Raw genomic sequence first — 72,089 nt, 5'->3', positions numbered from 1 at the left:
TTTGGCCCCGAGAGGTAAGGGAAATGAGAGTGGGGCAGATAGAAGGGAAGGTGGGCAAATGACACGTGAGCCAGGGAAGGACCACAGCTGCACTTAGGGGTTGATGTGGACCCTTAGATCTATCCATCTGTCCACACAATCCAGTGCTGCCATGTTTTTTTCTGCAATGCAGGGAAAAAAAGAGATTGAAATTATCTAGGTTGTTTTCTGTCACCATGGCTGTAGCTACAAAGTTCTATAGAGCTCCTAACTATTGCCAGGTACCATTGCTGACATCAAAAGGAAAAAAGGGGGGAAGAGTGGGACCTCTACGGCCACTGCCAAAGTGACAAACAACAGTAGAGGAAAGGGTATGATCCAGGAGGGAAAATTAGATTGGCGGACTAAACAAAATTTATTATGTTCCTGCCACTGCTGAGGTTTGGGTGCAGAGTATGCAAACACCTATGCTGGGTCTGGGGCTGATCTGAAGCAGCAATGCTGTGGCCTCATCCTAGATTTAGTTCCCAGTGTAGATGGGCTTTATGACTCAGTCAGTTTGAGGGTACTTAAGATCAACACAACAATAATGCAACAATGATTTGTGCAAACCATAATGACTGAATTCCTTGGTACCAGTGTCTTTTCAGGGAAAGGGTGTAGTGGGAGATTTATAGTCTATAGCAGGGGTCCCCAAACTAAGGCCCGGGGGCCGGATGCGGCCCACCGAAGCCATTTATCCGGCCCCCACAGTAAAACCCTCATTATTATTATTATTATTATTATTATTATTATTATTATTATTATTATTATTATTTTATTAACATTGAGGCTGGGTGGCCATCTGTCAGGGGTGCTTTGCTTGTGCTTTCGGTGCACAAAGGCAGAAGGGGATTGGACTCAATGGCCCAAAGGATCTCTTCCAACCCTCTTTTTTATTATTATTGCTGTTATTATTATTATTATTATTAGCATTGAGGCTGGGTGGCCATCTGTCAGGGGTGCTTTGCTTGTGCTTTCGGTGCACAAAGGCAGAAGGGGATTGGACTCCATGGCCCAAGGGGTCTCTTCCAACCCTCTTTTATTATTATTATTATTATTATTATTATTATTATTATTATTATTATTATTAGCAGCATTGAGGCTGGGTGGCCATCTGTCAGGGGTGCTTTGCTTGTGCTTTCGGTGCACAAAGGCAGAAGGGGATTGGACTCAATGGCCCAAAGGTTCTCTTCCAACCCTCTTTTTATTATTATTGCTGTTGTTGTTGTTGTTATTATTATTATTATTATTGCTCGGTGGTCAACTATAGTCCGGCCCTCCAATGGTCCGAAGGATTGTGAACTGGCCCCCTGTTTAAAAAGTTTGGGGACCCCTGGTCTATAGATACCTGGGTGTTGTTTATTTTACCAATTATCATTATAAATCTACCTTCAGTGTCTTTAATGACTTTTTCTAACTCAAAATTTAGGTTGTCCTTTATAAGTATGGCCACCCCTCTGGATTTACTTGTACCCCTCGATTCGAACTGTAGTTCCCAGTTTCTATCATTTATCAATTTTGATTTATCCTTTTTTTTTTGTGTTTCCTGTAATAACGCTAAATGTACTTGATCTTCTTTTAACAATTTGGATAATTTGTGTCTCTTAACCGGTGTTGAAAGACCATTCGTATTTACTGACATAACATTTAGTTCATCCATCATATTTGGTTTGATCTTTTAGCAGTCTCCTCATGATTTTGTTAACCAATGTTCCTTCTCTATTCTTAACTGTTCCCTCCCGCTCCTCCCATCCCTCCCTTTTCTCCCGTTTAACCCATACCCCCCATATCTCCCATCCCCCCTTCCCCATCTAGCTTCTGATTCCCACCCCTGTACTAAGGGAGGAATGGCTGAGTAAATTCTACTCGCCTTCATCCAGATAACTCCCTGGGGATGAGCTTCCCTGCCCCCCTCCCTGTCCTCCAATTAGACCCCCCCAAAAAAAAATCAAAGTAAATGTAATAGATTATATCAATAGACATTCTGCCATTAATTGTCAATCAGTTATCCAATAATCCTAATGTAAACTCCCATAGGCCACAAATGAGGCCTTCCCTTGCCAGGATCACTGGCTTTAGTATCAAAGTTCCTTCCCATCTGACAGGAGGGTATTCATGTTCTACTAACACCACTGGCTGACTTTATAATTGAGGTATATCCATTTAATCTAATTATCTGCACAATTTGTGGTTCATTGTTTAGACTGTATTTTATAAAATTGTCTTTGTAAAAATAGTCCAGTCTTTCTAATTGTCTATATAGATTACAGTTTATATATGTTGTCTTTAGACAGTGAGTAAGATGTTTGTAATCTCCACTGTCTTATTTATCTCTACTTCTAGTTCCAATTCTATTTGGGTCTATTTGTTTTTCCTTATTCCCTGTTTTTTGTCTCTTCCTTTTCTCAATATCTTCTTCTGGGGGATCATCTTGGTTTTCCCTTTCCTCTGGAACTGGTCTGTTGTCCTTCCCTGCAGTGTTGATTAGATCCTTTAACATTTGCTCTCCTTCTTCTTGGGTTGTTGCTGTAAATTTTTTACCATCCTTGAATACGATGACTGTGGCAGGAAAGCCCAAGTGAATCTCAGTCCAGCTGCAGCCAATCTTCTTGTTATGTGACGAAGGGACTCCCTTGCCATTATTGTTTGTCTGGAGAGATCTGGGTAAACAAAAAATTTGTTGCCTTTATACTGTAGGTTCCTTATTTTCCTTAGACTCTGGAAAACAAAGTCTTTGGTTTTCTCAGTTGTAAAGGCCATAATTATCTGATTTGATTTTGCTTTTTCACTCTTAGAGCCACTCTGAGGGAAGACTATGTGAGCTCTTTCAATGACCTGTTCTGTCAGAGGAATTCCAAGGTCACTGAGCCATGTTGATAAGATTTTACTTAATCCACCATTTTTGGCTTGTTCGGGCCAGTTATATAGCCTTAAGTTTCAATGTCTAGATCTATTCTCCAGATCAACTGTTTTGGCTCTAAGGCATTTAACCTCCCGCTCCGATTCATCAATTCTTTTTTGCTGTTTGTCAGGTGTCAATTTAATTTGTGACACCTGAGCCTGTGATTCCCTTACGGCAGTAGATAATTCACGGAGGGAAGATTCCATTCCCCGCATAATGTCCATTAATAAATCTAACTTTTGTTCGAGGTTATCCCCTTTAGGATTTTGGGGTACCTTATCTGCTGCAAATGTCACCATGGTTATCAGTGGATGTTGAACTCAGGCAGCCGAGTGACTCCTCTTTGTTTTCCTGGCTCCCAGCTTGTTGCCCGTGGCTTTAAGATTTATCTGCGTCCAGGACACTTCTCATTATTTTAATGAGCTCTTTGTTTTGCCAGTCCCTAGCAGATAATCTTTTTGCTTTTAAATTCCTGAAATATTTCTTAGGGAAAGGTTTTTAAATCCATTAAGTTGGAGGATAAGGCGACGCGTCCGCGTCCAGCTACTCCTGCAGCATGGCTCCTCCCCACGTTAAGTCCAGTCGTGACCAACTCTGGGGGTTGGTGCTCATCTCCATTTCTAAGCCGAAGAACCGGCATTGTCCATAGACACCCTCAAGGTCATGTGGATGGCATGACTGCATGGAGTGCCATTACCTTCCCGCCGGAGCGGTACCTATTGATCTACTCACATTGGCATGTTTTCGAACTGCTAGGTTAGCAGAAGCTGGAGCTAACAGCGGGCACTCACTCCACTCCCCGAATTTGAACCTGGGACCTTTCGGTCCGCAAGTTCAGCAGCTCTGTGCTTTAACACACTGTGCCACCAGGGTCCCCAAAGGTAAACTTACTGCCATATAATTTAGTTCAAATAATCTGGACTTTATATGACAGTGCATCTTGAGAGTGCATCTACACTGTGTGATTATTGCAGTTTGACACCACTTTAATGATATGGTCCAATGATATGGACTCATGTGTATTATAGTTTGGTAAAGAACCAGCACTGTAGTCGTCCCTCCACTTTCATTGGGGTAACAGATACAGGGCCCCTGTGAAAGTGGAAAAAAGCAAGAATATATCTTGGTTGGTGGTGGGGAGGTACCTGCTGTGGCCAGTTTGAAGCCCGGCCGGGGTGAGCACTCGACCATCAAGCCTTAAGTAATTTGAAAAAAGCTTAAAGCTATAGGTAGAGAAATTAGATACCACTAATTAGCAAAGGAGGTATTTTACAACACCATCAAGAACAAGACCAGAAATGCAATGACCAAAAGGGAGGTGGAAGGAAGAAATCCTGAGGGCTCATCGTCATAGAGAATAGAGCAACAACCCCCCCCCCCCGCCCCCCGTGACTGAATCCAAGCTCAACCTCCAATGTACAGTAGAGTCTTGCTTATCCAACAAAAATGGGCTAGCAGAATGTTGGATAAGAGAAAATGTTGGATAATAAAGAGGGATTAAGGAAAAGCCTATTAAACGTCAAATTACATTATGATTTTACAAATAAAACACCAAAACAAATGACAAAAAAGGCAGTTCAATACACAGTAACGCAATGTAGTAATTACTGTATTTACGAATTTAGCACCAAAACATCGCAATGAATTGAAAACATTGACTACTAAAAATTTGACTACAAATAGATAGACAGTAAAAACATTGTCGAAAGTTAAATCCATAAAAAAGTTCAGCCCTTGCTGCCTAGAGAAACAGCTGTGGATCCAGGCAGAAGGCAGACTGCGTTGGTTAATCCAGAATGTTGGATAAGCGAAGGTTGGATAAGCGAGACTCTACTGTACCTCCTCTCTCTCTGTCTTGTTCTGTCCTGTCTGTCCAAATGCCACTGAATGTTTGTTGTGTATGTGTACTTTGATCCACCCTGAGTCCCCTTGGGGAGATAGGGCAGAATATAAATAAAGTGTTATTATTATTATATTCTTATGTTATTTTTTTTCTCTTCCTATATACCTGTAGCAGTTACATTTCTTTTAAAGAAGTAATTTAAATATTTTATCAAAGCAGAAGCTTTTTGCTCATGGGTGAAGAAAATTGATCTGTTTCTGAAAAAAAGAAGACATAAAGTTCTTTCTCAGAGGCTATAAAAAAGCACCAAGATCTGAGGTTGGAGGAAAAGAGTGCCCATGCTATCATCCATGCTTCCTTGACTCCGTCACTGCCTCTAGGAGTCAGGCAGGAGTCAGGGATACAAGGGTAGAATCAAAGAATTATAGAATAGTAGAGTTGGAAGAGACCTCATGGGCCATCCAGTCCAACCCCCTGCCAAGAAGCAGGAAATCACATTCAAAGCACCCCCGACAGATGGCCATCCAGCCACTGCTTAAAAGCCTCTGCTTAAAAGAGAGTGCCACTGCCGAACAGCTCTCACAGTGAGGAAGTTCTTCCTGATGTTCAGGTGGAATCTCCTTTCCTCTAGTTTGAAGCCATTGTTCCAGGTCTGCAGGGCAGTAGAAAACAAACTTGTTCCCTCCTCCCTATGACTTCCCCTCACATATTTGTACATGGCTATCATGTCTCCTCTCAGCCTTCTCTTCTGCAGGCTAAACATGCCCAGTTCTTTAAGCTGCTCCTCATAGGGCTTGTTCTCCAGACCCTTGATCATTTTGGTTGCCCTCCTCTGGACGCTTTCCAGCTTGTCAACATCTCCCTTCAATTGTGGTGCCCAGAATGGGACACAGTGTGATTCCAGGTAAAGTGGTCTGACCAAGACAGAATAGAGGGGGAGCAGGACTTCCCTGGATCTAGATACTAGACCCTGGTAGCACAGTGTGTTAAAGTGCTGAGCTGCTGAACTTGTGGACCAAAAGGTCCCAGGTTCAAATCCGGACAGCGGAATGAGCGCCCACTGTTAGCCCCAGCTCCTGCCAACCTAGCAGTTCGAAAACTGGTTTACCCCAAGGCAGCGTTCTTGCACCGACCTTATTTAACATCTTCACGAACGATCAGCCACTACCATCACTCACAAAGAGCTTTATATATGCTGATGACCTTGGCCTTACAACACAAGCAAAAGATTTTGAAACAGTTGAAAAGCAACTCACCAATGCCTTGAAAGACCTCTCCAGCTACTACAAAGAGAACCACCTGAAGCCTAACCCTGCCAAGACAAAAGTGTGCGCTTTCCACCTACGTAACCGTGAAGCCAACAGGAAACTGAAAGTTACTTGGGAAGGCCAAGAGCTCGAACACTGTTTCCATCCTAAATATCTTGGTGTCACCTTAGACCGAACACTAACATTTAGGAAACACTGCATGAACACCAAGCACAAAGTAGCTGCACGCAATAACATCCTGCGGAAACTGACTGGCAGCGCATGGGGTGCAGACCCACAATTAATAAGAACATCAGCCCTGGCCTTGTCTTTCTCAACTGCAGAGTATGCCTGTCCTGTTTGGCACAAGTCTGCCCATGTGAAGCAGGTGGACATAGCACTGAATGAAACATGCAGAATCATCACAGGATGCCTTAAACCTACACCTGTTGATAAACTCTACAAGTTAGCTGGCATTGCCCCTCCTGATGTGCGACGGGAAGTTGCTTCTAACTGTGAGAGAAATAAGGTTGAACATTGTGAAAGCCACCCACTGCATGACTATCAGCCTCCTCCCACCAGACTCAAATCAAGGAAGGGCTTCATGAGAACCACCACTCCCTCCTCTTGATGTTCCTCCAGTAGCAGTAAGGGTGTCCCTCTGGGCAGCTAAATCTGGCAATTCCAACTGGATGGCCCCCCACGAGGGTTTTCCTTCTTCCAGGGGCAAACCAAGAATGGGCAACTTGGAAGTCCCTGAACAGACTCAGAAGCAGAGTGGGCAGATCCAAAGACAACTTGACGAGGTGGCACTACCTGGAGGAATCCTCCACCTTGTGTGACTGTGGAGCAGAACAAACAACTCCGCATATGTATGCTTGCCCACAATGTCCTACCTCATGTACAGAGGAGGAGTTGCTTAAAGCTATGGACAATGCGGTTGCTGTTGCCCGCTTTTGGTCTAAAACTATTTAGTTGTTTGTGATTTTCTCTATTTTTTTCATCATTTTTAAAATGTATTTGTTATGCAATGCTTTTGACATGAAATAAATAAAAAGTCCAAAAACATGCAAATATAAGTAGATCAATAGTTACCACTCCATCGGGAAGGTAATGGTGCTCCATGCTGGCCACATGACCTTGGAGTTGTCTATGGACAACGGCAGCTCTTCAGCTTAGAAATGGATATGAGCACCAACCCCCAGAGTCGGTCACGACTGGACTTAACATCAGAGGAAACCTTTACTTTTACCTAGACACTAGACTCCTATTGATGCAGGCCAGAATCATGTTGGCTTTTTTAGCAGCCGCATCACATTGTAGGCTGATGTTTAACTTGTTGTCCACGAGGACTCCAAGATCTTTTTCACACATACTGCTGCTGAGCCAGGCATTGTCCCCCATTCTGTATCTTTGCATTCCATTTTTTCTGCCGAAGTATCTTGCATTTGTCCCTGTTGAACTTCATTTTGTTAGTTTCGGCCCATCTCTCTAGTCTGTTAAGATCATTTTGGATTCTGTTCCTGTCTTCTGGAGTGTTGGCTATCCCTCCCAGTTTGGTGTCATCTGCAAACATGATGATTGTGCCTTCTAACCCTTCGTCTAAGCCCGACCCTCCATAGTAGCCAAGATGACTAAAGTGAGGCTGTCATACTTTGGACATATTGTGATACAACATAATTCAGGGCTGTCCTGACTGAAACTCTAGGAAATCTCTGATTCAAGGGTTGCCACAAGTTGATGACAGCTTGACTGTTAAGGGAAAGGGACCAAGTCATGGCAATGTGAGTTCAGGAAAGGAATGGGAGGCAATATCAAGGGAAAAGAGGCACAAAGATTCAAAGTGAGGTAAGGGGAAGGTAGAGGTAGAGGCAGCATCCGAGAGGAGGAAGAATAGAAGGCAAGATGCAAAGGAAGATGCAAAGGAGGCATGAGGACTGAAGGGGAGAGGATGGGAGACACGGCAAGTGCATGATGCATGTGAGGGGAGCATGACAACATGAGGTGAGAGAAAGTGGAAGAAAGATTGGGGATCGGGCATACTATGGAAAGGTGTAAAAGGAGCAGGGAGGTGGGAGGCTAGGCAAGATGGTAGCAGACAGGAGTGTGTGAGTAAGCCGGTCTATTTAGAAATGGACTGTCACATTTTATCATTTTCTGGTTCTTCACCAAATAGATAATGGTATACAATTTAGCTAGGGCTTTTTTGCAGTTCTTTTATGACAGCTGTTTACAGGATTCCTGATTGAAGTCACTTTTCAACTCTGTGTGGGTGGATAATTTCCATGCTCTAAAGAGGGCAGATTACAACAATTTTGTTCTTATCATTTCATTTCAATCATTTGAAGATGCCTCAGGTAAGTTAAAGGTTTCCAGGCCCGAAAACCCCCTTCTAGCTCAATATATGGTGACCTTTGAACAAATTACCTCCAAGCTTCATAGGCTGTTTTCTCTCTGATGTGAGGACCGCATGGGCCCAAAGGCCCATATCAGATTCCCCAGACTGATGTGCCTGTCGCCATTGGCTGTTTCTGGATGATAAGGCTTCTCAAAGTAGAAATAAAATAGGAGGAGTGGAAGATGCCTTAGTCAGTACAGCATCTCAAAAGAGGAGTAGCCACAGGTAGGAATAGTCCTCCTTGGGACTAGAAAACTGTCAGTGGGGTTTTGCCAAAGGAGGAAAAAAAATGAAACAGGAGAAATGTGAGGCCACATATAGGTTTATTATTTATTTATTGTCTCAGAAACAAAGTTTTAAAAACTTGTCGTTATGCTAAATGTCTTTTGACCAGTAACTGGCCACTTGGACTGCCTCAGATGTTGTTTTAAGAAGGTCCTCCCTTGTGCATGTGGCAAAACTCAGACTACATTGCAGTAGGTGGTCTGTTGTTTGTTCCTCTCCACACTCGGATTTCGTGGACTCCACTTGTGGCCCAATTTCTTAAGATTGGCTCTGTATCTTGTACTGGAGCACAGTCTGTTCAGTGCCTTCCAAGTTGCCCAGTCTTCTGTGTGCTCAAGAGGGAGTCTCTCATCCAGTCTCAGCCACTGATTGAGGTTCTGGGTTTTAGCCACATTTGGACTCTTGCTTGCTGAGGTGTTCCTGTGAGTATCTCTGTAGATCTTAGAAAACTGTTTCTTGATTTAAAGCGTTGGCATGCTGGCTGATATATGAACAGAGGATGGGCTGGAGATGTCACTGCCTTGCAGAGCCGGTCCAACAATGAGGCAAATTAAGCGGTCGCTTCGGGCGCCAAACATACGGGGGCACAGTTGAGACTGCTTTTTCTGTTGATTTGTTGTAAAACATGATGTTTTGGTGATTAATTTGTAAAATCTTAATGTAATTTGATGTTTAATAGGCTTTTCCTTAATCCCTCCTTATTATCCAACATTTTCACTTATCCAATGCTTTTATTTTTCAGTGATTGTTTGGGGGGGGCACCAAAATTCTGTTTGCCTACACTTGAAAAATACCTAGGGCCGGCTCTGCTGCCTTGGTCCTTTCATTGTTGGCTGTTACTTCCCGGTGGATGTCAGCTGGTGCAATGCCAGCTAAGCAGTATAATTTCTCCTATGGTGTGGGGCATAGACATCCTGTGATAATGTGGCATGTCTCATTAAGAACCACATCCACTGTTTTAACGTGGTGAGATGTGTTCCACACTGGGCATGTGTACTCAGCAGCAGAGTAGCAAAGCGCAAGGGCAGATGTCTTCACTGTGTCTGGTGTCCAGAAGCATGAAAGGACATTACCTCGGTGCATGGTAATGTTTATTATTATATATTGGTTTTAATGATGTTTTAAATGTTTTTAGTTTTAATGCCTATTGTATTGTTGATGTGATGGCACTGTGTTGCCAACTTGTAAGCCGCCCTGAGTCCCCCAGGGGAGAAGGGCGGGGTAGAAACACCAGAAATAAATAAAATAAACTTGCAGCATGCATTGGTGAGAAAGCAAAGGTAAAGATGTTGGGAAAACCATGATTCTAACTTTTTTTCCCCATCAGGTGATTCTAACTTTTTTCCCATCAGGTGAAATTATGCCCTTGTTTTTTCCTTCCCAGAAAGCCATGGAAGTGTTGAAAGAATGGCTGGGTCACCCCAAGGAACTCTACAATTTGGCGTGGTTCAAGATGGGAGGTTACAAGACCGTGATGCCCAAGATGGACCAGGTAGGTTGGTCCATCTCCAGGTTCACCTCTTTGGCTTCTCTTTGAAATCTGGTTGTTGCTGGATTTTGTTCTGAACACCTTCTGATTGTGTTTAAGCTGAATGAGTACTGATACTTATTCACACACTTATTTGTCATTTGTGTGCAAACTTTCTGGAAACTTTAATATCTGAAAATGCACTTTGCATCTGTTTATATGACCTATGAAATCATCCCGTCCCCATGGCCTGATTGGTAGATTTTTGGGAAATGGGGATGCTGCTGTGCTTATTTACCATTCATCTCTTTTTTCACTGTGTGTGTAGCTACAAGTTGCTTGTTGACTTGGGCTTACCACATGAATGTATTTAAAGAAAGTACTGTATATACTCGAGTATAAGCCTAGTTTTTCAGCCCTTTTTCAGGGTTATATTCGGCTTATATTCGAGTGAGGGTCCTGGCCGGCTTATATTCGGGTCAGCTTATACTCGAGTAGCTAGGAAATCAGAGTTGGACAGTCTCGTCTTATTAACGTCTTATTATTATCTTAAATTATAGTTTTATATAAATATTCAAAAACATTTAACCTACCGATGCCTCAAATAATGTAATTTTATTAATTTATTATTACAGTAGAGTCTCACTTATCTAATACTCGCTTATCCAAGGTTCTGGATTATCCTAGGCATTTTTGTAGTCAATGTTTTCAATATATCATGATATTTTGGTGCTAAATTCATAAATACAGTAATTGCAACATAACATTACTGTGGATTGAACTACTTTTTCTGTCAAATTTGTTGTATAACATGATGTTTTGGTGCTTAATTTGTAAAATCATAATTTAAATTGATGTTTAATAGGCTTTTCCTTAATCCCTCCTTATTATCCGAGATATTCACTTATCCAAGGTTCTGCCGACCCATTTAGCTTGGATAATTTTTATTTTTGAAATTTACTAATAGCTGCTGCATTTCCCACCCTCGTCTTATACTCAAGTCAATACATTTCCCCAGTTTTTGTGATAAAAATTTGGTGCCTCGGCTTATATTTGGATCGACTTATACTCGAGTATATAGGGCAATTAAATTAAATTAAATCTGTGCAGTGCAGGCAGTTCTCATCGGGAGCAACCCCTCTGTCATCACAGTGACTTCTGGATCTGTTGGGCTACAGTTCCCCATTGCTGTGCCAACTATGGTGGGCTGCCTGTGCTTGATGGGGTTACACTCCCCTTGAGGACACAAGTCTGCAATCTGGGAATCCTCCTGGACTCAGCGCTCACACTTGATACTCAGGTGTTGGCAGTAGCCGGGTGGGCTTTTGCACAGCTAGAACTTGTGCACCGGGTGCGACTTTACCTCGAGAAGCCTGACTTGGCCATGGTGATCCATGCCTTGGTTATATCTAGACTGGATTGCTGCAATATTTATTTATTTATTTACAGTATTTATATTCCGCCCTTCTCACCCCGAAGGGGACTCAGGGAGGATCACATTACACATATAGGCAAACATTCAATGCCCATAAACACATCGAACCGAGACAGAGACAGACAGACAGATGCAGAGGCAATTTAACCTTCTCCTGAAGGGAAGTTCGATTCTGGCCACAGGGGGGAGCAGCTGCTTCATCATCCACTCTGACGGCACTTCCTCATTCCAAAGTTGTAAATTAGTTAAACTTGCCTCCCCACTTTTATAAGTGGTACCTTATTTCCTATTTGATAGATGCAACTATCTTTCGGGTTGCTAGGTCAGCAACGAGCAGGGGCTATTATTTTATTTTTAATTGACGGGTGCTCACCCCGCCACAGGTTGGCCTCGAACTCATGACCCCATGGTCAGAGTGATTTATTGCAGCAGCTGCTTACCAGCCTGCGCCACAGCCCGGCCCATCTACGTGGGGCTGCCTTTGAATACACTCTATGTGGGGCTGCCTTTGAAGACGGCCTGCAAACTGCAATTGGTACAAAGATCAGTGGCCAGACTATTAACAGGGGCTAGCTACAGGGAGCGCACGATGCCTCTTTTGAAGCAGCTCCACTGGCTGTTGATAATTTTCCGGTCCCAATTCAAATTGCAGGTTATGACCTATACAGCCCTAAAAGGCCCAGGTCCTGCTTATCTGCATGACCGTATCTTCCCCTACGAACCAGCCTGAGCTCTTAGGTATCCCGGGGAGGCCCTTTTCTTGCTTCCACCTCTGTCCCAAACACGTCTGGTGGGGACGAGGGAGGGGGCCTTTTTTGCAGTTGCCCTCCAGCTCTGGAACTCTTTCCCCCCTGATATTAGATTAGCACCCACCCTAGCCACATTTCGCAAAAATCTGAAGACTTGGATGTTCAAACAATAGATAAAGGTAAAGGTTTCCCCTAACGTTAAGTCCAGTCATGTCCAACTCTGGGGGTTGGTGCTCATCTCCATTTCTAAGCCAAAGAGCCGGCGTTGTCCGTAGACACCTCCAAGGTCATGTGGCCGACATGACTGCATGGTGCACCACTACCTTCCCGCCGGAGTGGTATCTATTGATCTACTCACATTGGCATGTTTTCGAACTGCTAGGTTGGCAGAAGCTGGAGCTAACAGCGGGCGCTCACTCTGTTCCCGGGGTTTGAACCTGGGACCTTTCGGTCTGCAAGTTTAACAGCTCAGTGCTTTTATTACCACCTAGTCTTAATTGTTTACTGCCCTTATCTCCAACACTTTAATTTCTATTCCTAATTTTATTAGCTTGCGTTTTTGCACATGTCTGCCTTCCTTTGCAATTTTTAATAGTTCTATCTTTTGTCCAGATACCCGCTGATGTATTTTATGAATGTTTATTTTATTGTTTTAATTATATATGCTGAAAGGTCCCAGGTTCAAATCCCAAGAGCAGAGTGAGTTTTTCTGGCCTTGCTTTCTAACTCCCAGACCAATGTTACCTTTTTTCCCTGCTGTAGGACGTGCTGAGCCAAAGTCTCTGCTATAAATACTTGAACCAGACTGGACGAACCGCTGCCCTAGTAATCCAGATGCTCGACAGGGAAGTGCGGTGAGTCAATGTCATGTATTTCTTCAACCTGCAGCAGAGTTTCTCAACTCAACCCTCCAAGCAGTATTAAAGTACTGTCTATAATGTGAACAATACTTGCAATAAACAACGGTAATATTTCTTTTCTTTGACACCGCTCCTATCAGTATGCCTCAGAAGCCACTTGCTCAGTGTTTCATTTTGGACCAAAGCTTCGAGAGTGCCCTCTCCTAGACTGGTGTAATGCAGAGGTTTTTGTCTTGGGGTGAAAGAGTGAGAGCTTGGGGAAAGCTACCAATTTTGACACCATGGTGCCCAGAATCCCCCTGCCTTTCCAGAGTTGGTCAAGAGTTGCTGTTCTTTTCCTTAGACAAAGTGTCCTTTTTCCTTGTAGTCAAAGTGTTAAGTTCCATTTTGGACTATATCCCTCAGGTCCAGTCAGCATTCTTCAGAACATCCTGCTCTAGCCATTTGTAGTGGGAAAGTATTCTTTCATTTAAAAGCTCACACTCAGAAGTTGACTATAGAATCACCATGGAGACCTATGTCCTTATCATAAAAACCCATGGATTCACCCCGCATTGTGTTGAATCCATGTGTTCCCTGTGGAGGGTGTAGAGAAGTCAGCACTTCACACCCCGCATCCCCCATCTTACTTTCTCCCTCATCCGATGGGAGGAAGTGTTGCAACCCAGATTTCCCTCTATTGAAGGGAAGGCAACATGGGAATGCTCCTGTGTTGCCACGGTGGTGGCGTGTGCTGCTTCACCTCCATTTTCAGCACGGAGCCCGGCCAGAAGTGCCTGTACCTTGTGTGAAGGGCTCCATGCTGTAAAGGAAGGTGACGCAACACACGATGGGCAAATCGGCTCACTTGATGTGATCGCTACAGAAAATATTTCCCTTAGTATTTTCTAAATTTTCCAGTGCAGAAAATGTATATTCTGCTTTGGCCAGAAGTCCAAGAGAAGATAGTGTACCAGACTATATGCGCCACGCGTGCTCTAGTTCCCTCCTCTTTCGCTTCATTGCTGCCAGCTTCTCATTGAACCAAGGAGCTGGTTTAGGTTGTTCCAGAGCAATCGTGTCAATTGCCCTAGTCATCTCTCGATTCCAGGGAGAGACCAGAGCATCAACAGGATCACCTACTGAGGTAGTGGGGAAATTCCCAAGAGTCCAAGTATGAGGGTTATCCAGAAAGTAGATTACGTTTTGTCTTTTGGAATTAAAAATGAACAATGATAGGAGAAAACATTTACCATATGCAGTTGAAAGCCACACCAAAATACCACTTCTCAATATAGTTGCCATTCAAATCTAGGCACTTATCATAGCGATGTATGAGCTTGGCCACTCCTTCCCCACAAAACTCTGCCACTCGCATCCTCAATGGGGAGGTGGCTGGCAACGCAGCGTTTTGGCAATGATGCGCAGCTGCAGGAAGGGGTGACCGGCTGGTTGAGGACGCAAGCGGCAGAGTTTTGTGGGGAAGGAGTTGCTAAGCTTATTCATCACTATGATAAGTGCCTAGATTTGAATGGCATCTATGTTAAGAAGTGGTATTTGAGTGTGGTTTTCAACTGCATATGGTAAATGTTTTCTCCTATACTTTGTTCATTTTAAATTCCAAAACGTAATCTACTTTCTGGATAACCCTCGTATTACACAAAGAATTCTCTGATAAATCCCTTACATAATGCGCAGGTCTACTATATAAATATTTTAAAAGGTGAGCAGATAACAGAAATGTAAAGGCTCAAAGAACAAGGCTCTTGGCAAGGTTTCTGAATTCTGAATTGTTCAGGGAGATTATTTCTCTCGCCAGCCTATTAATGGTCATTAAAATGAAGTCAGAAAGATGCCTAGGAATGAACTGGTCAGGCGCCGTTCCTAGAAAGCAAGTATCACTGGGAAGTAAACACCACCCTGTTACATTAGTGTTGCTTAACAAGACTGTTTGTTATTACACAATGATTTCCAGTATTTCCAGTATTTAAAGATAGCAAGAAAAGAGGAAGACTTGACACATAGCCAGGTCAGAGTGGCACAATGCTTATAGCAACAAACTGGGACTTGGAAGACTGAAGTTCTCGCTGCTGATGAGCTTTGAAACTCCATATATCATCTTGGACTGATTATTTATTGAGCTTATACCCTGCCATTCTCTTGAGATAGGTACCATGGTAGTCACAGTAATTTAAAACAAGTTTGAGTTTAAAAGTTATTGTACAAAGTTAAAGAGATTTAAATAACGTTTTTTTTAAAAAAATGATTAAAATGGTATAAAACACATTTAAAATGAATTGTTGATGTTGTATGCTTTCAAGCTGTTTCTGACCTATGCCAGCCTGAAGGTGAACGTATCACAGGATTTTCGCAGCAAGTTTTGTTCAGAAGAGGTTTGCCGGTCTTCCTTTGTGGCTGAGAAAATGTAAAATGCACAAGGTCATCAAGTACTTTTTAAGGCAGGAAATAGAGAATGATCTCTTTATCTGCAAGGCTATATGTCCAGAATTTCTAGGAATACACAAAAGAATGGATAACAACAGCCCTGTTGAAATGAATGACTTGTGGCCCAAGAGTAATAGTCATTTCGGAGAACTTTCTCCCTGCCTCCTCAACATCTATATACAGTAAAACCCCGCTCGTTCGAGTCCCGCTCGTTTGAGCCTCCGTGCAATCCAAGCAGGTGAACGGGGAGGGCCGCAAAGGCCCTCCCCGTTCACCTGCTCGCTGGCGTGCGTGTTGCTAGGTAGATAGCAAGCTACCTAGCAACATGCACGGGGCGCTCGCACAGGGCTTTTGCGGCCCTCCCCGTTCACCTACCCGCCGAACGAAGGGGCTTTCTTCCTTTGGCGAAGGCTTGGAGCCAGGGAAGCAGGAGTCACTTCCCTGGCTCCAGGCCTCCGCCAAAAGGAGGGAGAGCCCCTTCATTGCGCTGGTGCTCCCAACCGAGGGGAGGCCTCTCCTTGGGGATGAGGGCTGGATCGGAAGGTGCTGCAAGCGCCTCCCGATCCAGCCTTAGTCCCCACGGAGAGGCCTCCCCGCGGTTGGGATGAGGACTGGATCGGGAGGCATTTGCAGTACCTCCCGATCCAGCCTTAGTCCCCACGGAGAGGCCTCCCCACGGTTGGGATGAGGACTGGATCGGGAGGCATTTGCAGTGCCTCCCGATCCAGCCTTTGTCCCCATGGAGAGGCCTCTCCATGGGGACGAGGACTGGATCAGGAGGCGTTTGCAGCGCCTCCCGATCCAGCCTGCGTCCCGCCTGGTAATCCGAGTTATCTGGTTGACCGAGTTGAGGTCCGCCCGTTTAACTCGGACTACCAGGGTTCTACTGTATATAAAAGAGTGATGGCAACAGGGCAGCGGACAAAACAACAAAACTACAGGCCCCCCCAACCTTGAAATTTGACAACACAACCCATCATCCACGGCTCTAGGTTGATACAGCAAAAAGAAAAGAAAAATAAAGTCCTAATTAGAGAGAGAGGAATAATTGTTTTTATCTAATTGCTGCCAGTTAGAAGGCTAAGCTCCGCCCACTTGGTCTCCTAGCAACCGACTCACCCCAGGGGACAGGCAGAGTTAGGCTTCACTTAGGCCTCTTCCACAGATTATCTAATTAATATCACAAAGAACACCACTCTGAAAACAAGGGAATTCCAGACAGGAAACAATCTGGGCCAGCTAACACCTCCCAACAAAAAATTCACTCAGGGAGGAAACAGCCAGGTTTTAAAGCTGCAAGGCCATTACATCCTAATCATTTTCCCTAATTGCAGCATTCATACTTGCCTCCAACAGACAAAAAAAATCAAAAATATTGTATATTCACAAGCTTTAGGAAATAATATTCCTTGATGGCGCAGCGTGTTAAAGTGCTGAGCTGCTGAACTTCTGGACTGAAAGGTCGCAGGTTTGAATTGGGGGAGCGGAGAGTGCACCCACTGTTAGCCCCAGCTTCTGCCAACCCTGAAGTTCAAAAACATGCAAATGAGAGTAGATATCTTCCCCGCTCCAGCGGGAAGATAACGGTGCTCCATGCAGTCATGCCGGCCACATGACCTTGGAGGAGTCTACGGACAACGCCGGCTCTTCAGCTTAGAAATGGAGATGAGACCAACCCCCAGAGTCAGACATGCCTGGACAACGTCAGGAGAAAACCTTTACCCTTTACCTTAACTACCACCAATTCCTCAATACTTTATTTCCCATACCACCAGACTTCGCCACAGCTAGTCTATATATATAAAAGAGTGATGGCATCACGGCAATTCACAAAACAACAAAAGTACAGGCCCCCCAACCTCAAAATTTGACAACACAACCCATCATCCACGCCTCAAGGTTGATACAACAAAAAGAAAAGAAAAATAAAATCCTAATTAGAGGGAGAGCAATAATTTTTTTATCCAATTGCTGCCAGTTTAGAGGGCTAATCTCTGCCCACTTGGTTGCCTAGCAACCAAGGGACAGCCAGGTTTCAGTTAGGGGACAGGCCGATTTAGGCCTCACTTAGACTTCTTCCACAGATTATCTAATTTGCACTGGATTATATGGCAGTGTAGACTCAAGGCCCTTCCACACAGCTATATAACCCATTTATAATCTTATATTATCTGCTTTGCACTGGATTATCTTGACTCCACACTGCCATATAATCCACTTCAGTGTGCATTTTATACAGCTGTGAAGAAGGAGCCTCATATAATCCAGTTCTGAGCAGATAATTTAAGATTATCAATATACAGTAGAGTCTCACTTATCCAACGTAAACAGGCTGGCAGGATCAGTGAATATGTTGGATAATAAGAAGGGATTCAGGAAAAGCCAATTAAACATCACATTAGGTAATCGTTATACAAATTAAGCACCAAAACATCATATTATACAACAAATTTGACAGAAAAAGTAGTTCCATGCACAGTAATGCTATGTAGTATTTACAGTAGAGTCTCACTTATCCAACACTCGCTTATCCAACGTTCTGGATTATCCAACGCATTTTTGTAGTCAATGCTTTCAATATATCCTGATATTTTGGTGCTAAATTCATAAATACAGTAATTACTATATAGCATTACTGTGTACTGAACTACTTTTTCTGACAAATTTGTTGTCTTAACATGATGTTTTGGTGCTTAATTTGTAAAATCATAACTTAATTTGATGTTTAATAGGGTTATCCTTAATTCCTCATTATCCAACATATTCGCTTATCCAACGTTCTGCCGGCCCGTTTATGTTGGATAAGTGAGACTCTACTGTACTGTATTTACAAATTATCACTAAAATATCACAATGAATTTAAAACACTGACTACAAAAACATTGATTATGAAAAGGCAGACTGCGTTGGATAATCCATAACATTGTATAAGCGAATGTTGGATAAGTGAGATTCTCCTTTAATATGAAATAATTACTGGGATAGAATAATGCAGAACAATATAATCTCTAAAACCAGGACAGTAAATAAACGGGAATTCCAGACAGGAAACAATCAGGGCCAGCTAACACCTCCCAACAAAGTATTCCCATCATCAAAGTCTGGCAAATCCTCTGTTTTCTCAGGGCCACAGACAGTAGAAGCACATAAAATATCGCAAACAATACCACTCTGAAAACAAGGGAATTCCAGACAGGAAACAATCAGGGCCAGCTAACACCTCCCAACAAAAAATTCACTCAGGGAGGAAACAGCCAGGCTTTAAAGCTGCAAGGCCATTACATCCTAATCATTTTTCCTAATTGCAGCATTCATACTTGCCTCCAACAAACAAAAAAAACCAATCAGAAATATTGTATATTCACAACCTTTAGGAAATAATATCCCCTGATGCCGCAGCGTGTTAAAGCGCTGAGCTGCTGAACTTCTGGACCGAAAGGCCACAGGTTTGAATTGGGGGAGCGGAGAGAGCCCCCACTGTTAGCCCCAGCTTCTGCCAACCCAGAAGTTCGAAAACATGCAAATGTGAGTGCATCAATAGGTACTGCTCTGGCGGGAAGGTAACGCCGCTCCATGCAGTCATCCCACATGACTTTGGAGGAGTCTACGGACAACGCCGGCTCTTCGGCTTAGAAATGGAGATGAGCACCAACCTCCAGAGTCAGACAAGACTCAATTATTCCGATATCTGCTGGAAAACAAACTCAGCCAAGAGTACAAAGTCCAACAAATTCCTCACTTGCCTTGCAGACAACTTTATGGTCCAGAAGGTAGAAGAGGCAACAAGAGGATCAGCAACTCTTGATCTAATCTTAACAAATGTGGAAGACCTGATCAATACAGTTGAAGTGGTTGGATCCTTAGGGGCAAGTGACCATGTGCTCCTGGAGTTTGCAATACAAAGGAATGCTGAAACTAAGACAAGTCAAACACGCATTCTCGACTTTAAGAGAGCTGACTTCCAAAAAATGAAGGAATTACTGAGCGGCATTCCATGGACACCAATATTAAAAAACAAGGGAGTTAAGGATGGATGGGAGTTTTTCAAAAGTGAAATACTCAAGGCGCAAATGCAAACAGTGCCAACAAAGAAGAAAAATAAGACAAGTGCAAAGAAGCCAGAATGGATGTCCAAAGAACTTCTAACTGAGCTAAAGCTCAAAAGTGACATGCACAAGAAGTGGAAAAGGGGAGAAATCACCAAAGAAGAATTCAAACGTATAGCCAACACCTGTAGGGAAAAGGTTCGCAAGGCTAAAGCACAAAATGAGCTCAGGCTTGCCAGGGACATAAAAAACAACAAAAAAGGCTTTTTTGCTTACGTTGGTAGAAAAAGGAAGAAAAAGGAGGCGATAGGGCCTCTGCAAGGAGAAGATGGGGTGATGGCGACAGGGGACAGGGAAAAGGCAGAACTGCTCAATGCCTTCTTTGCCTCGGTCTTCTCACAAAAAGAAAGCCATCTTCAACCTCAGCAACATGGAATGGGCGAAGGATTGGGGGAACTCCAATCCCAAATAGGGAAACAAGTTGTCCAGGAACACCTGGCCGCTCTAAACGAATTCAAGTCCCCAGGGCCAGATCAGCTACATCCAAGAGTATTGAAGGAATTAGCGGAAGTTATTTCAGAACCACTAGCAATTATCTTCGAGAGTTCTTGGAGAACGGGAGAAGTCCCAGCGGATTGGAGGAGGGCGAATGTGGTCCCTATCTTCAAGAAGGGAAAAAAGAACGACCCAAACAATTACCGTCCGGTCAGCCTCACATCGATACCAGGCAAGATTCTGGAAAAGATCATCAAGGAAGTGGTCTGCGAACACTTAGAAACAAATGCGGTCATTGCTAATAGTCAACACGGATTTACCAAAAACAAGTCATGCCAGACTAATCTGATCTCTTTTTTCGATAGAGTTACGAGTTGGGTCGATACAGGGAATGCTGTGGATGTAGCCTACCTGGATTTCAGTAAGGCCTTCGACAAAGTCCCCCACGACCTTCTGGCAAATAAACTAGTAAAATGTGGGCTAGACAAAACTACGGTTAGGTGGATCTGCAATTGGCTAAGCGAACGAACCCAAAGGGTGCTCACCAATGCGTCATCTTCATCATGGAAAGAAGTGACAAGTGGAGTGCCGCAGGGCTCCGTCCTGGGCCCGGTTCTGTTCAACATCTTTATTAACGACTTAGACGAAGGGTTAGAAGGCACGATCATCAAGTTTGCAGACGACACAAAACTGGGAGGGATAGCTAACACTCCAGAAGACAGGAGCAGAATTCAAAATGATCTTGACAGACTAGAGAGATGGGCCGAAACTAACAAAATGAAGTTCAACAGGGACAAATGCAAGATACTTCATTTCGGCAGAAAAAATGGAAATCAAAGATACAGAATGGGGGACACCTGGCTTGACAGCAGTGTGTGCGAAAAAGACCTTGGAGTCCTCGTGGACAACAAGTTAAACATGAGCCAACAATGTGATGCAGCAGCTAAAAAAGCCAACGGGATTCTGGCCTGCATCAATAGGGGAATAGCGTCTAGATCCAGGGAAGTCCTGCTCCCCCTCTATTCTGCCTTGGTCAGACCACAACTGGAATACTGTGTCCAATTTTGGGCACCACAGTTGAAGGGAGATGCTGACAAGCTGGAAAGCGTCCAGAGGAGGGCGACTAAAATGATTAAGGGTCTGGAGAACAAGCCCTATGAGGAGCGGCTTAAAGAGCTTGGCATGTTTAGCCTGCAGAAGAGAAGGCTGAGAGGAGACATGATAGCCATGTACAAATACGTGAAGGGAAGTCATAGGGAGGAGGGAGCAAGCTTGTTTTCTGCTGCCCTGCAGAGTAGGACACGGAACAATGGCTTCAAACTACAGGAAAGGAGATTCCACCTGAACATCAGGAAGAACTTCCTCACTGTGAGGGCTGTTCGACAGTGGAACTCTCTCCCCCGGGCTGTGGTGGAGGCTCCTTCCTTGGAGGCTTTTAAGCAGAGGCTGGATGGCCATCTGTCGGGGGTGCTTTGAATGCGATTTCCTGCTTCTTGGCAGGGGGTTGGACTGGATGGCCCATGAGGTCTCTTCCAACTCTACTATTCTATGATTCTATGATTCTAAGACTGGACTTAATGTCTGGGGAAAACCTTTACCCTTGACCTTAACTACCACCAATTCCTCAATACTTTATTTCCCATACCACCAGACTTCGCCACAGCAACGCGTGGCCGGGCACAGCTAGTTCTTAATAAAACAGTAAATTTAAACATTGCCTACAGCACTTAGTATTCACTGGCATCCAAGTCACAAATGATCTTCTTACTTCCTGTCTCCACCAGCCATGCAGTTTGCATCTTCTACTTGGTTCTCCGGGCAATGGACACGGTGGAGGATGACATGACAATTAGCTTGGAAACCAAGATTCCCATTTTACAGAAGTTCCACTCTTACCTGTATCAGCCAGAGTGGCGATTCATGGGCAGCAATGACAAGGACAAGCAAATACTGGAGGATTTCCCAACGGTGAGCCACTGCCTGCACACTTGAATCTTGAGCTTATATGTTTCATTCAACTATTCTCCATGTTCCTCAACTATCACTAGATGTGTATGTATAGTAGCAGGTGAAAAGGAGTAAAACAGAATTGTCTTCGCTGGTCAAAACACAACAGCTTTCCAGCAATAGTACACAGCTGCTTGTTGCTCCATTTGCAAATACGTGAAAAGAAATGTTGGTTGCATATTTTGTTGACTGAATAAACCAAGATGGGCAAATGAAAAACTAGAGGGCCACATTAACACCTGCCCAGGACTCCTTTGAGAATTGCACCCATTTCTTCCCCCTAATGTCAAAATTCCCTACCTCACAAACACCCTGCTGTGGGCATGGAGACATTCTAAAGATACAGTACGGTTTGGGTTATCTGACATAAAAGATATCAGATGTCAGATAACTGAAACTGTTGGATAATAGGGAGGCCCTATTATCCATCCCGGCAAGCCGGGTGCTTGCCAGGAGAGAAAAGCCTTATCCCTCTTGGCAAGCAACTGGTTTAGAGAAGCCCTGCTGCATGCTGCTGCCTAGCAACATGCGGCGGGGCTTCTCCAAAGGGCTGCGTGCTTGCCGTGAGGGATGAGCCTCATCTCTCCTGGCAAGAAACTGGTTTAGAGAAGCCCTGCCGCATGTTGATGCCTAGCAACATGCGGCGGGCTTCTTTAAACTAGTTGCTTGCCAGGAGGGAAAGTTTGCTCCAGCTGCATCTCATCCCTCCAGCAAGCACCCTGGGCTGCACGTCAGATAATATGGTAGATTGGATAATCGGAAGTCAGATAACCAGAAATCTACTGTATGTGGAAACATTCCTGCCCTCCCAAGAGCATTTTGGAACACTTAGAAACAAACATTTCCATATATATATATATATATATATATATATATATATATATATATTAATTAGGGTTGTCCAAATTTTCGCTATAATTCTCCTTTCGTAATTATTTCAGATTGTTCTCGCTTTTTGAAACGAGTATTGAAATGTTTCCCCTGGGCGCAACTGGCAATGTAATTCGAACCATGGTTGGCCCATTCTCTAATTGTTTCTTAAAATTTTCGTTAAATTTTTTCCTTCCAAAATTTTTTTTAATATTTTTTAAAAATATTTTTTTAATTTTTTTTGTTTCTGCAACCTAACATGAATGGGAGCCTAGCACAGCCTAACATGGCTACCGCTCCCTGGCCAATCAGAGACTTCCACGATGGCTGAAAAAGGTGGGGGCTAGCGTCCTCCATGTCCACGTGGAGGATCTCTATAAAAATCCCCTCCCCAACTGAGTCAAGCCATTCTGGGCTAGGATACCGAGCAGAGAGGGTGGTTTGCGTGCGCTGGGAAGCTGCTTGCTTGCTTGGGGGAGAGAGGGCTAAGTGACTGTTCTGGCTATAGGGGGTAGAGTGTCTGTCTGTTGTTGCTGGTTCGATATTGTGTTTTGTTTTGTTTTTGGGAAATTGGCTTGGGGCTTGTGGCAGAGTCCTTGCTGTGGCTTTAGGGAAATTTTATTTTCCAAAGGACGTCTGCGTTCCTGCAAGTGCAGAGGTTGGGGTGCTTTACTTTTCTACTCCAGAGGGAGTCCCTTTGCCTTTCTGTTTTCTTTTTTGGAATTTAGCAATCACCACATCAGCCCTTCTTTGCAATCTTGAAAGGGGGGGGGGGAACTTGAAAATAATAGTTTCCAAAGGACGTCTGCGTTCCTGCAAGTGCATTGCTTCCCTCCCGCTCTGTTTGTAATCCCAAGACCGCGGGCTGAGTGTTATTGCAGCAATCACAAAGACACACATTGTTTTCAAACCTAAAGGGTACATTGGAAGAAATAGTTTCCAAAGGACGTGGGGTACCTGCCAAGGCATTGCTTCCCTCACGCTCCATTTCTATTCCCAAGCCTTGGGCTGAGTGTTATTGCAGCAATCACAAAGACACACATTGATTTGATTCAATAGAGGGTCCACAGCAATTTATAGTTTCCAAAGGACAGTGGCACTCCTGCCAAGGCATTGCTTGGCGTGTGCTGCGTTTCTAATCCAAAGTCTACACAAGTAGAAGAGGGACTTTTACAGTGATAAGAACCCAATTGAACAGGAAATAAGACTTTCAAACCAGGAACAGGTTTCTTCAAATATTGAAAAATAGTGTATTATAAAAAGTTATGAAAATTCGCCAAAAATCATAGGAGACAGGAAACGTTCTGCAATTTGTTGAGCAAAGAGTGTTGAAAGTGATCTCCCACTGTACCAAATTTGATGAGGATAGCTCAAGAAATGAGGGTGGGAGAGCCCTGTAAAAGTCCCCCCCCGGTTTCCTTTTTTTTTTGGTGACTGTATTTATGCGTGTCCGCCATTTTAGAAACATTAAGAATCATTACGAATTTTCGGAAATATCCGAAAATTTTGGGTGAAAAATTCGGAAATAATTTCTATATCGAAGCACCGGCACCCCCTACTTTAGAAACGAGAATTGAAACATTTTTTCCATCGATCGGACAAGCCATATATATATAGTAGAGTCTCACTTATCCAACATAAATGGGCCGGCAGAATGTTGGATAAGCGAATATGTTGGATAATAAGGAGGCATTAAGGAAAAGCCTATTAAACATCAAATTAGGTTATGATTTTACAAATGAAGCACCAAAACATCATGTTAGACAACAAATTTGGCAGAAAAGGTAGTTCAATACGCAGTAATGCTATGTAGTAATTACTGTATTTATGAATTTAGCACCAAAATATCACGATATATTGAAAACATTGACTACAAAAATGTGTTGGATAATCCAGAACGTTGGATAAGCAAGTGTTGGATAAGTGAGACTCTACTGTATATATATATATACACACACATACTTGGACATCAGGGAAAAATTCTGATACTTTTCAAACTTGATGGAAATGCCATCCACAGATCCTAGTAGGAAACATCCAGAAGAACCTTATTCCCAGCCCTGTGGACCACAAAAGTAACCATTGTGCAATAGAGGTCTTGCATCATGGGCTGTGAGTGGTAACTTTGTGATGGCAGAGCTACATTCCTGATATGATTTGCAAACATCTTAGGGCAACAATTCTTAACCTTTTTTTAACACATGGCCTCTTGCTCCAGATCTCTATAACATCATTTAAGAGTTAAAAGCCTAAATGCCTGAAATAATAGTGTTGATGTGGTTGCATCCCATTCACAAAGCAAAATGAAGCTTCACTGGTTTTTGATTCATTTGAGTTAGTTCTCCAAGTCAGCTTTTCCAAAAAATTATATATATCTTTAATTTCAGCTGATTAGTCCTTTCTCATCAACCTCAATTCATTAACATTTGGGTTTGTTCAATTGGTTTTGAGTAGTACACAGACTTTTTAAAGTTCCATTAACACCCATTTACCTTGGAATCATGTACATCTCCAGTTGATCTAAAATATCAGTGCCATTCTTGTATTAATTTTGATTGAATATACAATGCTTTTCAATTAAAATTCTTGCTAATTTGGGGGAAGGGGTTAAATATTCACCTCTTGATAATTACCTAACGAGAAGGATTGCTGTGTTGGCTGAACACATAATGGCAATGCAGTACTCTTTCTTTCTTCAATATTTCTGTTGGTCGGTGACTGCTAGGCTTTCCCCCTTTCTCCGTATTTAAAACCATAATCGAAAAACTTGAAATGCAGATTTCATGCACAAATCTGGAATCTGGTCTGTTTTGAAGATTATTTTATCATTGTGCCTCAGATCTCCTTGGAATTCCGGAAGCTGGATAAGGTCTATCAGGATGTATTTGCTGACATTTGCCCCAAAGTGGGTCTTGGATTGGCCAAGTTCTTAGAGAAAGAGGTGGAATCTATGAAAGATTGGGACATGGTAAGTGGCTTCCCCCAGAAAACTTCATGGTGGTCATAACCTGTCAATTGGCAAAAATACTGCACATGTGTCCACCACAATACCCACCACTTCCACCTCCACTTCATTGACCAGGTCCTCAGTGTTGGTGAGGATCGGATCCAGAATAGCTGATCCCCTTGTTACCTCTTCTATCTTCTGTTCAATACAATCATCTGCAAGGCAACTGAGGGATTTGTTGTACTTTGTACCGTTGGCAGTTTGTTTTCCTACAAATATCAGAGTAGTAAAAATCCCCCATTACTACTATACCTCTTCTTCCTGCATATTTGGTCATCCAGTTCTTCTGTCTGGCTTGGAGGTTTGTAGTAGGCCCCCAAAACTACATCTTTTCTGTACTTTTACCCCTGTCCCTAAAAATGTGCCGCCCTCCCACATACACTGAGGGTATGGTGACAAATCTCCTTACATTTTTGTCAGATTCATATGTATCTATACGGTCACACTTTGCTCAGCCCTGCCTTAACATGTTGTGTTTTTTAACCTCTGTAGTACTGTTACTATGGCACCGCCCTGGCATTCATTGGCTTCTCTCAAATCTTCTCTGCATCTAAACTGGAAGACCCTGTCATTGGTCAGGATGTGGAACTTGTGCTCTCCTTAGGGTTTTTCCTGCAGAAAACCAACATCATCCGGGATTACCATGAAGACCAACTTATGGGCAGAGAGTTTTGGCCCCGAGAGGTAAGGGAAATGAGAGTGGGGCAGATAGAAGGGAAGGTGGGCAAAGGACACATGAGCCAGGGAAGGACCACAGCTGCACTTAGGGGTTGTTATGGACACTTAGACCCATCCACCTGTCCACACAATCCAGTGCTGCCAAGCATTATTCTGCAGTGCAGGAAAAAGGAGATTATCTAGGTTGTTTTTTGTTATGATGGTCCTAGATTTAGGTGCCTATGTTGATGGCCACATAACTCAGTCAGCTTGAGGGCACATAAGAGCAACACAACAATATGCAATAATGATTTGTGCAAACTATAATAACTGAATTCCTCAATACTAGTGTCTTTTCAGGGAAAGGGTGAAGTGGGAGACTTCTATCCATGGCACTGCAAAATGTCCTTCTTGGTAGTCTTGTATAACTCTTGGAATGTTCCCAGGTGTGGAGCAAGTATGCAAAGAAGTTATCAGATCTAGCCAAGCCTGAGAACATCAACAAGGCTGTCCAGTGTATGAACGAGCTGATCATCAATGCCCTGCATCATGTCCCCAACATCTTGACATTCTTGTCCAGAGTGAAAAACCAGAGTATATTCAACTTCTATGCCGTCGCCCAGGTAGGTTCCCCAGTCTTGTAAGGGCATTTCATGGGTCTTTTCACATCATATAATCATGGCTTTTGGATTCCCTTCTTAACCACTATGACCCCCTCTTATAGAATCATGCGGTTTATAGTTTGGATAGACTATACAGATGTCTGGCTGAACATTCCAGAATTCAGATTTTCAGAATCTTCATTGCCATTAAAATAGAAACATTATTATGCTATAATTGTGAAGAATGAAAAGTTCAAACAATTTCTTAGATTCATCCTGTCACTGGAGAGGCATCCATCAGGTTGTCAGCGTGGGTTAGGATCAGCAGTTACAACAACTCTGCCAGGTAGGCATGTAATTTATAACTTATAATTACTGCCTTCTCAATGCTATGCATGGGCGGAATGTTCCAAAGCAAGCAGATTAACACTGCCAAACATCAGCAGAGTCTTCTTATCAGCAACTTAGCAATTAGCAGAGAAAATTTTGATGCAGCACCTGAACCTTATCTCTTAATGAAACACTGGAACTTTCAGTTTCATCCAAAAATACTTTTCAGGTTGTTGCATTTTGCATTTTGCAGCTATTTAAGATTTCATCAGGATACTCACAAACACAGCAAAAGATCATTGTAACACATAGCTCGAGATGGTGTGAGCTTGTCCTCCTTAGAGGTCAACAAGGCAACAGGTCCTCCTCCTCCATGATGAGAGAGAAGGAGAAGGGGAAGAGAAGGGATCGAGCACATGCTATCCACTTGTGATATCAGGCATGGGCAAACTAAGGTCCAGGGGCCAGATGTGGCCCCCTGGGTACTTACCTTAGGCCCTCCTCATTTTTCCTGTCCTCTCCGCATAAGGACACGGTGGGCCACTGCATCCTTATGCAGAAAGGACGAGAGAGGAAGGCACACAGCAGCTGAGATCCCTCTGGAGTGCTCTCAGCCACTGCATGTGTTGCACGCCAAGGCAGCGTGAACACTGGAAACTAGACAGAGACCAATAATCATTTAATATCTTTATTAAAGCAAATATAAATTCAAGAATGCATAAGCAGAAAGGATGAGTGGGAAATAGTCCTTTGTGATGAGGTATGAATAAGTCCAAAAAGATGAAGGAAAATGTCCAATATTATTGTCCAAAGTCCAAAACTGAAACACGCTCAAACTGTTGGTAAGTTTGAGCGGGGAACAACAAGGAAGCAAGGCTGAATAACAAGGTCTCCAATCACTAGGAGATTGTGGATATCAAGGCAGGAACAAGACGAAGCGAAGATCAAACTTGATTCAGGAACAAGGCAAGGAAATGAATTTACTCCGGTTTAAATCGGGAGTCGCGGCTCGGCTTGGCCGCCAGAAACAAGAGGCTTGGCTTGGTGAAATCAGGGAACTGGAGTCGGTGAAGTGTTCTCAGGAAAACGCTACGTTGACACCGCAAATTGTCTGTAGTGCAAGGCACTTTTATGGAACAAAGATCAGATCCCAACAAAGGGAGACCAAACTCCCCAAAGGTTCTCAAGGGAATCTTCTTATCCACAATCCCCTCGAGATGCCAAGCGGTTACTCCTTCTAAGCCCTTGTTTCTCTGATCTCTGGCGATGCAAAAACTCCTTTTGGTTGAAGGGCACAGTCTCTGGGGAACTCTGGACATCTGGTTCAGTCACGGGAGTAACATCTCCAGTATCTCTCCCAATTAAGGAAGCATCTAAAGTATCAACAATCGGCAGCTGTAAGTGAAAGGAGCTCAGAGAACTGGACAAAAGGTCAGAATAAGTTTCATCCTGGTCAAAGTTCATTTCTGGATCAGGTTCAGAAGCCAAAGGTGGCTGGGGTATGACAGCATGTCTCGCCCTCCTCCTGGCATAAGGACAGCATGAGTGGCCCTGTCCTTATGCTGGGAAGATGCTTCCCCCCCCCAATTTTTTTGTGGCTATGGCCCTGCTATGGGCTATGGCCCATAGGTTGAGAACCACTGCTTTAAGGTATTTAGGCCCAACATATAATACACTAGATGGGCTAAATAATGTAATAAGTGAAACTAGAAACAGTTTAAATTAACATGATTTATATCCAACCTTTTCCCTATTTTGTGATGTAAAGCTACTTGCAAGTTAGAACAGATACAAAACACGGAGCATCCTCTGTGTGTGGTGTATAAAATTAAACATTCAACAGAAATAAAATCAATTAAAATATTAGAATGTAAAGCAGAAAATGATAGACAAAGAGAGTGTAAACACCTGAAGGCACTGAGTCCTATTTGATTTTGGATGTTAATTGGGACCATAGTTTTAACCAGAATCATTGAATCATACAATTGAAAGAGACTGCAGCAGAAATCCAGTCTGTGAGAGTTTGATGTGGTGAGTTGACTGGAAATGGCATGTGGCAATAACTGATTGGCTGAGTCAGTCAGGAGCCAGAGTTCCGATTGGCTGCTGCCTCTAGCTTGGTACTGAGGCAAATGGTTTTAACTGTCACTTTCATCTAGGAGAGGGAAGAGAGCAGCTGACTGGAAACTGGTCAGGAACGAAATGGCTGCCATACTCTCAGAAGCCTGATCATTTATAAGGCTAACGAGTCATATTTAAAGGCTGTTTAAAGAGACTGTTTATTTCTGTGTTCTCCGTGTGAATTCAAAAGACCGTTGTATATATTGTTGCCCTGTTTGAACTTTTGAATTGAAGTAAAGATACTGTTATTTGTTGCACAAGCCTGAGTGACATCTTATTATACTGCAGGGTTTATCTTGATTCAGAAACTGTGGTAGAGCTTCTATTTATTTATTTCTACAACTATCAACACAGTCCAACTCTTGCCATGCAGGAACACACAGTCAGACCTAGTTGATTCTTGGGCGGGAGATAGCCGAGGCATATCAGGTACCTTCTTTCTATGTTTCAGAAAAAGCAATGACAAACCTTCATCTGAAATGTAACCAAAGCACCTGCTATGCCTTGGCTGTGTTCCATCCAAGAACCAACTAGATCTGATTGTGTGTTTTGACTGCGTGTTCCTGCATGACACGATGTACTGGATGGCCTTTGTGGTCTCTTCCAACTATGAAGCCACCTCTGAGTATTTTTTGCCCTTGAGAAATCCATGGGGTCACCATAAAACTTGAAGGCACACACATACAAAAATATTTTTGAATTTTTGAGCCAGAATTAAACTATAATCCTTCTATGTGATTTTTTTTTCTTCTTTCTTGCTTCAAGGTAATGGCCATTGCCACCTTGGCAGCTTGCTACAACAACCCGCAAGTCTTCCAAGGAGCAGTGAAGATCCGGAAGGGGCAAGCCATCACGCTGATGATGGATGCCACCAACATCCAGGCCGTCAAGGCTATCATGTTCCAGTACTTGGAAGAGGTGAGTTGGGCATACAGAATAATGGGATTTAAAAAAACTGTAATAAATATTCCAGCTGAAATCTTATTATTAGTACCACCCAAACAAAGTAAACCAACTTAATCACTTGTGGAATGGATAGTCAACACTTCTGTAAATCCCATTTCTCAACCCCCCCCCCCCCCCCCAGTTGGTTCCTTCTACTTAGAATTGCCAATAGAATTCAGGCCTAGATTTCCACTTTTTTGATACCCCCTAGATTGAATTGTTTGTGCAGTATTTGCGTGTTCAAATCTGACATCTGACAATAATCTAGCCCACCACTGCCCTTTTGTGTCCTCACTGAATTATTGCCCATGATGAACTGCTCTTGTTGGTTCTAATTAGGTTTTTTACTTATTTGCCATTAAATCAGTGTTTCTTGTGATTTGAACCCATTGCTCCAAGTCCTAGTCTCCAGGGTTATGTGGGATTATATGTCAGTAAGATTATATGGGATTATATGGCCCTCGACCCTAGACATATAGGATAATAGGCCATACCCAGAATAAACTAGAAACATATCTCAAAATGTGTAAGATATTGTTGTTTTGATCCTGAAAAATCCTTGGTAAAAATATAGCATGGACTCTTAAGGCCTTCTACAAGGGCTGTCTAAAATCATAAAAGAGCAACCCATAAAAACATGATATCACATTGCAGAAAATTATAATTTCATTATCTGCACATGTCGGGGCTAATAAGACCGTCATTTTTTTATAACCATGGGGTGCATTACTGGTTTTTTGTATGGATTTCTTTGGAAGCTTCCTAGATTTTGCTTCTTTATAGGTCATTGCTAGCATTTTGACTTGTGCAAGTAGATTTTTTCATATATTGAATCTCTTTCTAACCCCAGTATTATCCAGGGATGTCCTCTTCTGTAAAGGTAGCTTCTTACTGTAAATTGTCTCTTCTTTTGGTAGATCTACCACAAGATACCCAGCATGGACCCTTCCTCCACCAGAACCCAACAAATTGTCACCTCTGTCCACTCCATGAGCATGCCTGGGGGACGCTAAACTATCGAACCCATTACTCTTCCATCTATTTGTCCTGTGTGATGCTTTCAGCAGCTATGGCCTGGCATTATATGAGCATAGCATTGAAGGTGACTGAGAAATATGTGCATGCTGACAAGTACTGAGAACAACACAACACAACACAACACATCTTGTCCTTGGTCGGCCTCTCTTCCTTTTTCCTTCCATTTTCCCCAGCATCATGATCTTTTCCAAGCTTTCCTGTCTTCTCATGATGTGGCCAAAGTTCTTCATCTTTGCCTCTAATATCCGTCCAGTGAGCAGCCATTGGGCATTATTTCCTGGAGGAGGGACTGGTTGGATCTTCTTGCCGTCCAAAGCAGTCTCAGGATTTCCTCCAATACCACAGTTCAAAAGCATCTCTCTTCCTTCGCTCAGCCTTCCTTATGGTCCAGCTCTCACATCCATAGGTTACTACAGGGAATACCATTGGTTTAACTATGCGGACCTTCGTTGCCAGTGTGATGTCTCACCCTTCACTGTTTTATCGAGTTTGGTCATTGCTCTCCTCTTGGCTGCAGTCTGCATCTGCAGTAATCTTTGCGCCTAGAGATACAAAGTCTGTCACTGCCTCCACATTTTCTCCCTCTATCTGCCAATTAGTTATCCATTAGTCTGGTTGCCATAATCTTAGTTTTGTTGATGTTTAACTGCAGCCCGGCTTTTGCACTTTCTTCTTTAACCGTGGTGATAAGGCTCCTCAGTTGCTCTTCGCTTTCCGTCATCAGAGTGGTATCATCTGCATATCTAAGATTAATATTGGCTAGGAGAGCTGGGGTTATACAACATCTGTAGAACATCTATCTATCTATATATATATATATAAGAGTGGTGGCATCACGGCGAACAACAAAACTACAGGCCCCCCAACCTCGAAATTTGACAACACAACCCATCATCCACACCTCTAGGTTGATACACCAAAAAGAAAAGAAAAATAAAGTCCTAATTAGAGGGAGAGCAATAATTGTTTTTATCCAATTGCTGCCAGTTAGAAAGCTAAGCTCCACACATAGACCCCCTCTATTGTCACCACTTTCACAGTACACAAACAACCTAATGCATACTAAACATAAAGACAACCATACAACAGACATTCAATACCACCACTACCTCAACAAGTTCTCACCAACACCACCAGACAACGCCACAGCAACGTGTGGCCGGGCACAGCTAGTCTTATATAAGTTGTCTCTAACTGAAGTCACCACTGTAAATTTGATGCCTTTGTTCCACAGGCTTTCCCAAATGTCAAAATCTATACTTCTCTCTAGCTCTTTTGTCCATGAAATCGTCAAAGTTTTTACACGATTATCTTCCAGGTTGTAACAGAGGATATATTTCTACAATCTGGCTATTAGACCTTTTCGCCCTTTATCTAGTATAATTTCCAGTTCTGATTTTTTGGGGGCAAATCTCCTCTTTTTGTCCTTTTTGAATCTTTTGTATAATTGGTGATAGCGGAACCAGTTTTTGATACCCAGTACATCTTTTCCCCTCAATGCCCATTGGCCATGAAGCCTAATAAGGAATTCCCCGTATGTTCTTACATCATCCTTGGAAGTGAGTCTTGCAAAAGCTTCTATTGGTCTCAGCCACAGCAGTATTTTTGGTTCCATACTTGACTTGTACCTATTCCAGACATCTATTATGCTTGCTTACTCTAATTATATGTTTATTAAAAGCCTTATTTAATCTCTCTTCTACATACCATAGATATGTGTGCCACCCATATCTTATTCTGTCTCCTTATACATTAATTAAGTTGGTATCTTTGTATCCAATCTCTGTTCCAGCTCATGCAGGCAGCTTCATAGTATGTTTTTAGATCCAGTAAATTTAGTCCCCCCCCCTCTTTGGTATCAATTAAATACTTGGAAGCAATACTGGATTTTTTTCCCTTTGAGCTCTACCACATCTTCCCATAATTATCTTGAAACAAGTCACTGTTTTTGCTTGAGATCGTAATTCCCAGATATTTTATCTTTGAGACTACCTTACAATCAGTAGCCACTTCTTCCTAATTGTTTTGGTGTCTATATTTTTTGTAATAAATTTGGATTTGTCGTTATTTATTTTAAATTCCGATACCTCTCCATACAACTTTTTTCTCTGAAGACCATTCTGTCCTCCTGACATCTACAGAACACAAGAAGAAAGTTTCACTGTCCTCTTTTACCATTATACATGTGGAATGTGTTTGGTGACTGGTAACAGATTATGTCAGAATGGCATAACAGTTGGAGGGTTGGGCTATGATTGTAGAGAACAGGGTTCAAATTCTCACTCAACCATATTTTAATTATTATTTAATTATTTATTTAATTAAAAATTAATTATTAAGGGGGTGCTTTGCTTGTGCTTTTGGTGCACAAAGGCAAAAGAGGGTTGGACTAAATGGCCCAAGGGGTCTCTTCCAACACTCTTTATTGGTTATTATTATTATTATTATTATTATTATTATTAACATTGAGTTTTTGAAAAAAAAATAGTCTGGCCCTCCAATGGTCTGAGGGACAGTGAACTGGCCCCCTGTTTAAAAAGTTTGGGGATACCAGTTCTAGGATCTCAGGGCAGTGTACAATAACATCAATTTAAGACCATAACACCACCACCACCACCACCACAACAACAACAATGCAAAGAGCATTCAAAAATTTTACTAAGAGATGTGATTTCTTTCATACATTGTGCAGCTGTCACGGTTTGGTTGTGATGCTAACAAGGATTCTAAAGCTAACCTGTCTAGATCCAGTTCGCTACATATATAAATTATTCATATAAATCCCATTAATTCAATGGGACAATTGGGTCTGTCCAATGCCACTGTCTGATTAGGTTAATGTATATTATTATTTGCCATGTATTTTCCCTCGCTTGCTTTCTTGGCTTATGTTATGTTACATTTCCTTCTTACTTGTTTATTTGCATCTGTATTTTAAAAAGTCAAATAAGCATCTTAATAAAGCTATCTTTGTGCATTCTGCAATACAGTGTATAGTCCTTTGTGGGCTTTCCGAGTCTGTACTAAAAGTCTATCTCAATGTTGTGTATTAAGTGGGGAGTAAAGGCTCATATATCTCATATACATCTACAGCTTGGCTTCCCCTAACTCAGTGCTTCTTGGGGGGAGGGTCGTGAGTGGCGTTCAGAGAGGTCACCTTAAACCAGTATTTTCTGTTGGTCATGGGGATTCTGTGTGGGAAGTTTGGCCAATTCAATCATTGGTGCAGTTCAAGGGGCTCTTTGGTTTTAGGTGAATTATAAATCCCAAAAACTACAACTCCCAAATGTCAGGGTCTATTTCCCCCAAACTCCACCAGTGTTCAGATTTGGGCATAGTGTGTATTTGTGCCAAGTTTGGTCCAGATCCATCATTGTTTGAGTCCACAGTGCTCTCTGGATGTAGGTGAACTACAACTCCCAAACTCAAGGTCAATGCCCCCCAAACCCTTCTAGTATTTCCTGTTAATCATGGGAGTTCTGTGCACCAAGTTTGGCTTAATTCCATCATTGGTGGAGTTCAGAATGTGGTTTGATCGTAATTAAACTATAAATCTCAGCAACTACAACTCAAATGACAAAATCATTCCAACCCCCCCCCCCCCCCCCAACCCCACCAGTATTCAAATTTGGACATATCGAGTATATGTGCCAAATTTGGTCGAGTGAATGAAAATACATCCTGCATATCAAATATTTACATTATAATTCATAAAAGTAGTAAAATGACAATGTTATGGTTGGGAGTCACCACAACATGAGGGAAGGATATTAGAGGCAAAGATGAAGAACTTTGGCCACAACATGAGAAGACAGGAAAGCCTGGAAAAGATCATGATGCTGGGGAAAATGGGAGGAAAAAGGAAGAGAGGTTGACCAAGGGCAAGATGGATGGACAGTATCCTTGAAGGGACTGGCTTGACCTTGAAGGATCTGGGGATGGTCCATGAGGTCACGAAAAATCAGAAGCAACAGAACAACTGTGCCATCGCGCCTGGGGCTATAACTCTTAGCGAAAGAGGCATGGATGTGACATCTTTCCCCAGGGGATTGCTTCTTGCCCTCCTTTAGGGAAACTGGAACTCCCAAGGACCAAAACACTGTAAATAACTTATCCTTTTAAGGCAATAAGATGGAAGTTTCAAAGGGGTAAAGGAAAATATACATTACAGTCTTTGGTTGTCTTAAGTCCAAGGAGCTCTGCAGCTGAGAAGCTTTTCCAGGTCCCTCTTTCTCAATGGCTGTGAATGTTGGAGCAATCCTCAGCCTCAGTCCAAATGGCCTATGTTTGAAGACACAGATTTCCTCTGGTGCCAAAGAACTGATCTGAAGGCGCTTGAGACTCCTCAACATCGTTCAGGTTGGCCCTGAACATGAAGCATAAGTCTCAAGGGTAAGAACCTCAGAATTGGTGCTGAGAGGTAACTTAATCAAGGGCTTTTAGAGTCAAATCTCTCTCTCACGTCCATCTGATAGAGAGTTTGATGGTGGAATGAAAAAAGGAAACACTGTCCTACTCCAAGAAGAGGTGGAGCCAAACAATTGAGCTGAGAAAGCAATATAACTGGTGCAAACAACATTGATTGACAGCTATAAATAACCAATCAATCCAACTACATTTACAGGGTAAAGGCAAAATCAGGCATGATACAATTCAAATCTTGCAACTTACAGTTTGACATATAGATGGCACCACTCGCGCCATCACAACGAATAAACAACATATAATTCATATTGTTGAGGGGTCAGATTTCTCAATAATACCCCGAATTTGCCTGAAGGGGAGCAAAGCGGTTTTAACTAATGATATCCCACAGTATATCTATGTTTTCCTACAAATATCCCCGTTTACTACTATAACTCTTCTTTCTGCATGTTTGGTCATCCAGTTCTTCTGTCTGGTTTGGAGGTCTGTAGTATATCCCCACAACTACATCTTTTTCTGTACTTTTACCCCTGTCCCTAAAAATGTGCCCCCCCTCCCACATACACTGAGGGTATGGTGATAAATTTCCTTACATTTTTGTCAGATTCATATGTATCTCTACAGTCACACTTTGCCCAGCCCTGCCTTAACATTTTGTGGTTTTTAACCTCTGTAGTACTGTTACTATGGCACCGCCTTGGCATTCATTGGCTTCTCCCAAATCTTCTCTGCATCTAAACTGGAAGACCCTGTCATTGGTCAGGACGTGGAACTTGTGCTCTCCTTGGGGTTTTTCCTGCAGAAAACCAACATCATCCGGGATTACCATGAAGACCAACTTGTGGGCAGAGAGTTTTGGCCCTGAGAGGTAAGGGAAATGAGAGTGGGGCAGATAGAAGGGAAGGTGGGCAAAGGACACATGAGCCAGGGAAGGACCACAGCTGCACTTAGGGGTTGATGTGGATACTTAGACCTATCCACCTGTCCACACAATCCAGTGCTGCCACGCAGTATTCTGCAGTGCAGGAAAAAGGAGATGGAAATTATCTAGGTTGTTTTTTGTCATGATGGCTGTAGCTACAAAGTTCTATAGAGCTCCTAACTATTGCCAGGTACCATTGCTGACATCAAAAGGAAAAAAGGGGGGAAGAGTGGGACCTCTACGGCCACTGCCAAAGTGACAAACAACAGCAGAGGAAAGGGTATGATCCGGGGGGGGGGGGGAATTAGATTGGCGGATCAAACAAAATTGATTATGTTCCTGCCACTGCTGAGGTTTGGGTGCAGAGTATGTAAACACCTATGCTGGATCTAGGGCTGATCTGAAGCAGCAATCCTGTGGCCTAGTCCTAGATTTAGTTCCCAGTGTACATGGGCTACATGACTCAGTCGGTTTAAGAGTACTTAAGATCAACACAACAATAATGCAACAATGATTTGTGCAAACTATAATAACTGAATTCCTCAATACTAATGTCTTTTCAGGGAAAGGGTGGAGTGGCAGACTTATAGCCATGGCATTGCAAAATGTCCTTCTTGGTAGTCTTGTATAACTCTTGGAATGTTCCCAGGTGTGGAGCAAGTATGCAAAGAAGTTATCAGATCTAGCCACGCCTGAGAACATCAACAAGGCTGTCCCGTATATAAATGGGCTAATCATCAATGCCCTGCATCATGTCCCCAACATCTTCACATTCTTGTCTTGAGTGAAGAACCAGAGTGTATTCAACTTCTATACCATCCCCCAGGTAGGTTCCCCAAATATGACACCTTGGGAGACAACATTGGGCATCTGGTAAGGATGTGTGGAGGGTATGTATAGGTAAAGAGTGTATAGGGAGCCTTTGGTTGTGTTTGTTTGACTTCAAATCAATTGTGAAGTTATCTCAAACCCATAAATTTCTAGAATTTCTTAGGCAAGAAATGCAGGGTATATATTCCTGGGCTTTGCATGGATATGTGTAACTGTGGATAATATTCATATGAAGAACCTCTGGCCATAGACTAGCACAGAGTTGCACTGGAGGACCTAAAATGCCTAGAAAAGATCATTTTACTGTCATGTTTTTAAAAGATGTTACACTTTTGAAATTAAATGCTGTTTTAATACAATAATGCATTTGATTTGCTTAGAGGTGAACTGGGTCCAGCATTTGATTCACATGAAACGGCATTAATAAATAGTTTGTCAATGAGTTTTTCTTTCCCCAGAAAACATTTTAGATCCAAATTGAACATACAGCAGAATTTAGCCCAGCTAATCGGTTTTGGATTAAATTTTCTTGGGGCATCAACACCTCTAAATTGCAATGGCCAGGGATGTTGAAAGTAAAGTTTCAGGGGTGAGGATCTTTCCTACATCAGCTCAATGTGGGGGAGATACAATTCACAGATAAAAGTTCATTTTGATGCTCCATAACCAGTAGAAATTTCCCCTGGGCATAGAGGAATCAAGGTATTATTGACAAGATCCATTATTTGCCTTAGTGGGAATAAGGGAATAGTGCTCCATAAGGGCATAGTAGTTTCAGAAAGGACAATGTCTCAAGTTCAGCCATCTTAGCTTCTCTGTGTAATTTGCGCATTTTCAAGGTAGATAAATTCCAAGAAAAGCACTAGTCCACTTGAATAAATTTGGGAACTTTATTATGGTTATATAAATGCAAGTCTTTTTACTCCTCGAATCAGCTCTGTTTAAATCTTCCTAGAGCATTTATGAGCAATTTTGTTTAGCTAATAACAAACTTCTCCTTCTGGATTTTAAAAATGGCATTATTTTTTTGTGGTGGGAGGTGCGACATAGAAGAGACGAAGTCTGAACTGTGGGGTTAAAATTACTGTTGTGACTGCACCTTCAGGGATTGCGGATGATAGTGGTGGGATCAGGAGAGGAAGGAAAAACCCTCGCGAGGAGGGCTCCTTGGAGGATTTGTACAGGAAGAGAATTAGGGAACTCAATGGGGAGTCTTCTGAGGAAGATTCAGATGGGGAGTTTGTGGAAGAAATGGATGCTGGTGAACAGGTGGTGGCTGAGGAAGTGGGCACTGACTGGGCACGGGCACCGGAGATGCCTGGGGTATTGGGGCCCATGGATACTGCTGAACCTTGGGTATCTTCAGAAGCAGATCCCACTTGGTCTGCTTGGAGGAGGGAGGATGGATCCTCAGGTGTGCATGGTGTTGGGTGTGGGCAGGATGATTGGAATTCTGATGAATTAGGCACGTCCGATCCACGAGCCTTAGCTGTGTGGAGTTCTGACTCTGATTAAGGATTTGGGACACTTGCTCTTTGGGTGTTGGTGTTTGGACACCCAGGGAGAATTGGGATAAATTGGGAGTGTTTGGTCACTTCACTTTGCGTGTGGCAAGGTGTTGCTGGGCGCCATTGGGATTCCTGTACGTGTTAAGAAGACTAGACTGGGACTTTGCTTCAGATGTAAGTTTACCTGGGTTGCTCTGTAACGGAGGGCTGGAACTGTGTGGGTTTTCCTGGACTGCACTGTTATTACTATTTTTAGCTGCGGTTGCCTTCGTTGCCTTGGCTCTTTGTGCCAATTCGTGGACCTTGGATTGATGACTACAGCCTCTGACCCTGGACTGGAATTCGACCCTGTTTCTGCCTTCGCCCTCTGATTAGTCTACCCACGGCTCTTGACTTCTGGCTTGCTTCTGTACCCTGCTGCTGTCTCCTGCCCTGACCCTGGATCAATCTGATGACGTCTCTTCGCTTTGTCCCTTGAGCTTCTGGCATTTCCTGCACTCCTGAAGCAGTTTGCTGCTGTTCCTGCTATTTTGACTCCGGACCGGTTTGACGACGTCTTTTGTGCACTGCCCCTTTAAATCTCCAAAGCCTGCTTGCTTGCAACAGAAGGGGTTTGGAACCATCCCTTCCCTTTTGCACTGGCTCCGACTCTGTTTGCAAGCCCGGTTTTAGTTTCTGTTTAGAGCCTTGTGCTTGTGACTCTTGGGAGTTTTTTGGGAAGTTTCCAAGTCTTCGTTTTGTTTTGGCTGCCTTTCCAAGCCAATTTAGTTTGTTTAGAGCTGAATTGAAGCACCTTTTGTTTTATCTGAACTATTTGCTTGGATAAATCCGGTTTGGTTGCTAAAGCATACTTTTTGATAAATTTTTGTTTGGACTGCCTTTAAACACTGAAAGTTAAGTGTTTAAAGCCATCTTTTGTGTTTGTGCCTATTTTTTGGGCTATATCTTGAATAAACTCTGTTTTGCTCTCAAATTGGCGTCTGACTCTTGACAATTACATTATTAATAATCGCATGGCAGTTTTCGACAACCTCAAAAATAAGACATAGAAGATAAAATAGAACAATAATGATTGCAAATCAACAATAATTGAAATGAGAGCACAGCTGGTAAACCACCAGCAGTAATAAGATCTGCCAACCGAAAGGTGGCCAGTTGAAGCCTGGTTGGGGTGAGTACTCTACTGTCAAGCCCTGCTCACTGTTTACCTAAGCTGTTCAAAATCAGCTGAGCTGTAAGTAGAGAAATGAGGTCCCACTAATTTAGCAGGGGAGGTATTTTATGACACCATCAAATGCCGGTGACTGGTGACCGAAAGGAAGGAGGAAGTCCTGATGGCTCTTCATCATAGAGAATGGAGCAACAGCATTCCCCGTGGCTGAATCCGAGCACAATCTCCAAGGCACAACCTCCAAAGCACCAAAACTGGATTTCAAAACACAACATACCGTATATGCTCGAAGATAAGCCGAGTTTTTCAGCCCTTATTTATGAGCTGAAAAAGCCTCCCTCGGCGTATAATCGGGTCAAGGTCAAGGCCGGCAAGGAGCCTTCAGGCTAGTGCTTGCAATATGTGATCTATTTCTCTCTTCTCCCCTTGTCAGTGTGTTTACTTTTCCAAAGCCTCCTGCTCTTAATCAAGGGAATGTTTTGAAAAAAGAAACACTCTTGCAAGTCAGGAAGAAGAAAAATATATATTCATTAATCTTATGAAAGCATTTTCCCCTGAAATATTTGTTAAACTCTCCTACAGATATATAGGCATTAACCCCTTGCAAGCTTTTGCCATCTCTATGTATTTTTATATGTGTATCTATCTATATACATTAATTTTATATATGAATTTCCCCTCATATGTTTGCAAGTCTCTGCAAATATCTATATAAAGAGAGATGTCTGGATAGATATGAATATATTCTTACCTACCTATATTACAGGAGGGAAAAGCACACGCACACGCGCACACGCACACACACACACAAAGGGGATTTGCAAATGTTTCAGGGGAAAATGCATATGTGAAATTAGTATCTATAATATAGATCTATATCTAGCTCTGCATTCTTTATATAAGCGTTGAATGTTTGCCTGTTACTATGTTGGAAGCCGGCCTGAGTCCCCATGGGGAGATAGGGTGGGATCAAAATGAAGTTGTTGTTGTTGTTGTTGTTGTTGTTGTTGTTGTTGTTGTTATCATTATCATTATTATTATGTTGTTGATATCATATTATTTTTGTTGCCCCTACTTTTCCACTTATAGAGCTAGTTTATTGTTTTTCTTTGAAATACTGTAAATATTCAAAAACATTTAACCTACTGATGTTTCGATTAATGAAATGTTATTGGTATCTATTTTTATTTTGAAATTTACCCATAGCTACTGCATTTCCCACCCTCAGCTTATACTCGAGTCAATAAGTTATCCCAGTTTTTTTGTGGTAAAATTAGGTGCCTTGGCTTATATTCAAGTCAGCTTATACTCGAGTATATACGGTACCTCCTTTCTGTGTGTTCTGTTCTGTTCTGTCTGTCCAAAAAGGCATTGAATGTTTGCTGTATAGGTGTACTTGATCCACCCTGAGTTCCCTTGGGGAGATAGAGCAGAATATAAATAAAGTGTTATTATTTATTATTTATATGGAAGAAAACAGTCCACATTCCAAGTGGGAATAAGTAACAAGGCGGTTACTTTGCTATTAGAAAGTAAATCAAAATTACTATATGGAAATGAAAGAAAAAGATGTTTACATCTTCAAGCTCTGTTCAAACAGAAATCATATACAAAATGTGTGAGAGTCCATTTAGATGGGAGAAACACTTAAAACTTAAAACTTAAATTTTAACTGTTTTGTTTTGGGTTTTTTCTTTCTTTCTCTCCTTCACATTATTCTGTCAAGTTGGTGGTGGTTATCTTGATGCGCATTTATTAAATCGAGAAAAGAATACCATTTCTTCTTTTTCGTAACAAGAAATGTACAAGTTGCTTGTAAATTGCACAATAAAAATATTTCCAAAAAAACCCCTTAAATAGACAATTTTCTCTTAAGTAATGGCCTAGTGTAAAACAATCTTGAGAATGGACTGGGATAAATGAACAGAGAATTCTGGAAAAATAAATAAATAAAATCAATACTTTTTATATAGTGGGGTGAATTGGTGAAATAAGAATATTAAGAATAAAGGTGGAAATACTATAAGACATTATATAAAAATGTGTTGAAATATAATAAGATAAATTTAAATAAAAATAGAAATTTGAGGAGAATATTGAGGTGATAAATAAAAGCTGAAATTGCAAGAATTGAAGGAACTAAAAATGTCACATCAGAGCCTTCCTTGCCTAAGAAAACTTTGCAAAATGCATTGGGTCACCATAAGTTGACAGCTAACAGGATGGCCCACATATACCCGCACACACAAAACGTTGATAAAATCTTTTGGTCAAATTTAAGCAGGTCTCTTTTTTCCTGATTTCAATCAATTCCATTTATTCCAGCTGCTTTGTCCCCTCTTTTGACTGCCCTTTGATGTAAATCTTTCTGCCATCTGGGCTTTATTATCCATACATCTGTTTCGCATGGCAGAAGGATTAAATTTTCTGGTCATGGCAGTGCTGGAATCACACATTTTCTTCACAGCAACTTAAAACAAACATTACCCTCTGCCCAGACTTGCCTCAGGAGGGGAGTGGGTGAAAAGGATAGATATGACAGAAAAAAGATTTGACCTAAACATTAGGAAGAAATCCTGACAGTAAGAGCTCTTTGACAAAATACTGCCTCAGAAGTTAGGCCCTAGAGTCTCGCTTATCCAACATAAACGGGTAGAAGAACGTTGGATAAGAGAAAATGTTGGATAATAAAGAGGGATTAAGGAAAAGCCTATTAAAACGTCAAATTACATTATGATTTTACAAATTAAGCACCAAAACATCATGTTTTACAACAAATGACAAAAAAAGGCCGTTCAATACACAGTAACGTAATGTAGTAATTACAGTAGAGTCTCACTTATCCAACATAAACGGGCCGGCAGAATGTTGGATAAGCGAATATGTTGGATAATAAGGAATGTTTAAGGAAAAGCCTATTAAACATCAAATTAGGTTATGATTTTACAAATTAAGCACCAAAACATCATGTTATACAACAAATTTGACAGAAAAAGTAGTTCAATATGGAGTAATGCTATGTAGTAATTACTGTATTTACAAATTTAGCATCAAAATATCATGATGTATTGAAAACATTGACTACAAAAATGCGTTGGATAATCCAGAACGTTGGATAAGCGAGTGTTGGATAAGTGAGACTCTACTGTACTGTATTTATGAATTTAACACCAAAACATCGCAATGAATTGAAAACATTGACTACAAAAACATTGACTACTAAAAATTTGACTACAAATAGATAGAATTGCATAAAATTAACTTACAGTAACAACATTGTCAAAAGTTAAATCCATAAAAAGTTCAATCCTTGCTGCCTAGAGAAACAGTTGTGCATCCAGGCAGGAGGCGGACTGCGTTGGTTAATCCAGAACATTGGATAAGCGAAAGTTGGATAAGCAAGACTCTACTGTACCTCCTTTCTCTCTGTCTTGTTCTGTTCTGTCTGTCCAAATGCCACTGAATGTTTGTCGTGTATGTGTACTTTGACCCACCCTGAATCCCCTTGGGGAGATAGGGCGGAATATAAATAAAGTGTTATTATTATTATTATATTATTATGTTTTTTTCTCTTCCTATAGACTTGTAGCAGTTACATTTATTTTTAAAAAGTGATTTAAATATTTTATCAGAGCAGAAGCTTTTTGCTCATGGGTGAAGAAAATTGATCTGTTTCTGAAAAAAAGAAGATATAAAGTTTTTTCTCAGAGGCTATTTGAAAAGCACCAAGATCTGAGGTTGGAGGAAAAGAGTGCCCATGCTATCATCCATGCTTCCTTGACTCCGTCACTGCCTCTAGGAGTCAGGCAGGAGTCAGGGATTCAAGGGTAGAATCAAAGAATAGTAGAGTTGGAAGACACCTCATGGGCCATCCAGTCCAACCCCCTGCCAAGAAGCAGGAAATCGCATTCAAAGCACCCCCGACAGATGGCCATTCAGCCTCTGCTTAAAAGCCTCCAGAAACAAACGTTAAAAAATACCCGGGAATCCTTGTTGTTTCTACATTCTTTTGTTCTACATTCCTTTATGGTTTGTATTCCTTTTGCGCATCTCCAAAACATTAATTTACATGGGACTATGATAAAGTTATCTAAAGTGTGAACCACAATACATAGTTGTTTACTCCATTGACCAAGCATTTCTAAGACGTTTATCTACGTGGGACAATACTGGAATTTAAAGTGTTGTACTCAGTTATAGAACAGACTTAATTGTTACTGAAAAAACATACAAACATGAATATAATGTTTGATGTAATGCTATAAATAGTTTGTATTTGTGTATTACTCATGCGCCTGTAAGGATTATAATTTGTCTGTTAGCATTGTTGTATTCTGTGTAATAGAACAGCTCTCACAGTCAGGAAGTTCTTCCTAATGTTCAGGTGGAATCTCCTTTCCTGTAGTTTGAAGCCATTGTTCCATTGCGTTCTAGTCTGCAGGGCAGCAGAAAACAAGCTTGCTCCCTCCTCCCTATGACTTCCCCTCACATATTTGTACATGGCTATCATGTCTCCTTTCAGCCTTCTCTTCTGCAGGCTAAACATGCCCAGTTCTTTAAGCCGCTCCTCATAGGGCTTGATCTCCAGACCCTTGATCATTTTAGTCGCCCTCCTGTGGATGGATTCCAGCTTGTCAACATCTCCCTTCAAGTGCGGTGCCCAGAATGGAACGCAGCATTCCAGGTGTGGTCTGACCAAGGCAGAATAGAGGGGGAGCAGGACTTCTCTGGATCTAGACACTAGACTCCTATTCATGTAGGCCAGAATCCCATTGGCTTTTTTAGCAGCCGCATCACATTGTAGGTTCATGTTCTCCTTCCTCCCCACAAGGACTCCAAGATCTTTTTCACACGTCCTGCTGTCGAGCCAGGCATCGTCCCCCATTCTGTATCTTTGCATTCCATTTTTTTTTCTGCCGAAGTATCTTGCATTTGTCCCTGTTGAACTTCATTTTGTTAGTTTCAGCCCATCTCTCTAGTCTGTTAAGATCGTTTTGGATTCTGTTCCTGTCTTCTGGAGTGTTGGCTATCCCTCCCAGTTTGGTGTCATCTGCAAACATGATGATTGTGCCTTCTAACCCTTCGTCTAAGCCCGACCCTCCATAGTAGCCAAGATGACTAAAGTGAGGCTGTCATACTTTGGACATATTGTGATACAACATAATTCAGGGCTGTCCTGACTGAAACTCTAGGAAATCTCTGATTCAAGGGTTGCCACAAGCTGATGACAGCTTGACTGTTAAGGGAAAGGGACCAAGTCATGGCAATGTGAGTTCAGGAAAGGAATGGGAGGCAATATCAAGGGAAAAGAGGCACAAAGATTCAAAGTGAGGTAAGAGGAAGGTAGAGGTAGAGGCAGCATCCGAGAGGAGGAAGAATAGAAGGCAAGATGCAAAGGAAGATGCAAAGGAGGCATGAGGACTGAAGGGGAGAGGATGGGAGACACGGCAAGTGCATGATGCATGTGAGGGGAGCATGACAACATGAGGTGAGAGAAAGTGGAAGAAAGATTGGGGATCGGGCATACTATGGAAAGGTGTAAAAGGAGCAGGGAGGTGGGAGGCTAGGCAAGATGGTAGCAGACAGGAGTGTGTGAGTAAGCCGGTCTATTTAGAAATGGACTGTCACATTTTTATCATTTTCTGGTTCTTCACCAAATAGATAATGGTATACAATCTAGCTAGGGCTTTTTTGCAGTTCTTTTATGACAGCTGTTTATAGGCTTCCTGACTGAAGTCACGTTTCATCTCTGTGTGGGTGGTCATTTTCCGCGCTCTAAAGAAGGCAGATTACAACTATTTTGCCCTTATTATTTTGCCTCAATCATTTGAATATGCCTCAGCTAAGTTAAAGGTTTCTAGCTCGATATATGGTGACCCTTTCACCAAGCTGTTTTCTCTCTGATGTGAGCACCGCATGGGCCCTAAGGCTCCCTTTCAGACTCCCCAGACTGATGTGCCGGGCGCCATTGGCTGCTTCTGGATGATATGGCTTCTCAAAGTAGAAATAAAATAGGAGGAGTGGAAGATGCCTTAGTGAGTATAGCATCTCAAAGGAGGAGCAGCCACAGGTAGGAATGGTCCTCCTTGGGACTAGAAAACTGTCAGTGGGGTTTTGCCAAAGGAGGAAAAAATGAAACAGGAGAAATGTGAGGCCACATATAGGTTTATTATTTATTTATTGTCTCAGAAGCATAATGTATTTTAAAACACAAAGTTTTTAAAACTTGGCATTATTTATTTATTTACAGCATTTATATTTCGCCCTTCTCACCCCGAAGGGGACTCAGGGCGGATCACATTACACATATAGGCAAACATTCAATGCCTTTTAACATAGAACAAAGACAAAGACAAACATAGGCTCCGAGCGGGCCTCGAACTCATGACCTCCTGGTCAGAGTGATTCATTGCAGTGATTCATTGCAGCTGCTCTCCAGCCTGCACCACAGCCCGAGACATTTATGCTAAATGTCTTTTGACCAGTAGCTGGCTACTTGGAGTGCCTCTGGTGTTGTTTTAAGAAGGTCCTCCCTTGTGCATGTGGCAAAACTCAGATTACATTGCAGTAGGTGGTCTCTTGTTCGTTCCTCTCCACACTCGGATTTCGTGGACTCCACTGTATCTTGTGGTGCTGGAGCACAGTCTGTTCAGTGCCTTCCAAGTCGCCCAGTCTTCTGTGTGCTCGAAAGGGAGTCTCTCATCCAGTCTCAGCCACTGATTGAGATTCTGGGTTTTAGCCTGTCACTTTTGGACTCTCGCTTGTTGAGGTGTTCCTGTGAGTATCTCTGTAGATCTTAGAAAACTGTTTCTTGATTTAAGGCGTTGGCATGCTGGCTGATATATGAACAGAGGATGGGCTGGAGATGTCACTGCCTTGCAGAGCCGGTCCAACAATGAGGCAAATTAAGCGGTCGCTTCGGGCGCCAAACATACGTGGGCGCAGTCGAGACTGCTTTTTCTGTTGATTTTTTGTAAAACATGATGTTTTGGTGATTAATTTGTAAAATCTTAATGAAATTTGATGTTTAATAGGCTTTTCCTTAATCCCTCCTTATTATCCAACATTTTCGCTTATCCAACGCTTTTATTTTTCAGTGATTGTTTGGGGGGGGGGCACCGAAATTCTGTTTGCCTACACTTGAAAAATACCTAGGGCCGGCTCTGCTGCCTTGGTCCTTTCATTGTTGGCTGTTACTTCCTGGTGGATGTCAGGTGGTGCAATGCCAGCTAAGCAGTATAATTTCTCCTATGGTGTGGGGCATAGACATCCTGTGTTAATGTGGCATGTCTCATTAAGAACCACATCCACTGTTTTAACATGGTGAGATGTGTTCCACACTGGGCATGTGTACTCAGCAGCAGTGTAGCAAAGCGCAAGGGCAGATGTCTTCACTGTGTCTGGTGTCCAGAAGCAACTTGCAGCATGCATTGGTGAGAAAGCAAAGGTAAAGAAGTTGGGAAAGGCATGATTCTAACTTTTTTTCCCCATCAGGTGATTCTAACTTTTTCCCCATCAGGTGGAATTATGCCCTTGCTTTTTCTTTCCCAGCAAGCCCCAAGTTTGAATCTTCCAATCTGAAGCCATGGAAGTGTTGAAAGAATGGCTGGGTCACCCCAAGGAACTCTACAATTTGGCGTGGTTCAAGATGGGAGGTTACAAGACCGTGGTGCCCAAGATGGACCAGGTAGATTGATGTTTTGGTGCTTAATTTGTAAAATCATAACCTAATTTGATGTTTAATAGGCTTTTCCTTAATCCTTATTATCCAAGATATTCACTTTTCCAAGGTTCTGCCGACCCATTTAGCTTGGATAATTTTTATTTTTGAAATTTACTAATAGCTGCTGCATTTCCCACCCTTTTCTTATACTCAAGTCAATACATTTCCCCAATTTTTGTGATAAAAATTAGGTGCCTCGGCTTATATTCAGATCGACTTATACTTGAGTATATAGGGCAATTAAATTAAATTAAATCTGTGCAGTGCAGGCAGTTCTCATTGGAAGCAACCCCTCTGTCATCACAGTGACTTCTGGATCTGTTGGGCTACAGTTCCCTATTGCTGTGCCAACTATGGTGGGCTACCTGTGCTCAATGGGGTTACAGTCTGGGAACTGTAACACTCCTGGGTGGCCCGAACACTGGGAACCAACACAGAAGCCAATAACAATATAATATCTTTATTAAAGCAAATAAAGTTCCAAATGGAAATAAGCATCAAAGTAAAAGTAGCAATTGACCTTCCAGAAAAGATCAATTTTAGTCCAATAAGATAAAGTCTTATGTCCAGTATTAGATTTCAAAATCCAGAAACCGAAACACACTCAAACTCCATCTGAGTTTTGAGTGGGGAAAAGAGCAGGGAGCAAGAAGAGTCCTTTAGAATAAATGTCCAATTCAGGATTTCAGGGCAAGGCAAAACTAGATGTTCAGGCAAGAAGGTAAACCAACACCCGGTCTACTCCAGAGTAAGCGCACCGTCAGGCCACTTGGAGATCAGGAAAAAGAGACGATGCTTCCCAGTCAGAAGTTAAGTTGACACCGTGCCAAAGATTTCCAGCGCAAAACTTTTATGGAAGTTCATAAGCTCCCCCAGAGCAGGTGCTGGACTCCCCAATTCTTCCCAAGAGAACTGGTCTGCCAAAGACATCGCACCAGGTGCCTGCCTCCCTAATTCTTCCCAAGAGGTATACATTTCATTTTGATCCTATGGAATCCTAGAACTTGCAGTTATTCCAGAGTTATTTATAATTCTCAGACACAGAGCTCCTTTAGTACCTGACTAAAGTCTCCAGAATTCCACAGTATGCACCCATGCATCAAAAGTGAAATCGTAATATTAGGAAAGAGCCTGAGCTTGGGAAACTGTACCATTTTGGAATATGACAGTGTGATGTGGCAATGTGGATACACCTAAAACGAAAGTTGCAAAACTTCAAATGAAGATTACACCCACTTAACAACCACAAGTCCTACCTATTCTATGACAGGTGACAGAATAAAAAGATATTACTGCTTGGGTCAAACATAATCACAATGCTTAAAGCTTTTCTGGAAGTGTTGTCGAAAGCTTTACTTCACAACCTCTGAGCATACCTCACAACCTCTGAGGATGCCTGCCATAGATGTGGGCGAAATGTCAGGAGAGAATACTTCTAGAACATGGCCATACAGCCTGGAAAACATACAACAACCCTTTTCTAGAAGAACTTTATGCCACCTTGAAGGTGCATGCTCAGGCTGCAGAGAATAACCCCTTTCAAATGGCTTCTGCTGATGCAGCCCACTATCATCCTTCCACCATGTAGTGTCCAATTTTGGCCATAATAGTCCTTTGGCGTGAGTAGTAATGAAGATGTGCCTCTGTGTGGCAACAAAACTCATGAAGTGTCTTGTTCCACTCGCTGTGCATCCCACCTCTCATTGCACATGGTGATCCTCATTCCTCTTCATGGCCATCCCCTCCAGGGTAATTGTGTCTCTTTTGAAGCATATACTGGCCTTATCCAGGCATAACCTTCTCCTGTCTTCCTGCTCTGCCATCTCTTTTCTGGCCTTGCCTTCTAACTCCCAGACCAATGTTACCTCTTCTTCCCTGCTATAGGATGCACTGAGCCAAAGTCTCTGCTATAAATACTTGAACCAGACTGGGCGAACTGCTGCCCTAGTAATCCAGATGCTCGACAAGGAAGTCCGGTGAGTCAATGTCATGTATTTCTTCAACCTGAAGCAGAGTGTCCTCAACTCAATCCTCCAAGCAGTATTAAAGTACTGTCTCTAATATGAGCAATACTTGCAATAAACAACATTAATATTTCTTTTCTTTGGCACCGCTCTTCTCAGTATGCCTCAGAAGCCACTTGCTCAGTATTTCATTTTGGACCAAAACTTCGAGAGTGCCCTCTCCTAGACAGTTGTAATGCAGAGGTTTTTGTCTTGGGATGAAAGAGTGAGAGCTTGGGGAAAGCTACCAATTTTGACACCATGGTGCCCAGAATCCCCCTGCCTTTCCAGAGTTGTTCAAGAGTTGCTGTTCTTTTCCTTAGACCGGTTGTAGTCAAAGTGTTAAGTTCCATTTTGGACTATATCCCTCAGGTACATTCAGCATTCTTCAGAACACCCTGCTCTAGCCATTTGTAGTGGGAAAGTATTCTTTCATTTAAAAGCTCACACTCAGAAGTTGACTATAGAATCACCATGGAGACCTACGTCCTTACCATAAAAACCCATGGATTCACCCCGCATTGTGTCGAATCCATGCGTTCCCAGTGGAGGGTGTAGAGAAGTCAGCACTTTGTTGGGATTCATCCTGGACTATTCAAGTCTAAAAGTAGTCAGATAGATGATAGAGTTAGATTGAGGGAATCTTTTCCCCGTTTCCAAAGCATGCCTAGATAGGATTCACCATTGTTTCCTGCTTCCCATCCTATTTAGGTCAGCCCACCCTTTGATGTTCCTAGAAATGTGATCTCTTCGAGGGCTTTGACGTAACTTCCCCAATTTGGTCCTTTGGAATGTTTATGGCCCTAGAGAAGAAGCGACCCACGAGGCTGACCGCCATTCCAGCTTCTTGCTTTGTTCCAGAGAGGACGCACCTCTGTCCTCTATTAGTCAAGATGTAGGCTATCTAGAGCTTTGTTATTTTAATCCCTCTATGTGTATTAGAACAGGATAGACTAGTTAGATAGTGTAGTGTCTCAGAGACCTCTGAGTCGTGACCCCGTCGCCATTATGGATCAGACCAAAGAAGAGATGGGGTTTCTGCCATTTCCCCATGATTCTGTTCCCTTCCAGTTGTCCCCTGTTGACAGTTTTAGCCCACAGTTAATTAAAAAGGGCCTTGACTCACAGCCCGGTTCTCCAGAGAACGCTATGTTTGACCACAAATTGTTTTGGGAAACATCTCGCACGGAGAAACAGAATTTGAGGAGAAGCGCTAGATTAGCAGAGAGAGCAAGCGTAATTAAGCCGGTTCCCTTGAGAGTTTCCCGGGAGGATTGCAGCTGGCAAGTTGTTGACTTAGTCCACTTTCCCTTGGGAAAGAGTGTTCAGACACCTGGCTGGAAAGGAGAACGAAGTCCCATAAAAGTTCTGGGCGCCAACTGTCCTTTGCGGTGTTCAACGTGTCAGTTGAGGAATTCACATCGACTCTAGTTCTGCAGCGTGCTACTCTTGAATAGACCGGCGATGCATCTCATCTCCCTGTGAAGCCTGGACAGCGATTCAGCTTTACAATGACTAACTTTGCCTTGCCTTGCATCCTAGCCTCGGATTTGAGCCCTGGAACTCTTTGACAGATCTTGCCTTAATCCCCACTCAAACAGCCTAAAGGTTTGAGTGTGTTTCGGTTATTGGATTTAAAACTTTGAACTCTAATACTGGATATCTGCTTTCACATTACTGGACTAAATTTGACCTTTCCTGAAAGGTCTACTGCTGGACTATATACTCTGCTTATTTTTAGTTGTCTCCTTTATTTCCTTAATAAAGATATTAGATTGTTTATTGGCCTTCGTGTCTGATTCCCAGTGCTCACGCTGCCCTGAGGTGTCACAGATAGGTCCTAACCTTTTCTATCAATCAATGGATTTCTTTTTACCTCAATAAATGCTTTTAAACTTCAAAGCTAACTTTGCATCCCTTTTGCCTTCCTGATGATGCAGAGGCCTTCCAAACTCACACCCGCATAAGTCTCATGCTGCTGCAATTCTTTACTCTGCTATTTTAATGGGAATTTACCTCATAAAGAGGGTAAATAGAGCTTAACGGCTCTTCCATTCCCAACACTTCACACCCCGCATTGCCCACCTTACCTTCTCCCTCATCCCATGGGAGGAAGCGTCGCAACCCAGATTCCACCATTGAAGGGAAGGCAACATGAGAAGGCTCCCGTGTTGCTACGGTGGCGGCGTGTGCTGCTTCACCTCCCTTTTCAGCACGGAGCCCAGCCAGAAGTGCCTGCACCTTGTGTGAAGGGCTCCATGCTGTAAAGGAAGGTGATGCAATACACAATGGGCAAATCGGCCCACTTGATGTGATCGCTAGAGAGAATATTTCCCTTAGTATTTTCTAAATTTCCCAGTGCAGAAAATATATATTCTACTTTGGCCAGAAGTCCAAGAGAAGATAGTATATGCACCATGCGTGCTCTAGTTCCCTCCTCTTTCGCTTCATTGCTGCCAGCTTCTCATTGAACCAAGGAGCTGGTTTAGGTCGTTCCGGAGCAATCGTGTCAATTGCCGTAGTCATCTCTCAATTCCAGGGAGAGACTAGAGCACCAACAGGATCACCTACTGAGGTAGTGGGAAAATTTCCAAGAGTCCAAGTATGAGGGTTATCCAGAAAGTAGATTACGTTTTGTCTTTTGGAATTAAAAATGAACAATGATAGGAGAAAACATTTACCATATGCAGTTGAAAGCCACACCCAAATACCACTTCTCAACATAGTTGCCATTCAAATCTAGGCACTTATCATAGCGATGTATGAGCTTGGCAACTCCTTCCCCACAAAACTCTGCCACTTGCATCCTCAATGGGGAGATGGCTGTCAACGCAGCTTTTTGGCAATGATGCGCAGCTGCAGGAAGGGGTGACCGGCTGATTGAGGACGCAAACGGCAGAGTTTTACAAAAATGTAAAGGCTCAAAGAACAAGGCTCTTGGCAAGGTTTCTGAATTCTGAATTGTTCAGGGAGATTATTTCTCTCACCAGCCAATTAATGGTCATTAAAATGAAGTCAGAAAGATGCCTAGGAATGAACTGACCAGGCGCCGTTCTTAGAAAGCAAGTATCACTGGGAAGTAAACACCACCCTGCTACATTCGTGCTGCTTAACAAGATTGTTTGTTATTACACAAGTATTTCCAGTATTTCCAGTATTTAAAGATAGCAAGAAAAGAGGAAGACCTGACACATAGCCGGGTCAGAGTGGCACAATGCTTATAGCAACGAACTGGGACTTGGAAGACTGAAGTTCTCGCTGCTGATGAACTTTGAAACTCCATATATCATCTTGGACTGATTATTTATTGAGCTTATACCCTGCCATTCTCTCGAGAAGGGTACCATGGTAGTTCACAGTAATTTAAAACAAGTTTGAATTTAAAACGTTAATATACAAAGTTAAAGAGAATTCAATAACTTTAAAAAATGATTAAAATGGTATAAAACACATTTAAAATGCAGTGTTGAAGTTGTATACCTTCAAGTTGTTTCCAACCTATGCCAGCCTGAGGGTTAACATATTACAGGATTTTCTCAACTGATTTTCTCAGTTTTGTTCAGAAGAGGTCTTCCTTTGTGGCTGAGAAAATGTGAAATGCACAAGGTCATCAAGTATTTTTTTTTCAGGCAAGAAATAGAGAATGATCTCTTTATCTGCAAGGCTATATGTCCAGAATTCCTAGGAATACACAAAAGAATGGATAACAGCAGCCCTGGTGAAATGAATGACTTGGGGCCCAAGAGTAACAGTCATTTTGGAGAACTTTCTCCCTTCCTCCTCGACATTCTTAATAAAACAGTAAATTTAAACATTGCCTACAGCCAGGGCCGGCCGGAGATAATATTGATTGTGAAGCGGGGGTGCTGAAAAGCGCCCCCGCCACCGGCCCCGCCTCCCGCGCCCTGGCCCCGCCCAGCGTGCCCTGGCCCCGCCTCCCACGCTGCATGGGAGGCGGGGCCAGGGCGAATAGTGCGGGGGGCGGGGCCAGAGTTGGCCCCGCCTCCCACGCTACTCCCGCTTGCCCGTCTGGCCTTTTCTACCTGGCCAGACTGCAGTGGAAGTCCCTCCAGGCCGCAATCGTGGCCTGGAGGGACCTCCGCTGCAGTCTGGCCAGGTAGAAAAGGCCAGACGGGCGAGCGGGAGTAGCGTGGGAGGCGGGGCCAGCTCTGGCCCCCCCGCCCAGCGTGCCCTGGCCCCGCCTCCCACGCTGCGTGGGAGGCGGGGCCAGGGCACGCTAGGCCGGGGGGGGGGCGGCGCCAGAGCTGGCCCCGCCTCCCACGCTACTCCCGCTCGCCCGTCTGGCCTTTTCTAGCTGGCCAGACTGCAGCGGAGGTCCCTCCAGGCCACGATTGCGGCCTGGAGGGACCTCCGCTGCAGTCTAGCCAGCTAGAAAAGGCCAGACGGGCCAGGGCGCACTGGGCGGGAGGCGGGGCACCGTCAGGGTGGTGCCCCGCCTCCCGCCCAGCCTGACAGCGCCCCCCCGGACCTGCGCCCGAGGCAGCGGCGTCAGGTGGCCTCTATAGTGGGGCCGGCCCTGCCTACAGCACTTAGTATTCATTGGCATCAAAGTCACAAATGATCTTCTTACTTTCTGTCCCCACTAGTCATGTAGTTTGCATCTTCTACTTGGTTCTTCGGGCAATGGACACAGTGGAGGATGACATGACAATTAGCTTGGAAACCAAGATTCCCATTTTACAGAAGTTCCACTCTTACCTGTATCAGCCAGAGTGGCGATTCATGGGCAGCAATGACAAGGACAAGCAAATACTGGAGGATTTCTCAACGGTGAGCGACTGCCTCCACACTTGAATCTTGAGCTTATATGTTTCATTCAGCTATTCTCCATGTTCCTCAACTATAACTAGATATGTATGTACAGTAGCAGGTGAAAGGGAGTAAAACAGAGTTGTCTTCGCTGGTCAAAACACATCTTTCCAGCAATAGCGTGCAGCTGCTTGTTGCTCCATTTGTAAATACGTGAAAAGAAATGTTGGCTACTATATTTTGTTGACTGAATAAACCAAGGTGGGCAAATGAAAAAGTAGAGGGCCACATTAACACCTGCCCAGGACTCCTTTGAGAACTGCACCCATTTCTTCCCCCTAATGTCAAAATTCCCTACCTCACAAACACCCTGCTGTGGACATGGAGACATTCTAAAGATACAGTACGGTTTGGGTTATCCGACATGAAAGGATGGGATGAATGTTGGATAACCGAAACTGTTGGATAATAGGAAGGCCCTATTATCCATTCCGGGAAGCCGGGTGCTTGCCAGGAGAGAAAAGCCTTATCCCTCCTGGCAAGCAAGCAACTGGTTCAGAGAAGCCCTGCCACATGTTGCTACTTAGCAACATGCAGCGGGGCTTCTCCGAAGGGCCGGGTGCTTGCCATGAGGGACAAGCCTCGTCCCTCCTGGCAAGAAACTGGTTTAGAGAAGACCTGCTGCATGTTGATGCCTAGCAACATGCAGTGGGGCTTCTCCGAAGGGCCGGCTGCTTGCCATGAGGGACAAGCCTCGTCCCTCCTGGCAAGAAACTGGTTTAGAGAAGCCCTGCCGCATGTTGATGCCTAGCACATGCAGCAGGGCTTCTCTGAAGGGCCGGGTGCTTGCCATGAGGGACAAGCCTCGTCCATCCTGGCAAGAAACTGGTTTAGAGAAGACCTGCTGCATGTTGATGCCTAGCAACATGCAGTGGGGCTTCTCCGAAGGGCCGGCTGCTTGCCATGAGGGACAAGCCTCGTCCGTCCTGGCAAGAAACTGGTTTAGAGAAGACCTGCTGCATGTTGATGCCTAGCAACATGCAGTGGGGTTTCTCCGAAGGGCCGGCTGCTTGCCATGAGGGACAAGCCTCGTCCCTCCTGGCAAGAAACTGGTTTAGAGAAGCCCTGCCGCATGTTGATGCCTAGCACATGCAGCAGGGCTTCTCTGAAGGGCCGGGTGCTTGCCATGAGGGACAAGCCTCGTCCATCCTGGCAAGAAACTGGTTTAGAGAAGACCTGCTGCATGTTGATGCCTAGCAACATGCAGTGGGGCTTCTCCGAAGGGCCGGCTGCTTGCCATGAGGGACAAGCCTCGTCCGTCCTGGCAAGAAACTGGTTTAGAGAAGACCTGCTGCATGTTGATGCCTAGCAACATGCAGTGGGGTTTCTCCGAAGGGCCGGCTGCTTGCCATGAGGGACAAGCCTCGTCCCTCCTGGCAAGAAACTGGTTTAGAGAAGCCCTGCCGCATGTTGATGCCTAGCACATGCAGCGGGGCTTCTCCGAAGGGCCGGGTGCTTGCCATGAGGGACAAGCCTCGTCCCTCCCAGCAAGCAAGCAACCGGTTTAGAGAAGCTTTGCTGCATGTTGCTGCCTAGCAACATGCGTCGGGGCTTCTCCAAAGCGCCGGGTGCTTGCTGCGAGAGACGAGCCTCATCCCTCCTGGCAAGAAACTGGTTTAGAGAAGCCCTGCCACATGTTGCTGCCTAGCAACATGCGGTGGGCTTCTTTAAACCAGTTGCTTGCCAGGAGGGAAAGTTTGCTCCAGCTGCATCTCATCCCTCCAGCAAGCATTCTGGGCTGCACGTCAGATAATACGGTAGGTCGGATAACTGGAACTCTACTGTATGTGGAAACACTTAGAAACAAACATTTCCTTTGCATATATATATATATATACACACACACACACACACACACACACACACACACTTTGGCATCAGGGAAAGGGGCCGGGCTGTGGCGCAGCTGGCTAGTAACCAGCTGCTATAAATCACTACTGACCGAGAGGTCATGAGTTCGAAGCCCGGGTCGGGTTAAGCCTCTGACCATAAAAAAAAAAAAATACCCCGGCTTGCTGTTGATCTAGCAGCCCCGAAAGACAGTTGCATCTGTCAAGTAGGGAAAATTTAGGGACGCTCACGAGGAAAAGAAGAGGAAGAACAGCCATCAATGGACGGTTAAGCAACAGCTCCCCCTGTGGCCGGAAATCGTGAAGCTGGAAAGATGTTAAAAAATGCCTCTGTGTCTGTCTAAAACTGAATGTTGTTTGTCTATTGGCATTGAATGTTTGTCATATATGTGTTCATTGTAATCCGCCCTGAGTCCCCTTCGGGGTGAGAAGGGCGGAATATAAATACTGTAAATAAATAAATAAATAAAAGGTTCTGGGACTTTCCAAACGTTATGGAAATGCCACATGACCCAGAGCCCAGTAGGAAACATCCAGAAGAACTTTATTCCCAGCCCTGTGGACCATAAAAGTGACCACTGCCCAATAAAGGTCTTGCATCATGGCCTATGGGTGGTAACTTTGTGATGGCTACATTCCTGATATGATTTGCAAACATCTTAGGGCAGTAGTTCTTAAACTTTTTTTAACACATGGCCTCTTGCTCCAGATCGCCATAACATCATTTTAGAGTTAAAAGCCTAAATGACTAAAAATAATAGTGTTGATGTGGTTGCATCCCATTCACAAAGCAAAATGAAGTTTCACTGGTTTCTGATTCATTGGAGTTAGTTCTCCAGGTCAGCTTTTCCAAAGAATTATATATATCTTTTCATTTCAGCTGATTAGTCCTTTCTCATCAACCTCAATTCATTAATATTTGGGCATTTTTAAAAGTTCCAATAACACCCATTTACCTTGGAATCTTTTAAATTGCCAGTTGATCTAGAACAGGGATCCCCAAACTAAGGCCCGGGGGCCGGATGCGGCCCTCCAAGGTCATTTACCTGGCCCCCGACCTCAGTTTTATAATATAATATTTTTATATGTTTTAATAATATAATATATTGTATATACATATAATATTGATAATAATCTTATGTTATACAATATAATACTAATAGTAATACCATATAATAATATTAATTGTATGTTATATATTACATATTATATAATAGTATAGTGGTATAGTTCAATATAGTAATATATAATGCTAATATTGTGTTATGCTAATAATATAATATATTGTATGTACATACAGCTGCTCTGAGTCCCCTTCGGGGTGAGAAGGGTGGGATATAAATGTAGTAAATAAATGCAGTAAATAAATAATTAATTTTAGATTTAGGCTCGGCCAAAGTCTGACATGACTTGAAGGCACACAACAACAACAACAATCCTAATTAACTTGACTATCTCATTGGCCAGTAGCAGGCCCATACTTTCCATTGAAATCCTAATAGGTTTATGTTGGTTAAAATTGTTTTCATTTTTAAATATTGTATTGTTCTTTCGTTGTTGTTGTTGCACTACAAATAAGACGTGCAGTATGCATAGGAATTTGTTTGTTTGTTTTCAAATGATAATTCGGCCCCTCAACAGTCTGAAGGATTGTGGACCAGCCCTCTGCTTAAAAAGTTTGGGGACCCCTGATCTAGAATATCAGAGCTATTCTTGTCTTAATTTTGACTGAATATACAATGCTCTTCAATGAAAATTCTTGCTAATTTGGGGGAGGGGTTAAATATTCACTTATTGTTAATTACCCAATGAGAAGGATTGTTGTGTTGGCTAAAACACATGATGGCACTGCAGCACACTTTGTTTCTTCAATATTTCTGTTGGTAGGTGACTGCTAGGCTTTCCCCATTTCTCCATATTTAAAACCATAATTGAAATACTTGAAATGCAGATTTCATGCACTTTCAGGTTTCAAATCTGTTTTGAAGATTAACCTATTTTATCATTGTGCCTCAGATCTCCTTGGAGTTCCGGAAGCTGGATAAGGTCTATCAGGATGTATTTGCTGACATTTGCCCCAAAGTGGGTCTTGGATTGGCCAAGTTCTTGGAGAAAGAGGTGGAATCTATGAAAGATTGGGACACGGTAAGTGGCTTCCCCCAGAAAATCTTCATGGTGGTCATAACCTGTCAATTGGCAAAAATACTGCACATTTGATTAAAAGTTTCTCTGTGAAAAATTACTTACATTCTGTTAACAAGGTAGGGATGTTACGCCTAGGCATTATTTCTTTAACAGAAAATTTGGTGCCAAAGGCAGATTGCATAGCTGGTATTAGGGAGAAATTCCCATGTCACAAAAACGAAAAGTAATTTGACGCTTTTCAGCAGATCTTTTTATTCAGAATGACTAACATGCACATTTGAAATGAAAGGACCTGGTCAGGTCTGCTTTCCGTAAATTTATTTCAAAGCTTCTAGAAACAATATGAAGGCTTCTTCTTAAATTACACAATAATAAAGTTGGAAGAGACCACATGTGCCCTCTTGTCCAACCCCCTGACATGCAGGAAAAGCACAATCAAAGTACTCCTGACACATGGCCATCCAGCCTATGTTTAAAAGCTTCCAAAGAAGGAGCCTCCACCACACTCGGAGGCAGAGAGTTCCACTGCTGAACAGCTCTTACAGTCAGGAAGTTCTTCCTAATGTTCAGGTGGAATCTCCTTTCCTTTAATTGGAACCCATTGCACCGAGTCCTTGTTTCCAGGGAAGCAGAAAACAAGTCTGTTCCCTCTTCCTTATGACATCATTTCTCATATTACACATGGCTATCATGTCTCTTCTCTGGGCCCTTCTACACAGTCATATATCCCAGACTATCAAGACAGAAAATCCCACAATATCTGCTTTGAACTACATTATCTGAGTCCATACTGCCATATATTCCAATTCAACGCAGAAAATGTGGGATTTTATTCAGCTGTGTTGAAAGGGCCTCAACCTTCTCTTCTGCAGGCTAAACATACTCAACTCTTTAAGATGCTTCTCATAGGGCCTGGTCTCCAGATCTTTGATCCTTTTAGTTGCCCTCCTCTGGACATCTTCTAGCTTGTCAATATCTTTTTTAAATTGTTGCACCCAGAATTGGACACAGTATTCCAGGTGAGGTCTAACCAAAACAGAATAGAGACGCACCATGACTTCCATCGATCTAGACACTAAACTTCTTTTCAAAATCTTATTGACCTTTTTAACTGCTGCATGCTGTTGGCTCATGTTCAACTTGTTGTTCACGAAGACTTCAAGATCTTTTTCATATGTACTGTTATTGAGCCAGGTGACAGGTGTCACTCATTCTGTATGTTACAGTTGTTGAAATTCATTTTGTTAGTTTTCACCCAACTCTCTAATCTGTTATGATCATTTTGAATTCTGATCCCGTCCTCGTCCCTCCTAATTTGGTTTCACCTGTAAACTTGTCATCTGCAAACTTGATAAACATACCCTCTAAACCTTCAGCCAAGTCATTAATAAAGATGTTGAACATTACTGGGCCAAGGATGGAACCCTGTGGCACTCTAGTAATCACTTCTTTCCAGGATGAAGAGGAATTCCTTGCTGGCACTGATTGCAATTATGTCTTTAGTATCTCACTTTTAAGAAACTCCCATCTATCATTAACTCCCTTCTTTTTTTAGTATTCATGTCCATGGAATAACACTCAATATTTCCTTAAATTTCCTGAAGTCAGCTCTTCTAAAGTCTAGAATGCATGTTTGACTTCTCGTAGTTTCTGTTGCACCCCAGGCCTGGAGCCACCTATGGCCACAGCACCACACAAGCGTCTAGAGTATAAGCAAACAGTTTATTGTAAAACACACACAAAAATATATGAGAAAGAGCAGTAATAAAGAAAGGAGATGAATAATACAAAACAGGTTAAGTAGTAAGTGATATCCACACAAAAATCCAAAAAATCTCAAATAATAATAATAATAATAATTTTATTTTTATACCCCGCCCCATTTCCCTGAAGGAACTCGGGGTGGCTTACATGGGGCCAAGCCCAGGTCACAAAAAACATAAAAACATAACATAAAAAGGCAGCATAAATCCATAAGCAACAGGTCTCCTTAGAAAACCTGAGCAAGAATCATAAAACAAGAATGCAAAAACTTTCCGAGATACTTAAATCAAATCACAGAGCTTGACTTGGCACAAGAATTCAGGCATAGGCTGTCTCTCAAACACCAACCTTGCGTGAACCGAATTCAGGGTAAACAACTGGCTGTTAATAAGCAAACATGAAGTCATGATGCTTCCCACGGATTTTCAACACTGTCTGAGCTCCAAGGCATTCTCTTGGCCTGTATCATTTTAAATCCCAGGAAAGCCCACCATCCCTTCTGAATCCAAATAATCAGTGAACTCATCAACCTCTGGCTATTGTGACTGCTGAGCAACAATAATTTCCCCTTCCGTTGTATCGTAAACTCCAGGAGCACATGATCACTCCCACCTAAATATCCCACCATTTCCACCTCCACTTCATTGACCATGTCCTCAATGTTGGTGAGGATCAGATCCAGAATATCTAATCCCCTTGTTACCTCTTCTATCTTCTGTTCAATACAATCGTCTGCAAGGCAACTGAAGGATTTGTTGTACTTTGTACCCTTGGCATAGTTTGTTTTCCTACAAATATCAGAGTAGTAAAAATCCCCCATTACTACTATACCTCTTCTTTCTGCATGTTTGGTCATCCAGTTCTCCTGTCTGGCTTGGAGGTCTGTAGTAGACCCCCAAAACTACATCTTTTTCTGTACTTTTACCCCTGTCCCTAAAAATGTGCCCCCCTCCCACATACACTGAGGGTATGGTGACAAATTTCCTTACATTTTTGTCAGATTCATATGTATCTGTACGGTCACACTTTGCTCAGCCCTGCCTTAACATTTTGTGTTTTTTAACCTCTGTAGTACTGTTACTATGGCACCGCCCTGGCATTCATTGGCTTATCCCAAATCTTCTCTGCATCTAAACTGGAAGACCCTGTCATTGGTCAGGACGTGGAACTTGTGCTCTCCTTGGGGTTTTTCCTGCAGAAAACCAACATCATCCGGGATTACCATGAAGACCAACTTGTGGGCAGAGAGTTTTGGCCCCGAGAGGTAAGGGAAATGAGAGTGGGGCAGATAGAAGGGAAGGTGGGCAAAGGACACATGAGCCAGGGAAGGACCACAGCTGCACTTAGGGGTTGATGTGGATACTTAGACCTATCCACCTGTCCACACAATCCAGTGCTGCCACACACTATTCTGCAGTGCAGGAAAAAGGAGATGGAATTTATCTTGGCTGTTTTTTGTCATGATGGCTGTAGCTACAAAGTTCTATAGAGCTCCTAACTATTGCCAAGTGCCATTGCTGACATCAAAAGGGAAAAAAAGCAGGGGACAGTGGGATTTCCATAGTCACTGCCAAAGTGACAAACAACAGCAGAGGAAATCGGATGATCCAGTGGGGCCGAAGTAGATTTTGTTAGGATATAATGAAGCACTGTGTGTTAAATAAAAAAACTACACTGCTGATCATAACATGCAGGAGCTAATCTAGGTCAACAGTTAAGCAATTAAGTTTGGACCACACCGGGTGGGGTGTGGCTGTGTGTATTGTTAATGTGGGATTTGTGTATTGGTAGTGTTTAAATGCAATTTGTGTCTTGTCTGTATTGCATACTGATTGCATCATCCAGCAGAGTACTGTCTGCTGAGTCCTGTGTCCATTGTCTGCAAGTCTGTTTGTCTTTATTACTGCTTTCAGTAAAACTCTGTATATACAGTAGAGTCTCACTTATCCGAGCCTCGCTTATCCAAGTTTCTGGATAATCCAAGCCATTTTTGTAGTCAATGTTTTCAATATATTGTGATATTTTGGTGCTAAATTTGTAAATACAGTAATTACAGCATAACATTACTGCATATTGAACTACTTTTTCTGTCAAATTTGTTGTATGACATGATGTTTTGGTGCTTAATTTGTAAAATCATAACCTAATTTGATGTTTAATAGGCTTTTCCTTAATCCCTCCTTATTATCCAAGATATTCGCTTATCCAAGCTTCTGCCAGCCCGTTTAGCTTGGATAAGTGAGACTCTACTGTAGTTTTACCAACGTCTCTGGGTGTCTCTTCGTTCTGCATTCCACTGACTCCATCCAACTGCTGCTGCGCTGCGTAAATTACTCTGACATGTATGTGCATTAGCTTCTGCTCCTGCTTTTGGTTTCGCTTTTGCTTTTGGCTCTCTCTTGGAAGAAGAGGCTGAGGAAGCCATGCTGTTAGCATTTTGCAATGTTTCTTGTATCTTGAAATGCTTACAATGACTTTGTAAGTTTGTTATACTGTAAGATTTATGTTTTGATGCAACAAAAGATGCAAGTTTATGTTTGGACTCTGCTGTAAAGAGTAAAGTTTTGCTGTTTTTTTTCTTTTGCAATTGTGCAAAGTTATCATGTACTTGTTGGCCTAGACTGAATTCTACTTTGACCAGCCAAACAGAATGGATTATGTTCCTGCCACGGATGAGGTTGGGTACAGAATATGCAAACACCTATGCTGGACCTGGGGCTGATCTGAAGCAGCAATGCTGTGGCCTGGTCCTAGATTTAGGTGCCTATGTTGATGGCCACATAACTCAGTCAGCTTGAGGGTACATAAGAGCAACAGAACAATAATGCAACAATGATTTGTGCAAACTATAATAACTGAATTTCTCAATACTAGTGTCTTTTCAGGGAAAGGGTGAAGTGGGAGACTTATAGCCATGGCACTGCAAAACGTCCTTCTTGGTAGTCTTGTATAACTCTTGGAATGTTCCCAGGTGTGGAGCAAGTATGCAAAGAAGTTATCAGATCTAGCCAAGCCTGAGAACATCAACAAGGCTGTCCAGTGTATGAACGAGCTGATCATCAATGCCCTGCATCATGTCCCCAACATCTTGACATTCTTGTCCCGAGTGAAAAACCAGAGTATATTCAACTTCTATGCCATCGCCCAGGTAGGTTCCCCGGTCTTGTAAGGGCATTTCATGGGTCTTTTTACATCATATAATTGTGGCTTTTGGATTCCCTTCTTAACTGTGACCCCCCCCCCCCTTATAGAATCATGCGGCTTATAGTTTGGATAGACAATACAGATGTCTGGCTGAACATTCCAGAATTCTGATTCTCAGAATCTCCATTGCCATTAAAATAGAAACATTATTATGCTATAATTGTGTAGAATGAAAAGTTCAAATAATTTCTTAGATTCATCCTGTCACTGGAGAGGCATATCCATCAGGTTGTCAGCGTGGGTTAGGATCAGCAGTTACAACAACTCTGCCAGGTAGGCATGTAATTTATAACTTATAATTACTGCCTTCTCAATGTTCCAAAGCAAGCAGATTAACACTGCCAAACATCAGCAGAGTCTTCTTATCAGCAACTTAGCAATTAGCAGAGAAAATTTTGATGCCGCTCCTTTATTTATTTTGTGTCAAAAGCATTGCACGACAAATACATTTCAAAATGATGGGGGGGGGGGGGGAAGGAAATCACAAGCAACTAAATAGTTTTGGACCAAAAGCAGGCAACAGCAACCGCATTGTCCGTAGCTTTAAACAACTCCTCCTCCGTACATGAGGCAGGGCATTGTGGGCAAGCATACATATGCGGAGTTGTTTGTTCTGCTCCACAGTCACACAAGGTGGAGGATTCCTCCAGGTAGTGCCATCTTGCCAGGTTGTCTTTTGATCTGCCCACTTCGCTTCTGAGTCTGTTTAGGGACTTCCAAGTTGCCCATTCCTGGTTTGCCCCTGGAGGAAGACCCTCATGGGGGGCCATCCAGTTGGGATTGCCTGATTTAGCTGCCCAGAGGGACACCCTTGCTGTTGCTGGAGGAACATCAAGAGGAGTGGTGGTTCTCATGAAGCCCTTCCTTGATTTGAGTCTACTGGGAGGAGGCTGATAGTCATGCAGTGGGTGGCTTTCACAATGTTCGACCTTTTTTCTCTCACAGTTAGCAGCGACTTCCCGTCGCACGTCAGGAGGGGCAATGCCAGCTAACTTGTAGAGTTTATCAACAGGTGTAGGTTTAAGGCATCCTGTGATGATTCTGCATGTTTCATTCAGTGCTATGTCCACCTGCTTCGCATGGGCAGACTTTTGCCAGACAGGACAGGCGTACTCTGCAGTTGAGAAAGACAAGGCCAGGGCTGATGTTCTTATTACTTGTGGGTCTGCACCCCATGCGCTGCCAGTCAGTTTCCACAGGATGTTATTGCGTGCAGCTACTTTGTGCTTGGTGTTCATGCAGTGTTTCCTATATGTTAGTGTTCGATCTAAGGTGACACCAAGGTATTTAGGATGGAAACAGTGTTCGAGCTCTTGGCCTTCCCAAGTAACTTTCAGTTTCCTGTTGGCTTCACGGTTACGTAGGTGGAAAGCACACACTTGTGTCTTGGCAGGGTTAGGCTTCAGGTGGTTCTCTTTGTAGTAGCTGGAGAGATCTTTCAAGGCATTAGTGAGTTGCTTTTCAACTGTTTCAAAATCTTTTGCTTGTGTTGTAAGGCCAAGGTCATCAGCATATATAAAGCTCTTTGTGAGTGGAGGTTGTGGCTGATCATTCGTGAAGATATTAAATAAGGTTGGTGCAAGAACGCTGCCTTGGGGTAAACCATTCTTTTGCCTCCTCCATCTGCTTTTCTGGCCCTGAAACTCCACATAGAAGCTGCGGTTTTCTAAGAGGGTCTGGACAGTTTTTGTAAAGTCAAAGTCCCGGGTGATATGGTAGACTTTATGCAGCATTTTTCTATGTTGCACCAGGTCATAGGCTGCCGTAAGGTCCACAAATAATGCAGCCTTTCTCATAGCCTTCCTCGATATGCTCAGTCAGATGAAGGATTTGATGTGTACAGTTTTTCCCTGGTCTGAAACCTGCTTGTTGTGCAATAAGCTTGGGTTCGATTACAGGTCCTAGTCGATTTAATAGCATCCTCTCATAGACTTTATATAGATGACATAAGAGGGAGATTGGTCGGTAGTTCCTGGCATTGGAGGCATCTTTACCAGGTTTTAAGATGGCAATGGTCTTAGTTTTCCTCCATGCTCTAGGAATCTGTTTGTGTGCCAGGCATTGATTGTAGAATTTCAAAAGCCAGTTTTCAGCTTTGGGGCCCAAGTGTTTGATTTGCTCCATCATCAGGTCATCTAGGCCAGGTGCTTTACCAGTCTTACATCGCTTGCAGCTCCTGAACCTTATCTTTTAATGAAACACTGGAACTTTTGGTTTCATCCAAAAATACTTTGAAGGCTTTCTTTCAGGTTGTTGAATTTTGCAGCTATTTAAGATTTAATCAGGATACTCATTAACACGGCAAAAGATCATTGTAACACATAGCTCAAGATGGTGTGAGCTTGTCCTCCTTAGCGGTCAACAAGGCAACAGGTCCTCCTCTTTCATGATGGCCCTGTCCTTATGCTGAGAAGATGCCCCCCCCCCCCCCCCGAATTATTTTGTGGCTATGGCCCTGCTGGAGACCCATGCTTTAAGGTATTTAGGCCCAACATATAATACACTAGATGGGCTAAATAATGTAATAAGTGAAACTAGAAATAGTTTAAATTAACATGATTTATATCCAACCTTTTCCCTATTTTGGGATGTAATGCTACTTGCAAGTTAGAACAGATACAAAACACAGAGCATCCTCTGTGTGTGGTGTATGAAATTAAACATTCAACAGAACTAAAATCGATTAAAATATTAGAATGTAAAGCAGATAATGATAGACGAAGAGAGTTTAAACATCTGAAGGCACTGGGTCCTATTTGATTTTGGATGTTAACTGGGACCATAGTTTTAACCAGAATCATTTAATCAATTGGAAGAGACTGCAACAGAAATCCAATCTGTGAGGGTTTGTAAAACAGACACCATGATGTGGTGAGTTGACTGGAAAGGGCACGTGGCGACAGCTGATTGGCTGAGCCAGTCAGGAGCCAAAGTTCTGATTGGCTGCTGCCTCTAGCATGGTACTGAGGCAAATGGTTTTAACTGTCACTTTCATCTAGGAGAGGGAAGAGAGCAGCTGACTTGGAAACTGGTCAGGAACGAAATGGCTGCCATACTCTCCGAAGCCTGATCATTTATAAGGCTAACGAATCATATTTAAAGGCTGTTTAAAGAGACTGTTTATTTCTGTGTTCTCTGTGTGAATTCAAAAGACTGTTGTATATATTGTTGCCCTGTTTGAACTTTTGAATTGAAGTAAAGATACTGTTATTTGTTGCACAAGCCTGAGTGACATCTTATTATACTGCAGGGTTTATCTTGATTCAGAAACTGTGGTAAGGCTTCTATTTATTTATTTCTACAACCATCAACACAGTCCAACTCTTGCCATGCAGGAACACACAATCAGACCCAGTTGATTCTTGGGCGGGAGATAGCCGAGGCATATCAGGTACCTTCTTTCTATGTTTCAGAAAAAGCAATGACAAACCTTCATCTGAAATGTAACCAAAGCACCTGCTATGCCTTGGCTGTGTTCCATCCAAGAACCAACTAGATCTGATTGTGTGTTTTGACTGCGTGTTCCTGCATGACACGGTGTTGTACTGGATGGCGTTTGTGGTCTCTTCCAACTATGAAGCCACGTCTGAGTATTCTTTGCCCTTGAGAAATCCATGGGGTCACCATAAAACTTGAAGGCACACACATACAAAAATATTTTTGAATCTTTGAGCCAGAATTAAACTATAATCCTTCTGTGATTTTTTTTCTCCTTTCTTGCTTCAAGGTAATGGCCATTGCCACCTTGGCAGCTTGCTACAACAACCCGCAAGTCTTCCAAGGAGCAGTGAAGATCCGGAAGGGGCAAGCCATCACGCTGATGATGGATGCCACCAACATCCAGGCCGTCAAGGCTATCATGTTCCAGTACTTGGAAGAGGTGAGTTGGGCATACAGAATAATGGGATTTTAAAAAACTGTAATAAATATTCCAGCTGAAATCTTATTATTAGTACCACCCAAACAAAGTAAACCAACTTAATCACTTGTGGAATGGATAGTCAACACTTCTGTAAATCCCATTTCTCAACCCCCCCCCCCCCCAGTTGGTTCCTTCTACTTAGAATTGCCAATAGAATTCAGGCCTAGATTTCCACTTTTTTTGATACCCCTTGGATTGAATTGTTTGTGCAGTGTTTGCATGTTTAAATCTGACATCTGACAATAATCTAGCCCACCACTGCCCTTTTGTGTCTACACTGAATTATTGCCCATGATGAACTGCTCTTGTTGGTTTCAAATAGGGTTTTGACTTATTTGCCATTAAATCAGTGTTTCTTGTGATTTGAACCCATTGCTCCAAGTCCTAGTCTCCAGGGTTATGTGGGATTATATGTCAGTAAGATTATATGGGATTATATAGCCCTCGACCCTAGACATATAGGATAATAGGCCATACCCAGAATAAACTAGAAACATATCTCAAAATGTGTAAGTTATTGTTGTTTTGATCCTGAAAAATCCTTGGTAAAAATATAGCATGGACTCTTAAGGCCTTCTACAAGGGCTGTCTAAAATCATAAAAGGACAACCCATAAAAACATGATATCACATTGCAGAAAATTATAATTTCATTATCTGCACATGTCGGGGCTAATAAGACCGTCATTTTTTTATAACCATGGGGTGCATTACTGGTTTTTTGTATGGATTTCTTTGGAAGCTTCCTAGATTTTGCTTCTTTATAGGTCATTGCTAGCATTTTGACTTGTGCAAGTAGATATTTTTCATATATTGAATCTCTTTCTAACCCCAGTATTATCCAGGGATGTCCTCTTCTGTAAAGGTAGCTTCTTACTGTAAATTGTCTCTTCTTTTGGTAGATCTACCACAAGATACCCAGCATGGACCCTTCCTCCACCAGAACCCAACAAATTGTCACCTCTGTCCACTCCATGAGCATGCCAGGGGGACGCTAAACTATCGAACCCATTACTCTTCCATCTATTTGTCCTGTGTGATGCTTTCAGCAGCTATGGCCTGGCAGTATATGAGCACAGCATTGAAGATGACTGAGAAATATGTGCATGCTGACAAGTACTGAGAACAACACAACACAACACAACACATCTTGTCCTTGGTCGGCCTCTCTTCCTTTTTCCTTCCATTTTCCCCAGCATCATGATCTTTTCCAAGCTTTCCTGTCTTCTCATGATGTGGCCAAAGTTCTTCATCTTTGCCTCTAATATCCTTCCCTCCAGTGAGCAGCCGTGCATTATTTCCTGGAGTATGGACTGGTTGGATCTTCTTGCCATCCAAGGCACTCTCAGGATTTTCCTCCAACACCACAGTTCAAAAGCATTTCTCTTCCTTCGCTCTGCCTTCCTTATGGTCCAGCTCTCACATCCATAGGTTACTACAGGGAATACCATTGCTTTAACTATGCGGACCTTCGTTGCCAGTGTGATGTCTCACCCTTCACTGTTTTATCAAGATTGGTCATTGCTCTCCTTTTGGCTGCAGTCTGCATCTGCAGTCATCTTTGCGCCTAGAGATACAAAGTCTGTCACTGCCTCCACATTTTCTCTCTCTATTTGCCAGTTATCAGTCACTCTGGTTGCCATGATCTTGGTTTTCCTGATGTTTAACTGCAACTCAGCTTTTGCACTTTCTTCTTCCACCTTGGTGATAAGGCTTCTCAGCTCCTCCTCACTTTCAACCATCAGAGTGGTATCATCTGCATATCTAAGGTTATTATTGGCTAGGAGAGCTGGGGTTATATAACATCTGTAGAACATCTTATATAAGTTGTCTCTAACTGAAGTCACCAATGTAAATTTGAAGCCTTTGTTCCACAGGTTTTCCCAAATGTCAAAATCTATTTTTCTCCCTAGTTCTTTTGTCTATGAAATCATGGAAGTTTTTACACGATTATCTTCCAGGTTGTAACAGAGGATATATTTTTACAATCTGGCTATTAGACCTTTTCCCCCTTTATCTAGTATAATTTCCAGTTTTGATTTTTTGGGGGCAAATCCCCTTTTTTGTCCTTTTTGAATCTTTTGTATAATTGGTGATAGCGGAACCAGTTTTTGATACCCAGTACATCTTTCCCCCTCAATGCCCATTGGCCATGAAGCCTAATAAGGAATTCCCCGTATGTTCTTACATCATCCTTGGAAGTGAGTCTTGCAAAAGCTTCTATTGGTCTCAGCCACAGGGGTATTTTTGGTTCCATACTTGACTTGTACCTATTCCAGACATCTATTATGCTTACTCTAATTATATGTTTATTAAAAGCCTTATTTAATCTCTCTTCTACATACCATAGATATGTGTGCCACCCATATCTTATTCTGTCTCCTTATAAATTAATTAAGTTGGTATCTTTGTATCCAATCTCTGTTCCAGCTCATGCAGGCAGCTTCATAGTATGTTTTTAGGTCCAGTAAATTTAGTTCCCCCCAACCTCTCTTTGTTATCAATTAAATTCTTGGAAGCAATACTGGATTTTTTCCCTTTGAGCTCTACCACATCTTCCCATAATTATCTTGAAACAAGTCACTGTTTTTGCTTGAGATCATAATTCCCAGATATTTTATCTTTGAGACTATCTTACAATCAGCAGCCACTTCTAGCTTCCTAATCATTTTGGTGTCTATATTTTTTGTAATAAATTTGGATTTGTCGTTATTTATTTTAAATTCCGATACCTCTCCATACAACTTTTTTCTCTGAAGACCATTCTGTCCTCCTGACATCTACAGAACACAAGAAGAAAGTTTCACTGTCCTCTTTTACCATTATACATGTGGAATGTGTTTGGTGACTGGTAAGAGATTATGTCAGAATGGCATAACAGTTTGAGGGTTGGGCTATGATTGTGGAGAACAGGGTTCAAATTCTCACTCAGCCATAGAAACCCACTGGGTGCCAATGGACAAAACCACACTCTCTCATTCAGAGAGGAGCGCAAAGGTGACCCCACCCCCTCTGCACAAATCCTGCTAGGAAAATCCTATGATAGGATCACCTAAGAATTGCCATAGGTCAGAAATATAACTTGAAAGCAAACAACAATGAATGTTCTAGGACAGGAGTCCCCAAACTATGGCCTGCAAGCCACATGCAGCCCACCGAAACCATTTATCTGCCCCCGTGGTGGCGGCTCCCTCCTCCGCTGAGGAAGGCACGCGTGGCACGAAGGAAAAGGAGGGAAAAGCATGCGCCTTTCTCTCCTCCCTCACCCTGCACACACCTTTCCCACCTCCTCCCTTGCCCGGTGCACTCCTTCCAATGCTTTGCTTGTGCTTTTTATTACGGTATTTTAATTATTATATAATTATTTATTTAATTAATAATTAATTATTAAGGGATGCTTTGCTTGTGCTTTTGGTGTACAAAGGCAGAAGAGGGTTGGACTAAATGGCCCAAGGGGTCTCTTCCAGCCCTCTTTATTGATTATTATTATATTGTATGACACAGCAAACAGGATAGACATGCTGGATTTTGTATCACAAAATCATAAGTCAAACACTTCCCAAGTGTCTAGGACTGCGTGATGTATTTTCAGATGATGCGTGCAGATCCCAGTAGGGTGGCCTTTTGCAGTTGGCAAATCGTAATTTTGCCAATGTCTATTGCTTCCAAATGCTGGCTGAGATCTTTTGGCACGGCACCCAGTGTGCCCATCACCACCGGGACCACCTGCACTGGTTTCTGCCAGAGTCTTTGAAGTTCAATCTTGAGGTCCTGATAGCGGCTGAGTTTTTCCTGTTGTTTTTTGTCAGTGCGACTGTCACCTGGGATGACAACATCAATGATCCAAACCTTTTTCTTTTCCACAACTGTGATGTCTTCTCCTTGTCAGCTTTTCCTTCAATTTTGTCAAGGAACTTTCCATGCAATGTTTTGTTGTTGTTGTTGTTGTTATTGTTATTGTTATTATTATTATTATTATTATTATTATTATTAACATTGAGTTTTTGAAAAAAGTATAGTCCGGCCCTCCAATGATCTGACA

The 72,089-nt window shown here is 42.7% G+C and overlaps 1 protein-coding gene across 1 annotated transcript; it reads left to right on the top strand.

The window, feature by feature from the left end:
* Window positions 1-37,483: 37,483 nt before the first annotated feature.
* On the top strand, window positions 37,484-71,326 carry LOC100563293 (squalene synthase). Its single transcript, XM_062969608.1, is given in 9 exon segments — window positions 37,484-37,923; window positions 48,159-48,294; window positions 50,215-50,306; window positions 54,941-55,124; window positions 61,995-62,186; window positions 63,894-64,070; window positions 67,854-68,006; window positions 68,950-69,034; window positions 69,037-71,326. Coding segments are annotated over 8 exon segments (1,119 nt in total). The 5' UTR covers window positions 37,484-37,923; window positions 48,159-48,192; the 3' UTR covers window positions 69,171-71,326.
* The last annotated feature ends 763 nt before the right edge of the window (window positions 71,327-72,089 follow it).

The sequence above is a fragment of the Anolis carolinensis genome, chromosome 1 (genome assembly GCF_035594765.1).
Source record: "Anolis carolinensis isolate JA03-04 chromosome 1, rAnoCar3.1.pri, whole genome shotgun sequence".
NCBI lineage: Eukaryota > Metazoa > Chordata > Lepidosauria > Squamata > Dactyloidae > Anolis > Anolis carolinensis.
This window is presented reverse-complemented; position numbering and strand designations above follow the sequence as displayed.